Source organism: Opisthocomus hoazin, chromosome Z, assembly GCF_030867145.1.
Source record: "Opisthocomus hoazin isolate bOpiHoa1 chromosome Z, bOpiHoa1.hap1, whole genome shotgun sequence".
Classification (NCBI taxonomy): Eukaryota; Metazoa; Chordata; class Aves; order Opisthocomiformes; family Opisthocomidae; genus Opisthocomus; species Opisthocomus hoazin.
In genome coordinates this window covers 89852673-89922983 of record NC_134454.1, presented here as the reverse complement: position 1 = coordinate 89922983, position 70311 = coordinate 89852673, and the positions used below count along the sequence as shown (strand labels likewise).

The 70311-nt window shown below is 50.8% G+C and overlaps 2 protein-coding genes across 2 annotated transcripts; one reads left to right on the top strand and one right to left on the bottom strand.

Annotated features, from left to right (window-relative positions):
- Positions 1-10951: 10951 nt before the first annotated feature.
- On the top strand, positions 10952-22668 carry LOC142358929 (coiled-coil domain-containing protein 68-like). Its single transcript, XM_075411651.1, is given in 10 exon segments — positions 10952-10970; positions 14875-15017; positions 16006-16143; positions 16697-16822; positions 17430-17558; positions 18646-18728; positions 19314-19419; positions 21271-21354; positions 22340-22489; positions 22491-22668. Coding segments are annotated over 10 exon segments (1098 nt in total). The 3' UTR covers positions 22611-22668.
- A 760-nt stretch (positions 22669-23428) lies between these two features.
- LOC142358842 (ras-related protein Rab-27B) lies at positions 23429-59214 on the bottom strand. The gene is made up of 6 exons (XM_075411029.1): positions 59098-59214; positions 41885-42056; positions 38264-38349; positions 34416-34519; positions 32947-33070; positions 23429-31559 (listed from the first exon to the last, which is right to left on the bottom strand). Exons 2-6 carry the CDS (start codon positions 42035-42037, stop codon positions 31370-31372), a joined length of 657 nt encoding a protein of 218 aa, XP_075267144.1. The 5' UTR covers positions 42038-42056; positions 59098-59214; the 3' UTR covers positions 23429-31369.
- Between the last annotated feature and the right edge of the window lie 11097 nt (positions 59215-70311).

Here is a 70311-nt window from a genome sequence, read left to right as displayed (position 1 = left end):
CAAGCGGGCACCTCAGGGAGTGGGGAGGAGAACACGGGGAGGTTGAAAGAGCAAAGGCAGGATGTGGTATGGGGCTGTAAGTGGGAGAGCAGAATAAGAGGGTGGATGGGGTTTTCCGTCCCTCAGAGTGTTCCCTGTGAGGGTGACGGAGCCCTGGCCCAGGCTGCCCAGGGAGGCTGTGGAGTCTCCTTCTCTGGAGATATTCAAGAGCCGCCTGGACAAGGTCCTGTGCAGCCTGCTGTAGGTGACCCTGCTTCAGCAGGAGGGTTGGACTAGATGACCCACAGAGCTCCCTTCCAACCCCTAATATTCTGTGATTCTGTGATTAATGAGTCATCAGATGAGAAAATAAAAGCAGGCTGAGGTTAGAACCAAAGTTAGAACAACCACGCTCCAGTTTCCTGCCTCGTGGTTTATATTGCCTTCTTCTTTCCTTCTTCTTACTAATGGCAACTTAAAGGCAACCATAAAAGCCAACATCTGAGGTTGTCCTCCTCTCCGCAGCACCCATTGACACAAGATGAGTCCAGAAGGTTCTTCTCTGGGGCAGCGGGGTGGGGTGGAAGCACAGCGGGGGCTCTGCATGCAGAGCGGCTCTGGTGAACCTTTGGCTTTGTCAGTTTTGGAACCCACCATCCCTTCCACCACCCAGGCCCGTTTTGGAGCCTCCTGCTTGAACCCAGCAATATGCCTCATGGAATTTCTCCCTGTCACGCGCTGTGCCGTCATGCTCATCTTGCAGAAAGGGCGTCTGTTCTTCTCTGCCTCTTTCCTTCAAAAAATACCCCACAAAACACAGAGGAGGAATGAGAAATTAAGCGGATTTTTTTTTTTTAGTAGTTTGTTTCCTTGTTGAAAACCTGCAAACTGAACCGCTCTGGTTTTCAGAGCATCTGATACCGGCACGCAGAGGTGGGCTTTGTCTTTCTCAGGTACGGATGCATTTTATCAATTTTGAAAAGCTCCCTCAATCTCTTGGGGTTTTTGCGCCCCTTGTGACAGATGGAAAAGTTGAAAGGAATGGTTAATGTCTCTGAATTTAAGACATAAAAGAGCCTTTAAAATGAGTACTCACAGCAAAAGGCCGTTGTGTATGGGGGGGTAAAAAAGACGTGAATGCCACCTTTCATCTGGCAGTTCAAGGTAATTGCTGGAGCTAAAAGATGAAGACCATGCAAAATTCTGTTTTTAGCTAAAAAATGAGGGCCTGAGGCGCAGGCGGGTTCTGCAGTAGCGAAGCACCTCCAGGAACCCTTTTCCCCCTGATTTATCATCATTTTTCCCGCTCGCAGATGCTTGCTGCGGCCTGGGAGCTGCGTCGCAGTGGCGGTGCGAGAGATGGCCACGGCATTCTTGGAACCGGACAGTGTTTTGTGTTGCTGGTCCAGGGCAGTGTTCTGTGTTGCTGATCCGTGCTCCGAGCACGTGTGAGGGCGATGGTGATGATGGCATCGCTGGCAGAGCCCACAGTGCCCTTGGTGTGCCCCTCCTCTGCCAAGAGGAGCCATGTATCCGCACCGGGAGCAATCCCATCTGCAGGAACCATGCACGTAGGGCTGGCAGAGCTCTCCAGAACCCTCCACTGGGAGCATCTAGAATTAAAGACCAGAGGAGTGAGTGAAAAGGCCACTTTCTAAACATGTGTGAGGGCTCACCTGCAGGGACGGTCTCACGGATGGGCAGGGGGCTGGAGCAGAGAGCTGGGGGTGCAGTGTGGGGACCAACGGCACCACTCGGCAAGGACCAGCTTCCCCGGGACCGCCATGGGGTTCTCTCCAGGGGGTTACAGCAGTCTTTCGGGACAACAATGCTTTCTGCAGGTTTTTCTGATTTCTGGCCAAGTTTTTTAACATATTCACAGACAAAGTTTGCAGCTCAAGACAGAAGTTTCCCTTTCCATGCCAGTTATCTTGGGGAACAAAGAGGCTTTTGGAGCCCAGCAGATACTGCAGAGTGAACATGAAGGTGCTGAGAAGGGGGCAAGCGGTGCATGTCTTGCTTGACTCTTCAGATGGACAATTATTTGTTACTAAATTTCTGCATTAGTGCTTTTGCCTGCTTTGTGAGCCATTCAGGCGAGGTGAAACAGCCTGTTTTGAAGTGGATATTTCAGAGAAGCTGGAGGAGCCTGGTTTGTAAACACTGAATTTTCTCCATGGTGGGTTGAGGAAGAGTGTTTAGGGCAAATAACTGGATCGATGTCTTTGTAGGGCAGGAGGCTTTCAGGGAGGTTGTTCTCTTCCTGGGATAACGTGGTGAACTGGCCCCTGCCAGCTTTTTTATTGCAAGGGACAGGGGACGTGCAGAGAGCGCAGCCTTTAGGAGAAGGGGGAGCACATGGGTTGTGCTCCACAGCCCATGGAGCACAAGGACTGCTCCCAGCAGCTCCCTTTTCCCCCACACTCCCTGTGCAGGAGCTGTGGCTGAGCTGGCTGTGCTTGGGATGTGATTCCTCAGCAGCCTGAGCCCGGTGAACTGGGCTGTCCCTGTCCTGCTCTGCTCGCCACGCCAAGCTGCACTATCCAGCCTCCCTCCTCCGACCGGCAGACCTGGGTTGGAGCCACGGTGTGCTCAGATCCTCTTGGTGGGGTTACCATCCATCCGCCCCCCACTCCAGCTCAGTATGTTGATAGCAGCGTTGGCCCTTTGCAGTTCCCTTGGCAGAAAGGGGATGGATGGGGCAGCTTCAAAGCCTCCGAGCTTCCACCCCATGAAGTCAAAGAGGCTCACAAAAAACTTCCTAGCAGAGTAAAAACTTCCTAGCAGACCAAAAATCAAGATCAAGTTCAGTTAAAAGGTACGAAACGCTATCACATGTAGAAGTCCATAATGATTAATTTAAAATTAATTCACTGTGTTAAATAGGATGACAAAAGCAATAATGTCATGTAGCCTCCCAGGTTGGATATTGAAGGATTAAATGAAACTTGAGTGAGGATTGCGTCACCTCCCGGACGGAAACTACTCACTAATTGCGGAGCTCATCCGTCCTTCTCCCACGCGGCTCTGTGGCGAGGCCGGGAAGTGAGCAATCGGTGTGGCTCCCCGACGATGCATGTCCTGAGAACGTGCGTGTGCCTCAGACACCCCAAGAGCAACCCAGCTCAGAGCTCCAAATACACCTATGGAAACATGGCTGCTTATAACCTATTTACAGCTTCTTTCAGGTGAAAGACCGGGCTCTGCCTTTGCGAGAGGAGAACGGTGATTGACCACCATTGCTTATCAAATTGTCATGTCGTGCGCACGGATCAATAACCTCATCTCCTCCAGTTCATGGCGGTCCAATCCTTATATTCCTGATTAATGAGTGATTCGAGGAAAACCAACAAAACCCCCAGGTGCTGCAATAACTTTAGTTCCAAATGTTTCACCTTGTCATCTCCTCATCTACTGTATTAAAGAAAAACATAAACCAAGAAAAGCCAGCGCTTGCAAATACTTGATGCCGTCTCGCTCGGTGATTGAACATGGAACAGAAAGCCCGAGGGCTACAAGAGCAGAGAGTTTACTCTCCAAAATCAGAAGGCTAGCGGGAAGCAGTTTTAAAGTGAATGATGGCACATCTTGGGTCCTCAGGCTTTTTGAGGTGAAATTCAGCTTGCAGAAGAGGGGTGATTCAGCCAGCAAAGCGTCCATGCTCGCTGTGGGGTGAGCCGAGCAGTTGTGTGGCGTGATGACACAGGGAGAGTGGGGATGTGGTCCTGGGAGCGAGCACGGGCTGAGCCGTTAAATACTGCTGGGGCTTCGCTGCTGAGACGTCAACGCTTTTTGCCAGCGAGAGGCCAGGATGATTTTGTCATGTCGCTTCTGCAATGCCATGCCTAGGAGATAAAATCTGGTACTGTGTAAAGAGCCGTAAGCAGTGCTATCAATTCTCGAATGAGGAATTAAAGGGAAGTGGCACATTTTCAAAACTGTTAGAACAGAAACCCCAAATTTATCACTGTCTGTCATTTTTCAATATGTTTCTTTCTGAGCCTCGCTTTGTGATGAGTAGAATAATTATAGTTTAGCTACAGTAACTTGGGGCTCCATTTTCAGTTAACAGATTGTTTATCAAAATGAAGACCCAGAGCAGCAGCTGTAGGATGGGGAGACGGAGATTGACGTGGATCGCAGACCAGTCCTGTGGGAAGCCGCTGAACAGAAGGGGATTTAATGACTGCCTCCCAACACAAGTGATCGATTCACTGAACCCGCTCAAGCAAGGCAGCACAGAGTGATTGGGTTTAGAGAATTCATTATTCATACGTATTTATTCTGTGGCGAGAAGAGACACCTTTGGTTAGAAATTCAGACCAAATGGACTTCGTGGAATGAAATTTGCGAGGGCTATTTTATTTTAAAATTCAAGAATCTCTGCTTTCCGGGAAGACACCGAGATGAGTGCGGACTCACGTATTAGACACCAACCTGATCCCTAAAGTCATCACAGGTTCATTACAATCCCATCCAGGTGCACGTTGAGCCTCCCGAAACCAAGGGTGCTCTACTCGCGTGGTGGTGTCAGCCCACCCGAGTGACGCCCTGGACCCTGAGCCAAGGCTTATGGCAGTAAATGGCCGGCCGAGATCCAGCCCCACTGCCGCCAGCAGCAAAGCGTCCCCCGAGAGGTGACTGCTAACCCTTTCCTGGGAATGAAAGGCTTTGCATGGACAGAGTTCCCATTTTTTAAGTTTATTCTCGCACTCGTGTCTAGATGGTAAAAATGACATGTAGTTCATCTACATCTCATTTCCACTCTCTACAGCAACCCTATCAAAATAAACGTAAGTACTATAAAAACACACTGAAATTATATTTTTAAACAGCTTTTTAACTGCATTTTTGCAAGTTTTTTGAGCAGTTTTCTCATTTTCCATCTGACATTTACTGGCACCGTGTTTCCTGGCATGAGGACTCTGAGCATAATGCCAAGGTATGAAGGCAAATGAGTTTCAAGCAGCGAAAAGATGCTGATATACAAACTGCCACTCAGAAAAAACATTGGTAATGGAGTTTAAATATAGTAATTCCAAAGTATGGACTACAGATTACCTGTAACCCACAAGGAAGGCTAGTAAGGGTCCAACTCTGTCATAGTCATGTTGTTTTTACTGTGTTTCAAGTTAATGCTTGGTGACACAATTGCTGGAAAAGCAGTGAGAAACCATAGTGGGTGATAGGATCAAGAAGTGCAACAGGGATACGTGTAGAGCTCCTGTTGCCCTGATCCCAAAGAGATAATGCGATACGGGAGGGTGCTGCGAGACTGCAGATCTCCGAGATAACTCTGTAAAACGAGGACGTTGGTAACTCCTCCTCACTACAGCAAGTTGCTCGGTGGTGGTAACGATGACTTCATCTTTCCAAGCCCGAATCCAGCACGTCTCATTCCTCCACCCTTACACACGCTGGCTCTGAGCGCAGCGCCGGCTGCCCGGCTCACCGAAGCACTTCTGGGCACGCTTTCCAAGCACCTGACTAATGCTCAGATAAATGGGATTTTTCCTGTGCTGAGAGGCAGGAAGACACCTCAAGGCTAAACCCATTAAAAGCATTAGGTGTCTCCTCAAAGTGCTGCTTTAAGAAATCAAGCATGAATGCGTGTCCTCAACACCGGGGAGACTTTGGGTAAGCCCAGACATTTCTCTTGGTAGATCTCCAGGTCAATCATCAGCATTTCCTGCTGAGCACCTGGCTGCTGCTGGCCCGCCAGACACCTGGGTCACATCTCAGCTACTTTAGGACTTTGGGATTAGGCCCTGCCCTGTTCATCGCACCCACAAGAGCTCCTTGGGTGTATCTGCTGGGTGAGGGCCAACTGGAAGCACCTCCAGAAGGATGGTGTCAGCCCTTGACTTGGTGTGCCTGTGCACCGTACCCTCACCAGGGGCAAATCCCCCTTTCTTCTTGGGTGGATACAAAAGCCCACCGCCCATCTACGGGCAGCGTCCCCCAGGTCTTGTATCATATTGGTGTCAAAGCCATGCACTGCAACTCGTTTCCTCCAGGATAACTCGGAGTGCAATGGTCAAGGCCGTGGGCTCCCTCTGGGCAGCAAAGCAATTGGGTCTGGTCCAGCAGTGTTTGCCCATCTTGTGCTCTTCTGGGCTGAACTTTCTTGCCACAGGTCAAACACAGATTATACGACCCAAGGCTGTGAAAGGCAGATTCAAGTATTTCCTGCGGCTGAGGGTAACACCATGCAGCGCAAATCCTAGAAGATATATAATATGTATGTCCCACCATGTTCATGAGAGGAAAAAGGTCTGGGGGAAGAGAAAACCGTAACTTTAAAACCCAGAATGGAAGAAGACATCTGATTTGCTAGTAAGTAAGATCATATCACTGAAGCATTTATCATCCAGAGTGTTCACATCGGCAAGAAAATGTGTGTCTTGGATCTTCTTCTTCAGCATCAGACCGTGAAAGTAGTTATTTTCTAAAAGCAGTCACGTATGAAGATTGAAAAAATCCAAGTGTCTGGGCTTTACTGTGCCATGCAGCTGCACAGCAGACCAGGGTGGAAACTGGTGATTCACCATTTCCAGACCTTACTTTCCTCATCGCTGAGTGCCGAAAACTAGCCCTGATGCTTTAGAATAGCTCGGTGTAAACAGAACCATAATGGGCCAGATCAGGTTTTTTCCTTGCTCCTTTGAATTTGTTTATGTAAAGAGTCCGTCCTCCTAACCAGAGACCCCCGTCTAGGGTGGTCTCTGTGCGCTGGTGAACTGGATCAGTTGGTTGGGACGATGGCGTTTGCCAGCCCCGAGCTGGCCCATGGGGTGAGGCGATGTGCCACTGAAGGACCCGTGGCTGGTCTTGGGGAAACGTAAGGGTTTTTCTGCTGACTTAACAAAATTGAAAACTGAAATCACAGAAATTGAAAACTGGACTTTAAAATTATTTGTAGGAGTCAGCAGAGTCTGGAGTGGAAAGGAAAGGACGATTATCCCAGACGAAATGTCCCATCTGCTCCCCGCTGCCCAGACGGACGGGGAGCGCACGGTGCCTGCCGGCCCCCCTCCTTCTGCTCCAGGGCCACGCGTGGGCGAGACGCCCCGGGCACGGCCACCCCTGCCCACGTCCCTGAGACCGCTGGGTATCCCGGGAAGGGCGAGTGCCGAGGGAAGGTCCGTCGGTGGGTAACAGCCACCAAGCATCGCCTCCCGGGTACACGCCTGCCCCGAGGAGTGGTGGAGAAGATCTCGGTTTGCAACTGGAGAATTACACAGGACTGGTTAGAAAGGCAAGCAGCATTTGGTAGGATTATTTACTACCAGTAGAGCATATAAATCTTGCCAGTAACCACTCCTAATTTTAATTACAGTGAAGCAAGTTTTATAGGGAGAGCATTTTGTTAGAACAAATGATTTATTCGGGGGGGGAAAAAAAAACCGACGAGCTCTTCGGTTCACGAGCTCTTCTGTACATATGAAACGGAAGGAACAAAAATCAAGCTTTAGTTTCTACTTCATTCAAATTAGTGGTTGGTGAGACCAGACGCAATATTTATTTCATTTTCAAAGAACAAATATTGTGAGAGGACCTGTTTAGTCAGGAGTAAGCAGGCATTTCCTAGTCTTGGTTAGATGCCTTTAAAACGTCTCTATAAACTGCGGGAAGAGTGAGGGCTTCATCTTCCTGCTCATGTTGTGTTTTCAGCCTAGGCGAGATAAGAAATACTCTTTATTCTTGCCCAAACTACTCAGGCAACAAAACTCTTATCTGAAAAAGACATTGACAGGAACAGTTAACACACTGTATAATTAAAGCAATAAATTAATTACCCGGCTTCCCTGGTGACTATTAAACACTTGAGGCAAAAGAGCTGTCTTTTGCTCCTTGTTGAAGGATCATTACTACTTAGTTTGCACATTCCCTTGAACAGTCCAGGTTAGTTTCTGTGGCGCAAACCCGTAGCCGCAAACCCCTTCGCCTTTCCAGCTTTGCCAACCCGCGTATGACCAAGAGCTGGGACCTCCTCTGACCCATTCCTCCGGTTTTGGGGTTATTTTGGTGGTTGCAACAAGGAGCTGGAAGAGCTGGGCACAGACAGCAGCTGCAGAAGGATTTTACTGGTAGGAAAATGCCCGTAAGCCATTGCCTGGGGTGGGGCCAGGGAAGACGCCACGGGTGAAAGCCCACGCGTGTGGCTTCCAGGGACGCACCGGGTATGTGGCATCTCCTCGGCGCTGTGCGAGCGCAGGGTGACTCACGCCAGGCAGCAGACGAGCGAATGACTCATGGTTTTTACTGAGCTGATGGCCTTGGCAGGGCCAAAATGTTCTTTGACATTCTTATCTAAAAGCCCTAATGCGAAGACTTTTTTTTAAACTCCTTCTTTCTGGGGTTACTTACGGAAAGCATTTCCAAAGCCACCGATAAAAGGCTGTTTGTGCCTGGGGACCTTTGCTTGAAGGAACTCAGAACCCCTATTACCATTTATAAATCTTTGTTTTAAATCTTCTGTACTGTTGTCCATGCCTTGGGAATTTTGTTTTTCCACTTCCATCGGAAGCCGGCTGCTGACGCGCTCCCCGGGGCGGGCGGTGCGGGTAAGAGAAGCGGGCAGAGTCGGGCAGCGCTGGGCACGACGCGGGGCAGAGAGCCGTGCGGGAGAGCCGTCTGCGCGGAGAAACACCAGTCAAGGCAAACCGGTTCCCAAGCAGTGATGAGTCGCGCCTTACCGATCAGCAGCCTTCCCGCTAAGGCAATCCCCAGCTACGAGGGAGCTGGGGAGCCACGTCATGCTAATTGAGACCTGGGATGCTAATTGAGACCTGGGATGCTAATTGAGACCTGGGATGCTAATTGCGACCTGGGATGGGATTGCCGGAGCACACCCAGGAAAGGGCCATCATGCACGCAGAGGGAAGATTGGCTGAATGACTGGTTCTGTTTTCAGCAGACCCTCTTTCGCAGGCACGTACAAGGTTTCGTTGGATTATATTCAACAGGCGTTGGGCCAGACCCCCCCAAATTTGTGGATGAGCTTCATGCTTTCCTCATCAAAACATACAGCCAAAGCTTCGAGGGAAAACCTACAGCAACAGAATAACCTTGCCATTTTCTTTGTCATGAGTTTGAGGGTATAACGGTGCTATTATGCAGGTAAAAATGAGATGTTTGAATAATACCAAGAAATGATTGACTAATTGAACAAGCTCTTGGAGCTGACAGAGTGGCCATGCGTATGCTGAGCTCGCTGCACGTCCCAGAAAACCCGACGTGCATTGCGATAGCTGGATCAAAACAGGATGCAGCAGGAAGGAGGAACGACGATCCCAGGGCAAGGCTGAATCGCTAACCTAAATTACCAGGGCTCGTTAACCTCCGCTGCTACGTGGGTGTCAAGGACTCAGGTTCATCCTGGAGTCCAAACCACCTAGCAATAAAAATTGAGAGACGTCTTTTGTGCCAGGGCAGGAAAACACGTTGCCTAGCCAAGCATCGCCGTGCCGGAGCACGGGGCTGACTCAGAGCTTTAGGATGGATCGCATGGGCCCTGGGGTTTCTTTTTTGGGGGGTGTCAGTGCATTCAGTACCCCGTAAATCACCTCCAATGGTCCTCCCTGTCAAAAGAGAGATCCCCCCATCACCCTGTGTCGATGCTCCGCTGCCACAATCGCGCTGCAGCGTGCTAAATCTTGAACCCTGGGAGAATATGGAAGTTTGAAAGCGATTCTATAGGTGGCTTCAAAGATATACCAGGCTGCATTTCGCCTCGCCTTCCTTAAGCAATAAATGCAAATGAAATCACCACCCCGGATTCAGCCTCCCTGGGCTGCAGAGGACAGCTGGATCCTGTTGAGAAGGTTGCTAGTCCCAGGCATGTGCTAAAGATTAACCATCAGCGGTTAGCTATTTAAACTGGTCTGATAAGCAGGAAAGTCACCTCCATTTTAGAGGTTTAAGAGCTTCTATTGATGAGGAAGCAACAGCCTGGGAGTCAGTGGTGAGACAGGGCGGGAGCAGGCAGGTAAGGGGGGGGTCTGGCTGCTTGCCCTTTGCTCCTTGGGGGCTGGGTGCTGCTGTTTGCCAGGGCTGGGCAGCGGGCTGGCTTTGCCCTTAACGCTCTTCGCTTCTGTGGGGAGGCAAGAAAGGGGCAGCAAGTCCTAGGCAGGAGGAAAAAAAGCAGCATTATTTTCCTCCTTTCCATTTCTAATAAGAAAAATCCTTCTACACTCCGAGAGAAACCTGATGTGGAAGCCCAGGGCTCACCCAGCCCACCTGGAAGCATCCCTGGGCCTCCCCTGCCTGCCCCGGGGCGAAAGCCCCCTCGGATTCCAAACGTGGCTGGAAAAAGTAAACTTGAGTTGCAGCTATTTATGAGTGTTATGTGATCGGGAGGGATAAAGGTCTTCGGGCTGGGACTTGCTGATCAAGATTTTCCTGTTTGTAAAAAAAAAAAAAAGTTGATGATACACTTTTACCTTCCCGTTCTCCGCTTTGTCATCTCCCCCTCGGCTGTGATTCCCAGTTTCTTGGTGCCTTTCTCAGCTGTGTTTCCCAGTTTCTTGGTGCCTTTCTCGGCTGTGTTTCCATCACCACTATTCTCCAAAGCCCTCTTCTTCGAGGCGCTCCTCTCTCCTTCGCGCTATCTGCGTTTCCGTGCCTTGCTTTTATCTGCGTTTACCAGATTTTCTCCCTCTCTTCCTTCCAGTTTTCTTCTCCCTCTCTTCCTTCCAGTTTCCTTCTCCCTCATCAGCACTCGGAGGTAGCGTTCGTCACCCTGCTGGGGTGTGACATCCTTTTCCCCATCCATTTTTGCCTCACACCCCCGGTAGGAGAAGCGGAGTTGGATGGCGTATCCCAGCGGGAAAAAATCCCGCTCGGGGACACGCTTTTGGGGGTGAACTCGGCAGCCTTGGGCTTGCGGCCAGCCTCGAAGAGCTGAAAAGGTTTTTTCCAACCCTGGGGTGGGGGGACCCGCAGGGGCTGCCCGGTCGCGGCGGGGAGCATGGCTGCTCCCTCAGAAGGTGAGTCCGGGGGGCTTTGGGGAGGCATTTTTTAGGGGGGGGGGGGGGAAGAAGGGGGGGGTGTCACCAGGTGGGGTCGGGTCTGTCCCCAGGGACCGAGCTGCCGGGTCTCGCCGCCTCTTGCTCACTGAGCCCTTGAGTGTTTTCACCTCCTTCTCCCACCCCCCCAAATTCGTGCACCCCGAGAAACCTGACGGATCCCCGGAGCTACCTCTCACCACCTGCTTTTAATAAAGCAGAACCCACTTCCCCCCCCCCCTTTTTTTCCCCTGTCCCCACCTTTCTTCCTTAAATAAAGCCAAAAGCGAATTATTCCGCCCGGCTTGCGGCATAGCTGGTGCCGTCTGGGCGAGCGAATGTCCCCTGGCCAAGGGTCCGTGGGTCGCTTGCTGTCCCCCTGCTGATTTCTCGCCCCGAGTTGCGTGTGGTGGCCGGTTCTCGGAGCTTCTCCCTTGGTTCTCTGCAGAAGAGGTTTTCTGCAGTGGGACAACCTAAACTGCGTCCGTTTGCCTGAGGAGAGGAGGTCGTTTAGGGCTGCAAGGATGAGGAGGGGACTGGAGCATCTCTCCTAGGAGGAGAGGCTGAGGGAGCTGGGCTTGTTCAGCCTGGAGAAGAGAAGGCTGCGAGGGGACCTTAGAAATGCCTCTAAATATCTGCAGGGTGGGTGTCAGGAGGACGGGGCCAGACTCTTTCCAGTGGTGCCCAGCGACAGGACAAGGGGCAACGGGCACAAACTGGAGCAGAGGAAGCTCCAGCTGAAGATGAGGAAGAACTTCTTCCCTCTGAGGGTGACGGAGCCCTGGCCCAGGCTGCCCAGGGAGGCTGTGGAGTCTCCTTCTCTGGAGATATCCAAGCCCTGCCTGGACGCGGTGCTGTGCAGCCTGCTGTGGGTGACCCTGCTTGGGCAGGGGGTTGGACTGGGTGACCCACAGAGGTCCCTGCCAACCCCGACCATTCTGTGACCTTTGGTCTGGGCAAAAACCTGTTGCTGGGGTGGCCAAGGAGCTGCACCTCTTTCTGGCCAGGAGTATAACGACAGAAACACTATTTTATATGGAAAGTAGCTCAAAATAACATTATTCCGAGTAATTTGGGATGTTCCTTATATAAGCAAGGGTGGTGCTTGGCGTGTCCCGAATTCTCTCTTGCATGAGCTCCAGAGCAAGGAACCCATCGTAAGCAAAAGCAGAGGGACACGCTCTTATAATCATAAAAATATAACTTGAATATTACTGTGTTTGTCACACCCGTGTTGGGCTCGCAGAGAAAATCTCGTGCGCTGGACGCGTCACCGAAAGGTGAGTGCTCATCGAGGGTGGCCGCGGGACTTCTCTGCAAGCGCTGAGCTGCTGGAATTGTGCCTCCTAGCAAGGAAAGCCCGTGAGGAGCAGATGAGCTTGGTGCTCCTTTTCACGCCCGCTTCCCAAGCGGCGAGAGCGTTGGCGGGCACGGTGCTTCCCCAACGGCCGATCTTCGGGCAGGGTGTTTCGGGGGCACCCCCTGAGTAGCCCCGCACCAGCACGGGGGGCTGCGGGGCTCGGTGGTGGCATGGGTGGCTTTGGGGTGATGGCCATCGGGATGGAGGGGCCGTCTTGGGGTATTGGGGTCCGGCTGTGAGCCCCGTGGCCGATCCAGCTGTGCGGCCCCGTGGCTGATCCAGCTGTGCGGCCCCACAGGTTGCTGCTGGGGGCTGCCCAGCTGGGGAAGGAGGATCTTCCCAAGGACTTCTCCTCCCCAACCGAGCTGACAGCCACCATCAGGTCAAGCCAGAGAGCTGTGGCTGTTGCCGCTTCTCCTGGCTCTGCTGCTTCGGAGCTGGGGAACATTTCCATTCCAGGATTTATCGCCCGGGGGCGAGCGGAGGTTTCAGCCTGAGTTAGCCCAGGCTGAAAGATAAATTGATCCTGGGTTGCCTTTCTGCTGGGTGACTTGGGAGCTGCTGGATTGCAGGCAGGAGGGAAAGCAAGACAGAACAAACTTTGTTTAACCCGTCGTAGCGCTGGTGGGAACAATCTTCTGTGCCCATGGAAAACCTCTTCCGTGCTGCAGCTGTAGGCATCCAGCGTTTCTGCTTTATCTGCCAGCCTGGATATCACAGACTGGTCGGGGTTGGCAGGGACCTCTGTGGGTCACCCAGCCCAACCCCCTGCCCAAGCAGGGTCACCCACAGCAGGCTGCACAGCACCGCGTCCAGGCGGGGCTGGAATATCTCCAGAGAAGGAGACTCCACAGCCTCCCTGGGCAGCCTGGGCCAGGGCTCCGTCACCCTCAGAGGGAAGAAGTTCTTCCTCATCTTCAGCTGGAGCTTCCTCTGCTTCAGTTTGTGCCCGTTGCCCCTTGTCCTGTCACTGGGCACCACTGGAAAGAGCCTGGCCCCATCCTCCTGACACCCGCCCTTGAGATCGCCTAAGAATTGGAGTTCCTGGGGCATTAAAAGCTAATTTGTTAAATTTCTTTACGCTTGGTTATGGCTAATTTCTAATTTAGCCTCCCGGTGTTGTCGGCCTGGGACGCAAGGTCGCAGTGCGTGGAGATGTCTCCGGCGTGGGTGTGCTGTTGGGCAGTTAGGACAGCTGGCTCTGTGAACATTTCGAGTCGCCTAGTTATGATTTATTAGCAAATGAGCCGGTTAAGAGGTGTGCTAGCCTGAGCGATCGTCCTGGTAGTGCTGAAATGCTTCGTTCTGGGGCGGCTCGGCGAGCACCCAGGACCTTAGACGCTTGGACGCTTCAAAATAAATACATATTAAAATGAAATGCTGTAGGTTAACCTGCTTGGGCAGGGGGTTGGACTAGATGACCCACAGAGGTCCCTTCCAACCCCGAGCATTCTGTGATTCTGTGAAATATTATTGTAAATTATCTGTAAGCTTTGCAAAGGGCAACCATTTTTTTTGTCTCTTCCACTACGAGCCTGTCCACACCCTCCGTGCTCCGTCGGTGGCTTCGTTATTCCCCCGTTCCACCCTGAACTGGTTCCAGACCCTTCCGACGTGCTCGCTACCACCCAGCTTGGCTGGGATGGGGCTGGGATCCCGACGCTGGCTTCAGAGCAGCGCTGCTGACACTGGATGTCACCATTGTACAGCACAAACCTCGCCGAAGGCAGCGGGACTGGATTCTCCTTGCCTGATACTGGGGAAAAAAGCCTTGTCTCCCATCTGTCCCCCCCAGGCAGGTGATTTTTTTCCCCAAAAGTTACAATATCCTTCCGGCTTTGTGCTGCCTGTGGCATCTAAGCAGGCTGGGGGTAATCCTCCCGATCCCAGTAAGAACCCAGTCTGCGCCGGCGTGGTCGCTGGGAACGCGGAGCCAAGCGCGGGCTGGATTCCCGGACGGCGGCGGGATTGCTGTGCGCAGGGTGACCGGGTTTGGGTCATAAATTTCGCAGATGGGTGGCAAAAGTTGCGGTTTGTCCTTGGTTAAACTGCGTGCGTGTGCGAGTTATTCACTTATTTTCTGCCTGAGATCTCTGGCCACTTGTTTGCTGGAATAAAACAGGAGTGGGGTGCAGGCTGCTAGTAAAAAGCAATGGAAATATTCAGTGAAAATAATGTGTGAATATATCTGTTTATCTATTAAAAAAAAATCATCAGGTGTCTGCTTTTTTTTTTTAAAGTGGTCCTTAAAGTGGAGATATTCAAGACCCACGTGGACAAGGTCCTGTGCAGCCTGCTGTAGGTGACCCTGCTTCGGCGGGGGGGTTGGACTAGATGACCCACAGAGGTCCCTTCCAACCCCTACTATTCTGTGATTCTGTGATTAAGGTTCAGTGCTTTAAGCTTGGAGCTGCGCGGCTCCAGCGTGTCCCTGAAGCAGCCGTGGAATCCGATGGGATGGGATAAAGGGATTATTCTCCATCCCTGCGGAATGAAGCAAGCCCCTGTCTTCTCTCGCTTGTGCAGAGCAGAAGAACGCGCGGATAGTGATGACCACCCTGCTACTCACCGAGCAAATAACACGGGAGGACCGCGGCTCGGAGGGAAACTACGTCCTTTACGGATCCTCCTGTTCCCAAATCACCGAGGAAGCCGAATACGTCAAAAAGGTACTTCCGAAGCCGCCGCTGTTCCGTTCCTTTCTTTGCCTCGGAGGGAAGCAGGGTGAGCAACGCCGATAACCCCTGAAAGAGAAGATCCTGAGCCGCGTGGAAAGCCTTTGATTTGCACGTGGGTCCTAGCAATGCTGCTCGCTCCGCAGCAGTGATTTAATTGCAGCGTACGCTGCCTTGGGTTGGGTTAAACGGCTTTAAAACCCGGTGCGGTTTTTCCAGCCCTCGCTTAGGTTTGTTGTGAGAGGGCTGCAGGTCGTGTCCTCCTCCTTGCCGTGTCTGTGTGCTGGGATGCGGGAGGAGGAGGAGGATGCCGGAGCCCAGCACCGGTGCAGTCCAAGGGGACGGACGTAGTCGTGTCCGCAGCGTGAAGCCTCGGCGTCGCAGCTGAAGCGAGAGGGTGTCTGCTAGCGGGGCCGGTGAGCAGGTTGATGTTGGGCTGATGGTTATCCCGGGTCCATCAGAGGTTTGTCAGAAGTTTGCCGTCCTGTGGAAAGAGACGGGAAGATGGAAATGGCATGAGTGGGTGTGTGGTCTCTGGAAGAGAGTCCAGCAGAGGGCTACGAGGATGAGGAGGGGACTGGAACATCTCTCCTACGAGGAGAGGCTGAGGGAACTGGGCTTGTTCAGCCTGGAGAAGAGAAGGCTGAGAGGGGACCTTAGAAATGCCTCTAAATATCTGCAGGGTGGGTGTCAGGAGGATGGGGCCAGACTCTTTCCAGTGGTGCCCAGCGACAGGACAAGGGGCAACGGGCACAAACTGAAGCAGAGGAAGTTCCAGCTGAACCCGAGGAAGAACTTCTTCCCTCTGAGGGTGACGGAGCCCTGGCCCAGGCTGCCCAGGGAGGTTGTGGAGTCTCCTTCTCTGGAGGAGAAGAGGACTTCTAAGGTCCCCTCTCAGCCTTCTCTTCTTCAGGCTTCAGATCGGTTGCCCAAGCTGTTTTACCTTGATTTTTAAAACAATTTCCACGTGCGTTTCCTTCAGCAGCTTCCTCCAGTTTCAGGCAGTAGAGCGGAGGCACAGAGCAGCGGCTGGAGCTGCAGTCCCGTGGCGACGACGATGAAGGAGACAGAAGAGCAGCTGCTGCTGGTGAGCAGGGAAAACCAAGTGCTGAAGATCAAGGTGCGTTCAGGCTTGGGTTTTCTTAAGGTTTCAGATGAATACGTGCGCCTTGCAGCCCAGGTCGAGCTGGGTGCCAGCTGGTGCAGCCCGGTGCCTGCTCAGCGATCCGTGCCGGAGCCTTTCCTTTGGGGAAGGCGCAGGCTCCGCTCTGCTTTGCTGCTTCAAACCCTTGCGTTCCAGCAGGCAACGAAATTCATGTCGAAATCTGCTTCTGGGGCCGCATCCCGTTTGTGGGCAGCGAGACAGCACAGCCAGCTCTGCTGGTAGCTGACAGCGAATGTATTTAGGAGCAGTTGGGAGTGCATCTCTCCTTTTAAGCCATCATCCTGTGGCATGAGGGGATGGCTTGATACTGAATAATCCTGCTTTTGTTTGGAAACTAAAATGCCTGTCAAATATTGCCCGCAGGTGTTTAGGATTCCTTTTTTTTTTTTAGGACAAGGGCAAATACTGAAATTTGGTCTTGTATAGGAGGCTGATTTTTCAGCGTGTGATTGTAACATCACTTTTTTTAACGCACAGTATATATGTATCATACATTTACTCTTTCTAGCTGGAAGCCACGAGAGAAGCGGGCGTACAGGCTCTCAGATCTGCCTCCCAGAATCTCTACGAGAATTACCTGACTCGGTCAGAAGAGGCGAAAAAACGTCATGAGAATGAGAAGCAGCAAATACAGGTACAGATCTCCCCCCACCCCCCCATGCAGGCACGAGCATCCTGGTCATGATCAAAATATTGATGTGGGCTCTGGCTCTCCGTGCTGCAAACTTCAACCGAAGAGCTGCCGAGTCACAGAATCAGAGAATGGCAGGGGTTGGAAGGGACCTCTGTGGGTCACCCAGTCCAACCCCTGGCCGAAGCAGGGTCACCCAGAGCAGGCTGCACAGGACCGTGTCCAGGTGGGTCTTGAATATCTCCAGAGAAGGAGAATATCATCTCCAGAGAAGGAGAATATCATCTCCAGAGAAGGAGAATATCATCTCCAGAGAAGGAGAATAAAGCAAAGTGGGGAAGTGAAATAGGAAAATTAAAAAGAAAACTTCTTTTGGCTTTATTCCTGGTTCTTGGAATCGGGTTGGTAGAGTTGGCTCAGAATTCCTCAAGCTGCTGTGGCAGCCCCGTCTCTCTCTGTCCATGCACTGGGTTCCCAGCTCCATGCACGCCCGCATTCACACCCTTAGAATCACAGAATCATGAAGATTGGAAAAGACCTCAAAGATCATCAAGTCCAACCGCCAACCCGTCACCACATGCCTGCTAAACCGTGTCCTTCTGGGTCCCAGGCCTCCAACCTCCAACGAGAAGAGGAGCTCCAGAAGGGTGCAGAAACCGCCGGCCGCCTCGCTGCCCGCATCCGGGAAAAGCACACCCGCATCGCGGAGATGGAGGAGCGCGTGCGAAGGATGGAGGAGGTACGTCCACCCGCTCCTCATGTCCACCTGGGAGCCTGCCCCGGGACAGCCAGCGCTGGGGACGAGGAGTTAATTGCTTTCAGGGTTTGGGGCATGCTCGCTGTTGGAATTGGGACTGAGAAGACCGCCATGTGACCCCAAACTGAGAGACTTTAGCTGTAACTATAAAGAAGTCGTGCAATTTGAGCTCCCTCTTTCAGTTATTTTTGTACTTGCTTAAAATCTGTAGCGTGTCAGGGAGAGGTCTGAATTTGTAGCTGTTAATGATTTCTACTCCGGAGGAGCTGCTGTTTCACCTTCCCCCATCGACACACTTCTACCATTTGAAATGAAAACGTAGCCATCCTAGCACTAAAAACCTGCTCCTTTTAACCCTCAGAAAACACCACTGTGAGCATCCGAAATCCCGGGCAGGCAGACGGCTGCCGTAGCGATCTGGCAACCGCGTGCTCGGGAACTGGCGGAAAGCCTCTTCTCCTCTGCTGTGACTTTGGTGGTTTTAGTTGAGTTGGAAGGAGCGGTGGCTCCGTGCCTGCTCTTCTCCGACCTACTCGCTCAGCAGTGGTGGGAATCACTCCTGTAGAGTTGCCATTTTAAAACTAAGTTTTCCTGTCCTGGTGTTACTGTGCAGGCAGGGTCAGCGAGCGTCTTCCCAGCCCCATCACATGTCGGTAATCTTTCTGATACCAAGCATTTTGGCATCAGTTTTGTTCAGATTTTCCCCTCGGTGGCCGAGGTTTTGAGAGGAGGGCGTAGCAGAAATGCGGTATCCCCTGGCCGCTGAGCATGGACTCTCACAAGACCTCAGGATTTTGTTAATTAAGTAAAGAAGTGCTGCTTTCAGAGAGCTTGGGCTTTTCTCCTGGTAAGTCGGTACCGTCACCCCTCCTGGGTTTGATTCGGAGAGGCCAGGCTGGTCTGTGTCCCCAGCTGAGGTGGACACGGGTTGGTGGGGGTGGTGGTTGCTGAGTTCGGTCTGTTTTCAGACACTGAGTGGACCTGTGGAAGGCACACCCAAACTTCTCGTGCCAACTGAATCTCGGGAAATGTGATATAGTTGTTTGTAGAACTTGAACTGTTTCTTTAGGAAAAGAAAACTCTGATAGAGAAGAAGATGTCATTTGAGAAGATGCTTCAGCAGATGATGTCGAGGAATGAAGATGGCAAACGGTGATTACATGCACGCTATAAAGTGTTTTTCTTTCTTTCTGGGGAATTTCTTCATGTAGAGTACCAAACAATCACTTGCCCAAGTTCCTTCTGGTAGTAAAATTATTCGTGATGGAAGCAACTGGTTCAAAACCCAATTTACCGTGATTGCTGGAAGAAACCCAAACAGATGTTGATGTCCTACAGCTCTCAGAAGTTGACTCTGCTCGAATTGCTAGTGCTTTTCCTTCCACTTTGCGTGCTTTAAATGCTTCCCTGTCATGATTCTCGCCTGGAGCCGATGTTGCTTTGGGCACGTCGTGCATGTGGTAGGTAAGGCGATAGCCTTCATTGTTCATGAATTTACTGATCAACAGTGAGTAAGGGTGGTCCTACCAGGCAAGAGACGTCTCAAACTATGGTTTTATTTGTTCTGCTCGATAAAGAAGCCTTTATATGTCTAGTTCTGCATGAATTACTGCCGTGTAGCCTCAGGAGCATCCTTGCTAGCAACAAGATCTTGAGCTGATGCTGCGGTGGGAGAGTGGCTGGGTGGGTCAGCGCTCCGGGGGGCCTGAACACGGGCTGCTCTGCTCTCGCCCTCAGGTGCCTGGATCTCCAGAGGCAGATTTCCACCCTGCGGGAGCAGATCCAGCACCTGCAGCTGGTGATCCGGGTGCAGCACCACGGCCTGCGCGCCGTGATACAGGAGGTCAGGCTGGCGCGGCCGTCCCACCGGGCAGGTCTTTGCCATCGGGAGAGGGACTGGGAGGCACTGGGATGGGGGCTCTTGTCTGGCGCGTGTGTGCTGGGGATGGGCAGCTTGCTCATCGCGCTGAGCCTGGTTTTGCACACCCTGCGTTCACACAGCCGTACGCATTTCAACATTGAGGGGGGAATGGCACCGCTGAGAATGGGGTGATTGTGGTGGAGTTGATGATTTCAGGTGGACCCCCGCGTTCTCCTTGAGTGCTCCTAGGGGGGACCTGGCCGACTAGGGGATGCTCCGTTGGAGGCACCCACCCTGCAGCTGGTTTCATGCGAAGCCGCTCCCACGAGCAAAGCCAACCTCGAAAGGCTTGCGACAAAACCTGAAGCGATCAGCCCGCTTCCCAAAGTCACGGTGTGACACGAGCTGTTTTACCGGCCGACAGCTTCGGTGCGAACGCCTGCTGCGCTCCCCTGGCGGAGCGCTTGTCCTTTCCCAACCGGCTAAGGCAAGGCCCCGCGCTAATTGGCTTTCGCAATCGGGTTTCTGTGCATACGCCAGCAAGAGGTAGACTTCTTATCCTAAGGAAAACGCGACACTGTGTGTTGAGAAATTGTTTTATAATTTTTTTTTATATTTTGGATGAATGGCCGAACTTACAGGGTTGTCATCAGCGGCACTGAGTCTAGTTGGAGGCTGGTAACTAGTGGTGTCCCTCAGGGGTCAGTACTGGGCCCTGTCTTGTTCAACTTCTTCATCAATGACCTGGATGAAGAGTTAGAATGTACCCTCAGCAAGTTTGCTGATGACACCAAACTGGGAGGAGTGGTGGACACACCAGCAGGCTGTGCTGCCATTCAGCGTGACCTGGACAGGCTGGAGAGTTGGGCAGAGAGGAACCTGATGAGGTTCAACAAGGGCAAGGGCAGGGTCCTGCACCTGGGGAGGAACAACCCCAGGCACCAGTACAGGCTGGGGCTGACCTGCTGGAGAGCAGCTCTGTGGAGAGGGACTGGGAGTGCTGGTGGACGACAGGGTGACCGCGAGCCAGCAGTGTGCCCTGGCTGCCAAGAAGGCCAATGGGATCCTGGGGTGCATTAGGAGGAGTGTGGGCAGCAGGTCGAGGGAGGTTCTCCTTCACCTCTACTCTGCCCTGGTGAGGCCCCATCTGGAGTCCTGTGTCCAGTGCTGGGCTCCCCAGTTCAAGAAAGATGAGGAGCTACTGGAGAGAGTCCAGCGGAGGGCTACGAGGATGATGAGGGGACTGGAGCATCTCTCCTAGGAGGAGAGGCTGAGGGAGCTGGGCTTGTTCAGCCTGGAGAAGAGAAGGCTGAGAGGGGACCTTAGAAATGCCTCTAAATATCTGCAGGGTGGGTGTCAGGAGGATGGGGCCAGACTCTTTCCAGTGGTGCCCAGCGACAGGACAAGGGACAATGGGCACAAACTGAAGCAGAGGAAGCTCCAGCTGAACATGAGGAAGAACTTCTTCCCTCTGAAGGTGACGGAGCCCTGGCCCAGGCTGCCCAGGGAGGCTGTGGAGTCTCCTTCTCTGGAGATATTCCAGCCCCGCCTGGCCGCGGTGCTGTGCAGCCTGCTGTGGGTGACCCTGCTTGGGCAGGGGGTTGGGCTGGGTGACCCACAGAGGTCCCTTCCAAGCCCGACCATGTTGTGATTCTCTGAAATCAATTAATGAATCAGTTTGAGTTCTGCTGTGGTAAAAGACTAGGGACTTGGCTGATCTGCTATTCCCCTGGTACGGCGAGATGTTCAACTCCATGGCTTTGCTCGGCACAGGGATAGTTTTGATGGATCAAGGTTTCGAATCTCTTGCAAACTTTATTTCCTAACTCTCAGGCAGAGGAACTGAAAAAAGAAATTGGAAGCCAAGATAAACAAATAGAACACCTGGCGGAGAAGCTGGCTGCACTGGAAGCACAGGTGAAGCTGGAAAGTAAAAAGATCTATTGAAGGGAGGGAGCAAAAGTTGTTCTCCACAATTGGGGGGCCCTTTGTGCTGCTGGGCTTGTGCCAGTATGACACTGGGGTGGTATTTCCTTGCATCTTTCACTAGGTTTTTTTAAGAAACAAAACAAAATCACCAAAAAAACCCCAAACCAAGTGAAAAATCTCCCAAAACCTTTCTGGAGGAGCGGCAGTTCCTAGCTGGTGTCCAGGCTCGCCTGTTTTCTGCTGCGTCGCGCTGAGAGGGGTTTATTTTCTTTTTTTTCCCTTGCAGAATAAAGAACTGAAAGACAGAGTGGAGTTCTGGTCTGGCCAGCCCCAGGTGAAAGTTTCCAAAGCTGTCGGGACGGAGTAAGTGCATGGGGAGGTACGGTGGGGCATGGAGAGGGCTGAGCCCGTGCCTCTTGTGGGCAGCCTCTGGCATCCCGCCCAGCTTTGGGGTGAGCAGAGGCAGGCCTTGCTCAGGTTTCATCCTGCAGAGATCATCTTCTCCAGAAAGGAGAAGGCAAAACACAAGCTCTGCTTCAAGCCGAGGTGCTGGTGGTGTGATGGTGGTACCCTGAGCCATGACTCCCGCTCAGCACATCAGCCAAGGTTGGATGGGAGCTCTGAGCAACCTTGGCTGGTGGAAGATGTCCCTGCTGATGGCAGGGGGGTTGGAACCAGGTGATCTTTAAGGGCCCTTCCAACCCAAACCATTCTATGATCTCCAGAGCTCGTACACCCATTCATCATTAAACGAGAACCTATCCTGGGGGTCCCATCCTTTGCTGTAGTAGGTCTGGACGCACGTTCCTGCCCTCAGTTAGCAGCACAGGCGTTTGGAGGCAGCTCCTCCACATCCAGGGCCGTAGTTACAAACCTCTGACCTCCTTCACGTGTGGTTGTGGTGGGTTTAAGCCAGGCTTAGGCAGGTGAAAGCATCTGAGCGATCGCTACCGTCTTGTGCTTCACTCTGCAGCGCCCTGCGAGACTTTGGAGCATCCCCTTACCTGATGCTTACCAGGCTAAGGAAGCAGGAGAGCTAAAGGGACGGCTGGATGTTTGTCTCCTACCTTCGTTGGAAGGACTTTACCTGCGTGTTGGGACCTGTAACTCCCTGCGGCCTCTCTGTTACTGCAAAGCACCTCCAGCACGCGCCGCCTCTCTACAAGTCGCCGTGCGGAAGCGGTGCTGCAGAGCTGCACTTAAGAAAGATTAAGCTTGGATTAAACAAGATTAAACAAAGATGAAGCAAGGGGAGAGCTGACGAGGGAGGCGGTGAGCTCACGAGTGGCCGTGCGCGGGAGATGCTGCGTCGCCGGACCAGGGACCAGCTCTGCGCCTGCCCCGCAGCAAACACGTGGTTTAAGCGTGTTACTCATTTAGGTAAGACTAAAATAAACCTTCTGCTACCTGGTGCGTTGTCACAGCTGCCACTTTTGGGGTGTGAGGTGGAGGTGGAGCGGTGGCCGTGCCCTTTGAGGGGCCTTAGCTGTCCTCTGGCGTTCGACCCTGCGGACACGGCGTGTTTTTGGTGTGTAGCAGCACGGTGTCCTCGGGCAAGGAGGGAGCGCGTCCCTTTCTGGGTTAAAACGGCCCTTGATTTCCTGAAAAATCTTATTTTCAGCTGGGGGGGGCTGATTCTGCTCCCCCCTGCCATGGGAGATGTGCTGCGGTGCTCAGCAACCCCCCCCCGTGCGAGGGATCAATTTGGTGTCCCCAGGGGAGCGACGGTGGCTTTGCAGACAGTGGGACCTCGAGAGTGGCTGTGTCCCTGGCATTCTTCTCATCCCCGATGTGCAGACAGAGCAGCATTTGGGGGGATTAAAAAACATGAAGGAAGGTGTTGATCCTTAAGTAAGGCTTAAAGGTGCTAAGTTTCAGTTTGTCCCTTTTCTTACCTGACTTTAGATACATTAAGCATACGTGGTGTATATGCATAGATACCCAGTACCCATACTGGGTTTAGCTCAGTTAAGGGGCAAATAAACGCTTGGCCCCTGCTTAATGCAGGTTGTGCTTCCCCTCCCAAACCAGCCGAGACGCCGGATTTAAAAATGTACTTTTATTCCGAAAATAACAGTGCAGCAACTGAGTCACGGGGCTACATTCCTCAGCCGTGTTACACGAACCCAGACACCAGTGAATCAGCTGACAGCAGGTTTTGAAGCCACGGGTACTTTGGTACAACGGAGTGACGTTAACATCGGTCGGGAAGCGCCACGGGCCAGTCAAGGGGCATCGAGAATAAAAAATACTCTTTGTGTCCAAGGTAGTTTCACTCGGTAGAGCACGGGTCTGGCGCAGACGAACGTAAAACACGCTTACAGCAGCAGAACAGAAGGAAACATTTAAAAGAGAAGCGCTAGAGGATGCTTAGTGTTTGTCCAGAAGGTGAGAGAGACCTCCACAGAACCAGAGAAGAACCGCTGAACTTCCGTAAGTTGAGTAAGATACAACAGGCTGCTGCTAAATATACAGTTTGTCCGTTAAGCCCTACTGCACGATGAGGACGGACAGCTTCAGGGGCTACTGCCTAACGGTGGGTTTTAACTAGGTAACCGGCTGGAACCAAAGCACATAGCAAAGAATCGTTTCCTGGGTTGCCTTTAACTACTTTAGATAGAAATAATAATAATAAATCAGAACAGCTCTGCCCAGCATCTAAGAGAACAGTTCCAAGTCGACAGCATCCTCTGGGGGGAAAAAAAAACCAAACACCCATAACTTGTCCTAGATGGGTGTGTAGGGTTTTTTTTGTGGGGTGGGAATATATGCTTAAAGTGGAGGGATTAAGACAGGAAAGAAGCTGTGAAAATTTGGCTTTTCTCTTGAAAGATGCCTCAAGCCAGGTTTCCTAGCAGTCAGGTAAAAAACTATTAGTTTTTACAGCTTCACATTTTTTTTTTCCTCCTTTTCTTTGTAAGTCAGATCAGAGCACGGTCTGAAACGCCTGCACTTCACACCTGTATAAAAACAGCAGTCATTTGAGGTTATTTTTACGCTTGCTGCTTTTCCTCAGTTATAGTGCCAAGAACGCAAATTTTAAAATAACAGCTCCAGATTCATTTATTTTATTTTTGAAATTTAAGCCGAAAACTTTAGTTGTAACCATGGGTTAAAATAGTTCCAGGAGATAAAGCCTCTTACCTTGCAACGGTCCCAAAGAGTCGCTACGGAACGGGTATCAAAATCGCATCTTAGACAACTTTTAAGTTTCTTACGGGATCCGACCCTCTAAAATGTAAATGTATGTATGACACCCCTTTACGCATTCAGAACGTTAAATAAGATGTAGCCTTCAGAAAACAGTTAAGGCAGTCGGTTTTGCTGAAGTTACCAAGACAGCTCTCTGCTGTCTTTTACTACAACATACTTACTGCCAGTCTCAGCCATGGGAGCAGTCGGCAAATTGCCTGTTCTTGCCTTATATCTGGCAAAAAAAAACACGTTTCAGGCACCCAAAACCCCTCTTTTCTTTCCTTTTAAGAGAAGCAACTACCTTTCCTCTTGCAAAAGTCTCTAAAAAGCCCCAGAAGGCAATGGCTACAGAAAAGATGAGAGTTACTTAAGCCCCTGCTACTGGTTTTTCTGTAGTGCCAGCACCTCTCTTAGATGCAGGTGGGTGCTGAGCTGGATGCCAGGCTCGGGACTCGGCCAGGGCTCCAAGCTGGCTCCTCTGTAGCACCCTGGCTGGAAGAGGCGATAGTGAAGCTGGGGGCTGAGAACCGAGGATGCGCTGCTCTGCAAGGGCAGCTCTCCGCTGTGACCGCAGCTCAGGACCTGCCAGGGCAGAGCCACACTCCCCAGCCAAAGCCTTTTCTTGGGAAATGAGTCATTAGGAGAAAAAACCCACGCATTTCTAGCTGATCACAGATAAAAATACTTTGTAAAACGAAAGCTGAAGCTTAAATGATTGTAAAGCCTCAGCTACGTGGATGTGCCCCACACCATCGCCCACCGTTTCGAACCCTGCCACGGCTCTGACGTGGTGTTGCTACGTGGCAGCAACAGACCCCGTACGGGCTTCTGGCGAGCACCTGCTTCAAATCTGCGCATTGGAGAACAGTCATGAATAATCTCCTGGCCTTTTTCAGTGGGTGGAATAATTTTCACAGAATCCCAGAATGGTCGGGTTTGGAAGGGCCCTCTGTGGGTCACCCAGTCCAACCCCCTGCCCAAGCAGGGTCACCCACAGCAGGCTGCACAGCACCGCGTCCAGGTGGGGCTGGAATATCTCCAGAGAAGGAGACTCCACAGCCTCCCTGGGCAGCCTGGGCAGGGGCTCCGTCACCCTCAGAGGGAAGAAGTTCTTCCTCGGGTTCAGCTGGATCTTCCTCTACTTCAGTTTGTGCCCGTTGCCCCTTGTCCTGTCGCTGGGCACCACTGGAAAGAGTCTGGCCCCGTCCTCCTGACACCCACCCTGCAGATATTTAGAGGCATTTCTAAGGTCCCCTCTCAGCCTTCTCTTCTTCAGGCTGAACAAGCCCAGCTCCCTCAGCCTCTCCTCCTAGGAGAGATGCTCCAGTCCCCTCCTCATCCTGGTAGCCCTTCTTCATGGCTGGACAATAATTAAATATATATATATATATAATTAAAATATAATAAAAATAAGCTCATTCCCATCTCTGTGTTCGTAGAATAGGTACTAACGTGCAGGTTTTTTCACTGGCCACCGGTTTAGCTGGAGTTGTTTTGCCCTGACAGCAGCTCCTCACTTCAGAGACACTCCAGACCCCATTCAGCCAAGCGCTTGCTTACACACAAGCCTGAGTAACTGCTCAGACTGGGCTCCCTGGTGCACACTGTAAACATTTAAGGGCACGTCTCTCATCTAAAGCGTGTTGCCTTTAGCACCGCTTCTGCCCTGTGACTTTGCGCCAGCCTGAGGTATTCCCACCTCTCCCCATCCCTGCAGGTAACTTGGTTTTATTCCTAAGGATGCAAAGCAGCACAGAACCCTGCCCAGCATCTCCAGCATCTCCCCTTGCCCAGTGGCAGCAGGGCTGGCCCAGGCACCACAGCGGTACACACAGGCAGGGTAAATTCGCTACCGGAGCCATCTCTACAGCCAAAAAGGTGCTTTCAATGCATGCAGCAAAACAAAAACATCCCCTTTGACAGCAGCACAGCTCCTTTCTTGCACTCCTAAAAAAAGATCTTGGCACTACTGCTCCAAGGCGAGGGGTGGGTACTGGGGAAGGGATGCGCCAACGCCAGCGTAAGAGCAGCAACATCAGCTTGAGCCAGTCCCTGCCGACTGGAGGGCTCCTCTGAATATTACCCCCGGGGGGGTCTCACCGAATGTGGCAGTTCAGAACCGGAGCAGCAACGCCAGCCTTTGGCCCTGCGCTTTGGCAATGCAACTATTTGGCAACTATTTGGCCGTGGAAGGTGCAGGCCAACGGAAGGAGCTGCCACCGCTGCAGCCACAGGCCAGCACTGCTCTACCCCAGTGCATTAACGTGCTTTGGCAGCACATTTTTACATTCAGCTTAAAACTCAGAAGACAAAAATACCTGTAGATCAGGAAGAGCTCGCCGTAGTCGATTCCTCTAAGGACGAGAGGTGTAATGCCATTAGCTCTATAGATAACTGGGGGATTAAGGGAACAGATTCAACAAGATGTCAGATAACTCGAACTGTCTTGGTAAATATCTCAGCCTGAGACAGCTGCCAGAGAGAAGGCAGGCAGAACTATGCAGAGAGAAAAGGAAACCAAAACTACGCTCAGTGTAAGACCCCGCACGTGGCACCGCTGAAGGACGGGTACTACAGTCACCTTTTTCAGTGCATGGCACTGTTCAGCTCAGAAATTACAGCACAAGAAAGTCTGCAGCAAGAGCACTTTACTGGAGGAATACTGGTAAACTGAAACAAGATATTCCTAAAGGGACACAAAAAGAGACCTTGAGAAGCCTGGACTGAAATTCGAGATGAAAGCTCACAGGGTTAGAAGCCCTGCAGTGACATTTAATTGTTAGCATCACCCTGGATAAAATATCATAGGCCCACCTCTCGCTTTCCAGCCCTGATGCGGGATGTCTAGCAGGCTTACAAACAAGCTGTATACATAAAAAAAATCAAGCATATAAACAACAGAATTTGAATTCCAATGCTGCTGGGATGGGGTGAGGCTATAACCTACCAGAGATGTTAAGTGAAAGCAAATTCATTTCCCAGGCTGGTGTCCTGAACGTATCTCTAGGACTGAACAAGTCAAACGCTTGGAGCAGCACAAGCGTGAAAAGGATGCGACCGGCGGGATTCCTGGCTCCAGTGAGGGATACAGGCCGGAGCTCACGGCGCAGGCAGAAGAGCTCAGAATACAGAAGGGCTGGCATGGCAGCCGCCGGTACGCGGCACGGCGCTACCCACCGTACGGGCGACTCGGCTGTGCCGCGCCACCGGCTCTCTTCCAGCAGGTCGTAAGCGCTGGCAGGGGCTCGCTGCGCAGCCGAGTCAGAAAAATTACCAAAGGGGATCCCTTAGAGAGCTACAGCAGCAGCGAAGAAAAGCCCTTAAAGCAGGTACTGGATAGAACCGAGAGGCTCTTCCAGCAAGTGGGATAGAAAAGTTCCTTTCCATCCAGGTGTGGCTCTACAACTGCGAGTAGCCCCCGTGTAGTGTACCATTATTTCCTGGCTATCACACAGAAACGGTGAGCCTCAGCGCTGCTGGCGCTTTCGGTTCCTACCACAGCAGCAAGGAGCGGCCCCGAGTCATCTGTGCAGGGCTGCAGCTGCTCAGGGGGGCTTCGCAAGGGCCGAGACGCTGCCGGAAGACAAACGGACGTCGCCAAGCGGACGTGTAAGATTGTCAGTCTGCTGGTGGGCACGTGAAACCTAACGGTTCTGAAGAAAAAAACGGAGCAAGAGTCAAACAATGATGGAGAGGAGAGACAGAAGGCGACTTTTAGTAAGAGTTCATTATCTATTTTTTTTGCAAAGAGAGTTAACCTGATAAACCACAAAGCTGTTAGCAGCCACCTGGAATCACTTAGCGTGTTCCTCTTTTCCTAATTTAATAACTGAGAGCTACTATACCACCCACCAGGAAAGAAAAACATGTTCAAACTTCTCTTCCTTTCCTCCAAACAAAGTTTTGATGGCAAAATCCTTTTGGGATAACAGTTTTCACATGCATTGCTTTGGCGGGGGTGGTTGGACTAGATGACCCACAGAGGTCCCTTCCAACCCCTACCATTCTGTGAAAAACACAGACTAATAATCAGTTTCTTGTATTGGCAAGCACATAAATACAAATAAAGCAATGGAATTTTGACTACAGTCCTTCCCAAAACAGACCCCTCGAGCAACACTGGGCTGCGAGGGCTGGCCACGCGCTCGCTCCAGCGGTGCTGGAGGGTGTCAGAGACCGTATCCTTACGGAGCGGGGGACCCTGGTAACGGACCGCCAGCTCTGACAATTCGCAGTCACTGAAGCTCACTGGCAAGGTTAGGAGAAACCTTCCTCCAGACCAAACTGCTCTGGGTATCGCTGCTGTTATTTTTTTTTCTTTTTTCAATTGTTATTATTCTAAGAGTACTAGTTTCGGCAGGTGGGGAGATAAATAGAAGCAACGGAGCTTCGTCAAGGTGTCTGAAACAGTGCCAGGTCTGGGATTTTACCCACCTTTGCCTGAATCATCTGTCTGCTCCTGAAGTCACTTTCAGCTTTGTAACAGCTTTTTGACAAGCTGTATTTCAGCTGCTCTGGGAAACGTGCTTTGGCTGACTGTCGGGGATTTACCAGTCTTAGCAACTTCTTTCACTCCTGTTCATCAGACCCAAGTCTGACGCCACAAAATAAGAGATTTCTCTGACAGCGAGACAGGGAGCTCCTCAGATCACCCTTTTCAGGAATTCAAGACATATTACTATTTTTTTTTTAAATCACATGTCCATTTTATGCTACCTATGAAAAAGCAATACACCTCCACTTTAAAGAAAACCCCGAGCTCCCAGTCTACCTATCTCAGGTAGCTGAGGAACCTACCTGTACATCAGCCTGCTTGCTACCAGTCTACTCACACCTTCTGCCCGGGAAATCACCTCATCAAGAGGTTTTCCACCTCTTGAGGGGGTAGCGTTGTTTATAGCCTACCTACCCGCGTGGTATCTGGTTGTATAGTATCCACTATGCAAAACCTTTAGGTGTAGTCTGTCACTTATACAATCTTTACAGCCTGCAAGTTAGATTTCTGGCACAGTAATCGCAGCTATTTGGTTACTCACCCAACGGGTATGCTCCTACGGATGCACCATCTGCCCTGTTCACATGCCAAATCATCAAGTAAACATCATTTTAGGAGCTGGGCAGAAAAACCTGTTCTTTTTTCAGCAGTGAATCTGGTGAATTCTCCATTTCGGGGAAGCGCTGAAACACTTTATGAGCTTGCTGTTCGCAAAGTTTGCAATTTCCAATCAATCAAAGCTGAAAACATTTAAATAAACGAAAGCCTGCAATCCTGCCAACCCAACTACAGCAGCTTGACTTGTGAAGAGATCAGTTCCCCCCTTCCCCCAGTCTGCACCCCCCCAAGTGATTTTCAAGTAGCTCAGAGCACAAAAAACACTAATAGACCTTTAACTACCACCTGTATAAAAACAGAACTGTTATTCTACAAAAAGGGACAGGGTAGGCTAATAAATATGCTGTAATTTGGTTTAGAAAATGATCTCTACTTATAAATATAGTATTTTTCTTTTTTTTTTTCTTCCTGTATTTGTCTTTGTGATAAGCAACTTGCTATTTCACTAGAACCTGCTTTCACCCGTAGAAGAAATCTCCTGCGTTGCAACCTCCCGCGGCAGCAGCACACCAAGAGAGCTGAGATACCTGCAGACGTCTGCAGCACGCCTCTATCTAGTCAGTCACATATTCTGGACTCCCATCCTTCCAAGTCCCCAAGTCAGATTTTTTTTTCCACTCTGTCTCCTTGCAGAGAATTTAAGAGGATGAGAAAGCTGTCCTCTGCTGAAAGCCTAAGTGCCTGGAGGACCCGACAAAGCTGTAGCGATAATCGAGAGGCTCTCTCAGCACGGCAGAGTTTACAGTTCCCTTCTCGGCAGTGCAAGCAGCCACAGGTCCCTTCCCATGTCCTACCTGTGATATGCAGTCACCCAGAGAAAAAGAAGAAAAAGGATAGTTTCCTTAAGTTCAAGGGGGGAGAAGATTTTTTGCTAATGGTATGAAGTTGTTTCATAAAATATAGTTTATCTCTGTTCCCATACATCATACTCTCTTCTCTATAAACTGTCCCTGCAGCGTCAGAATCCCTCTCCATACTTTTTCCCACACCGCTCCAATCCCTGCTTGGATTATTGGCAACACAAGCAATGCTGCACAATTCCCTGATAATTTTTTTTTTTAATTAAATGCCCTACTTCCTCCCCCCAAACCCAAAACACACACACACAGAGCCCCCACCATCTCAGAGATTCAGTCAGGACGGATTCACAGCATTGCTTACTCTGTGCAAGCGACAGAAGTTTTTTCTTAATAGGCCACACAAAATCTTTTGTATCTCTGCCTTAGAAAACACACGGTCCCTGATTAAGAATTGTAAAGGAACAGGATTCTGTGGAAAAACGGCACAGACCTAGAAAACCACCCGCCTCCATTTAAATTTCTACATCCAGTGTATGCAGACACTACGTTCTTTGCCTCCTTTTTTAAAAAAAAAAAGTTACTTTCCTCTATTCAGTATCCTGATCCCGTGAAAAATAAAGATGAGGGCTGGGGGAAAAGGAGTGGGGAAGAAGAAGCGGGAGAGTTTTCCACGAAGATGGCACCGTATCAGGAAGAATCATTTCAGCACAAGAGCCTGACAGGAACACAGCTTTTCGTTTTAAACCAGTCCTTTGGAGAAAAACGCACAGTCCCAATAAAACGATGTGACTTTGCTTCTGTGCCCGGCTCAAGAGAGCCGGTTTGAATTTGGTGGGAGGTCAGCCATATTCTGATGACACATTTTGCATTGCTTCTCACAGTTTCGAGGTGACGTTTAGCAGGCACACTTTTTCTCCTCCGGTTTCGCTGAATCTAGCTTGCCCGAGCTTCCCCCGTTGGCTGCGTCGGAGACCTGCGTCTTGTCCACGCACTGCTCCATGCGCTTCATTATCAAGTCCAGAAGCGTGTCCACGGCCTTCTCCACGTTCTGGCCGGTAGCAGCACTTGTTTCGAAGTACGGTATGCTACGGTGAGAAGGAAAAGGTTCACTGGGGAGGTTTTTAAGACCACCAAGATCCAGCTCTCTGTAACACTCTCAGTGCAGCTATCAACGGTGGGTTTAGTGGCAATGAAAGGACTGGGACAGAACCCAAACTCTTGTGCCTAGCACACGGTGGCACGACGATATGAGCACAAAACCACCACGTTCATTTAACAAAATGTATCCTGGCATTTTGACCTCAAATTGTGAGGTTTGCTTCATCGGCACAAACCTCGGCTGAAAATGTCTTTCAGCTAACCAGAAATTGTACTTTAAAGAGAAACCTAGGTCTGCATTACAGAAAATTTCAGGGACCACAGAACATACCAGAAACCTTTTTTTTAGGCAGATTAGTTACAACTATTGCTGTTGAGTAGTGCCTGTAAGTACTATCTCCCTCCCTGCCTTCCTACTTCTCAGCACAACTGAACTTTGATGTTTCCATTCTGAAATCCCCTTTGAATCGTTTCCATTCTGAAATCCCCTTTGAATCCAGAATATTGATTCCCAAGTCACCTTTCTCAGAAGAGAAGATTATCAATTTCTTCAGCACTTCCATCGTATCAAATCTGGAATGAGCTAACCTTTCTCCTTCTCTGGCTGCCAACAACTCCTTACTATTCTTTTAATATTTTTAAGTCTGATTTACTTCCTACTCCTCACAGTCTCTCAGGCCATCTTTTGCTCTTGGCCCAATCCTCTGTGAACATCACTCACCGTCCAGTAAGGGCAACTAAGGAAAAAAATACACTCTCTCTTTGCCAACAGCACTATTCACTAACTGTATTACACAGCCAATTTATCCAGTTACAGGACACTCTGCAGGTGTTTTTAGTGCAAAGAAATGTAGAAGGCTCACTAAAACAAGAAAAAGCCCATTAACAACTTTATCATCAATCAGGGAAAAATAAATAAATTTGGTGCCACAGTACACCTAGAACCTGACCAAAGCCCACAGGTGTCTCCACATCCAAACAAACGAGGAAAGCACCTTCTAAATATTGTCAGTTATTTGGTTCGTGACACTGAGCGTGCACCTGCCTTTGGTATACTCTGTCCTGAACTCTCAGGACAAGCCAAGGTCTCAAGAGCGCAGTTTTCTAGTAAGACTGTGTCATTTCAGCCTTGTTTCTCATGTTGTAATGTTTTGGCCAAACTACTAGAACAGTGTGGTTCATTCTATCTCTTTTGCACCCAAACAGGTCTATCTGAGAGCGTTAACAAGCTGGATACCTCTATAAGTGTATGTGATACTGCAGTGCCTACAAATCTTAGAGTTTATAAGTGTACTTGCAAGTTTCTCTAGCCAGTCATCAGCTACACATACAAAGGTTACAGACCAAATTTAGCTGCTGTCATAGTTTGCTTACCCGTATTTGTCTGCCAGATCTTTTGCTTGCCTTTCGTTTACCTCCCTTTGGTCTGATAAATCAGCTTTATTACCAATTAAGACGATATCTGGATTCTCACAATATGCATTGGCTTGCAGCTGACCTAGAAACAAAAACAAACAGGAGTTAAGAGAATGTTGGAAGCACCTTAGAGACCAAGACTGTTGACAAAATAATTCAAAATACCTTTCTTGCTCCCCACCTCAAAATACCCTAGGCTAACCAGCCAACCACTTCATGCCAAACACATTTCCTTGTTGTACATTTATTTGCTTAAGGGAATTTTTCAAAATAGGAAGTAGAAATGGTACTAGAAAATTATTTCCAGTATTCATTTTACCAACATACAACAAAACTTTAGTGCAATGAGGTGCACTAAACACAGTGCTTTAGCAGAGGAGAACCTCCACCAGCCAGAGCTTTTATTCTACAAGACTCCTAAGGACGTTGTGGACGTACAAACAACATCCCCCACACGCAGCTCTTCAGAAGTTTAGGACAAAATCCTCAAGTGTGTTTTTCTCTTGCGTGTACTCCATGGTTTAAATCCAGTTTTACCCATTTGAACATCCAGGCACCAGTACTGTCCGCAGCCTCACCCCTTGTAAGTAATTGTACAAAGCCATTTGCTTATACTTGCCTCAATCCTGAGGGGACTGACTCGAAAAGGTGCAGTATACACAGAAGAAATTAGAGACTGGGCTTGGTAAGCAGTGGAAGATTGTGTCCACAGGGATTGTTTAGTGGGAGGAAGGAATCTCTGAAGAAGATGAAGCTGTTTTCACAGAGCTCTCTGGGTTCTCACATTATCCCCCTTTCGGCTTGTTTGCTGGAAAACTGCCAGCTGGAAATATACTGGCCTCGGTCCTTCCAGCATTCTAAACATCCTCAATTAAAAACAAACTTTAAGAATTTAACCTTTGTTTCACTTCTAGTCTAGGTGTTGTCTGAAGGAAAACCAACAGCAAACACTATGTGCTTTCAAACCACATCCTCAAAGCCCAACCTTAATTTTAGTTTAAACCTCAAAGCAGAGAAGAAGGAACCACATTCTGCTTTAAAAATAGAAAACACAAAACAATAAAGATAACAGCGATACCCGAAATACAGTTTCCAAGCTCCTGCATACCTGAAATACGGGGTATGGCCAGCGAAGTGCCAAATGCCATGAATTTTCAAGAGGCAACAGATTTATTCAAATTACACCGAATCCAAACAAGATTATCACGATTATGCCCAAAATGGTCTTTTGTGCAAAAAAAAAAAAAGGGCTTGTATCTTTCTAATTTGACGAAGCTTTCACCCCAAATTGCAGGCTGCAAGTACCCCACTTAGCCTGCCTTAGACATAGCTACTTGCTTTGAGCATTTTCCAGCTCACAAGAAGCCTAAAATACACAAGAAAGCTTCAAGTCAAGTGATAAATGCAAGCTCTACGGTTCGACTTACTCATCCAATTTCTGACATTTAAGAAGCTCTGTTGACTGGTGAGATCAAACATCAGTAAGAAGCCCATAGCATCTCTGAAAAACGCTGTGGTGAGACTTCGAAATCTGCAGGTGGAAGAAAAAAGACAACATAGCTTTATTAATACAAAGCGGTCTCTAAGGTAAGCTGTGATTCTGTGATTCTTTCCTGGCAAGCCTGAACTGAGCAAAGGAAAAAGAGATAAAGCTTTTCTGAATTGCTTCTACAAAAATTCTATTTAAATATATCTCGAAAGCTGAAGAGTCTGCAAGATTCAGCAGACATACATTCCCTTGGAAGTAAAAACAAAGCAAAATCACAGAATCACAGAATCACAGAATAGTAGGGGTTGGAAGGGACCTCTGTGGGTCACCCAGCCCAACCCCCTGCCCAAGCAGGGTCACCCAGAGCAGGCTGCACAGGACCGCGTCCAGGCGGGTCTTGAATATCTCCAGAGAAGGAGACTCCACAGCCTCCCCGGGCAGCCTGGGCCAGGGCTCCATCACCCTCAGAGGGAAGAAGTTCTTCCTCATCTTCAGCTGGAACTTCCTCTGCTTCCGTTTGTGCCCATTGCCCCTTGTCCTGTCACTGGGCACCACTGGAAAGAGTCTGGCCCCATCCTCCTGACACCCACCCTGCAGATATTTGTAGGCATTTATAAGGTCCCCTCGCAGCCTTCTCTCCTCCAGGCTGAACAAGCCCAGCTCCCTCAGCCTTTCCTCGTAGGGGAGATGCTCCAGTCCCCTCCTCATCCTCGTAGCCCTCCGCTGGACTCTCTCCAGTAGCTCCTCATCTTTCTTGAAGTGGGGAGCCCAGAACTGGACACAGTACTGCAGATGAGGCCTCACCAGGGCAGTGTAGAGGGGAAGGAGAACCTCCCTCGTCCTGCTGGCCACACTCTTCTTGATGCACCCCAGGATCCCATTGGCTTTCTGGGCAGCCAGGGCACACTGCTGGCTCATGGTTAACCTGTCGTCCACCAGGACACCCAGGTCCCTCTCCACAGAGCTGCTCTCCAGCAGGTCCACCCCAAGCCTGTACTGGTGCATGAGGTTGTTCCTCCCCAGGTGCAGGACCCTGCACTTGCCCTTGTTGAACCTCATCAGGTTCCTCTCTGCCCAGCTCTCCAGCCTGTCCAGGTCACGCTGAATGGCAGCACAGCCTGCCGGTGTATCTACCACACCTCCCAGTTTGGTGTCATCAGCAAACTTGCTGAGGGTACATTCTAACTCTTCATCCAGGTCGTTGATGAAGAAGTTAAACAAGACTGGGCCCAGTACTGACCCCTGAGGGACACCACTTGTCACCAGCAAAAAAATCCTTGACTTTCCTTTTAGCTATGATGCATCACACCAGTCAACATTTATTAATCAGTGTGTTAGTAATTTACCAGAGGAAGCTTATAGGTGAGAATATAAACATTGTCAGTGACTAATCTATTAGCTCAAATTCCGCCTGATTTAACCGAGAGCGAGACAGAAGGGCTGGTTAGAAGCAAAAAAGATACCGAAGCGTTTAGTGTGTCACAGATCCCAGTGACAGATTCACCACCAAGACTGCACGCACTTCGTCGAGGGATGTGCACGACTCTACACGGTCAATGTTCAAGAAAACCAAGGAAGAGCAGGCGGCTGTTTACATGGCTTGTGACTCTCTGCTGTGAAGCTCAGTGGAAAGGAAGAGGTAACCTTCCCCTGCAGAGCTCTAGGCACACATGCACTCGGTGAGCAGGCCCGCGTCAGCGTGCGTTCACAAGGGACACGGGTCACAGGCTTCCCGCAAGGCTGGACGAAACCACAAACCATGAAATGCACCTCTGTTTGCCACCAAAAGGTCACAAGCCTATTCAAATCAGAAACACGAAGAAAGTCCAAATAATATTAAAACATTCAGAGCGCGCTGGAAAACCATGAAATGGCATTTTGGTGTTTCGTATACGGGAGGAATCTATCAAACCACAAAACAGCACGATATAATCTCACACAAACTAGCGGCACCAGAAACAGCAAGTGATATTTTATGACACACAGCCAAGAAAATGAAAACTTTGTGGAGTCTCCTTCTCTGGAAATATTCAAGACCTGCCTGGACAAGGTCCTGTGCAGCCTGCTCTGGGTGACCCTGCTTCGGCAGGAGGGTTGGACTGGGTGACCCACAGAGGTCCCTTCCAACCCCTACTATTCTGTGATTCTGTGTGATTCTGTGAAAACAAAAGCTCTCCATAGAAACACGTCAGATACCTGACACTACTTTTAGGGTTTGTTTTCAAGAAAAAAAAAAAATAAGTAGCCTCAAAATGTTTCATCTCCTGCAGAGGTGCATGTGCAAAAAGTGTTTGAGAGTAAGGGGTAGAGATGCAGACACAAAATTTCAGCTTGCTTCTGGCTTTCCATCCGGCAGCAACCCCTCCCACATAGTATTTGCTCTGTTCACTCCCTGAAATCTGCCTCATGATGACTTTCCTTCCTCCCCCCTGGACAAACACTTCAGCCCGCTGCGCTCCAGCCCCTATAACCCAGCAAATAGGCGTGAGCTGCGTTTTTCTCCCCTTGTTGACAGACATCGGGAGTCACACTGAGGGCGACCTCATGTAATTTATGACAGCGAAAACCAGTGTGCACAACTAGCCAGGGGAAGCTTAAGAAAGCAGTATGCACACTTCTCCCTTTAAAAAAATAACAGGATGAAATTTCATAGTGACAAGTCAAGAAGGGCTTTGGAAAAACAAATAAGTGTGCATGCAGAAGGTGGGGAACCACTGGTTAGATAAAAGAATCCTTCTGCAAAGGAGGATTCTGGTCAGTCATGAACTTCATCTGTCAACCCCGGTATGCTGCTGCAAAGAAGGCAAACACAAGCAAAACCATAAAAGTAAGATGAGAAGCAACTGTTCCATGGTACTCAGCACTGGTAAGACTTGAACTAGAACTCTCCATCACACTTGCATACTGCTGGTGGGAGAGGCTGGAACCAGCCTGGGGCAGCACAGAACAGAAAGCTTGCTCATCACGGAAATGTCTGAGCAAGCCTGGGGCACGTAAACTGGAGAGGACGTCAGGAAGGCATCAGTCTGCTCAGCACCTTGTCCACCTGAGTTGTGAACACCTGCGAGAACACACACTGTGGCCCCTGAGAGCAACCTGCTCCAGGGTTCAACACTTGTGCCCTTCTACCTAACTGGAATATCCTTGCTGCTGCTTGTGACCGCTGCCTCTTGCCCTTTGGCTGCGAGGCTGAGAAGAGTCTGGCTCTGTCTTCTCGCCACTGGGTAGATGAAGACAGCAATTAGCCTGAGTTCATCAGCACAAAGTATCCCACAGATGGGATGGAAGAATGGAAACGGTACTCCAGATGTGGCCTCAGAAGAGCTGCATTAAGGGGAATAACCGCTTCCCCCAGTCTGATGGAGACCTGTGAGCCAATGCAGCCCCATAAGTTGTGCACCTCCATCAAAACACACCTTACCATCCAACCTACCAGAAAAAAACGTGAAATGCAAGAACAGAGCTATATAGTATTTTCCAGAGGAGATTTAGGAACGTATTATGAAGCCAAAACAAACAAAACCAACCAAAAAATCTAACCAATGAACCAATAACCCACGTGTGCCAAGGCAGGGAGCAGACCACCTTCAGCTCTTCCAGTCCTGTTTTCCGAGACCCTCTGATCACCGCACTGAAGCGGCATCAGAAAAAAACTTTATTTCTGGAAGACATTTTTCTTGTCCTAAAATATGAGCATTTCTGCTGTTTTTCACCTGAATGGACTAATGGTTTACCCAGAAATGTGAAAAACTCAGAACTGCGTTTCAATGAGCTGAAGTCTGTTACCTTTCCTGCCCGGCGGTGTCCCAGAGCTGGAGATGTACTTTGAAGGCTTTTCCTGGAGATCCATTTGGTCCTCTGCTGTTGTACACCTAACGAGAGAGTCAAATCAGTACAGCTCACACGGAAATCCATCGCGTGGGTCACAGGCCGTTCTTATTTTGTGCAAGCCATAAGTTAAGAAGTTCAGTCCTTCAGTAAAAGCTGACTCTTACCTCTAAAAGCCACTTCAGAGGGCTGCTTATAATCATATTTAAAAACCCAGGAGCCACATGAAACGTCTATGAAAGCTGCACTTTAAAGATAATTTGGTCATATTTAGTGCTGCAAATTAGATCTCAGTTCTTTAAAACTTGGCTTAGCACTGTGCTGAGCAAGCTGTCTGTGTTCTGTTTCATTGCTGTTCTTACAAAATTTACAGCTGGGTGACAGGATTAACCACTGTTATAAAAAGCTATTTTTTCTTCATTAACTTCTGTTGGACATTAATGACTTCCTTACTAACTGCAACTGCAAACTCACAGTGCTTAGAGAAATCACTGTGACCTTTTGCTGGGGCTCAACTCTTTATTAAACAGAAACGGCGTGTAAATTAGCTGTCACAGTAAAAGACAGAGGGATAAAATAAGTATGAGCCGGTTTTGTTATCTGAGGTAGTTTAGCAGGCTCTCATCAATTTTACAAGCAGGCAAATATTGCCTTTGTATTTGGATCAAGAGAATATGGGCTTTCTGGACGTGTCTGTACCCAGAGGCTGCACTGACCTTACCCGGGGAAGCGGAACACTTCCTCACCTGCCCTCCCTGGGCTGTAAAATACAGCGTTTCGTTCTCCTGCACAGCCAAGTTAATATTAATTGGGGCTTGGACGAGACGACCTCTGGAGGTCCATTCCAGCCCAGACTATTCTGTGATTGTATGGACTTGGTTCAACTGTTCTCCCTTCAACAGGTAACTTCTGACAGCAACGTGCCTGCCTTTCCTTTCTGGCAGGGGCCTGATCTGAAAACCAGAAAAGAATCAATGGATCCACTGCACCACGTTTGTGAGTTCAACTGGTTTGCAGGAGCATGTTCCTGTAATATTTCACATGATAAGCAAGGAGTCTTACCAGGTCATTTTTTAATAGGGCTTTTACAGAACAGAAAAATGTATTTAACCTTTTGGGTCTATCTCTTAGAAGACAATTTATTAGATGGACCTTCAAGACGTTTCAAAGCTGGTAATTTCATGCAGGGTGTAGTTTCTCCCACACTTCTAAACTATCTTACCCCAAAATGTACGGTCATGCAAAATTACGGAAGAAATCTGTCTGCAACCTTTACCAGAAAAGTTCAACCTCCTGGAAAGACTCCAGCACCCATGTTCAAAACGCATTAATGAGCGTCTGACCAGTCAGGGAAAGAGTATTCTGGCAATTTGCACGTTCAGACATTTCCTTGCAATAAAACTCTGTTTTTAATATTTTACTCTTGTTACAGCAGCGCAATCCCACAGTGCAGAGAAGGAGCCAGGCTCCACTCCGACCTGAGCATCACGCTTAACCAGCCTGAACTTGCGTAGCGCTGATTATGAGAAATTTCAGACAGAATCCAGATCCACGGTTCTTTTATTCAGGGGACCTCTGAACCCCCATCTTCCAGGCAGAGCCTGCATGTCCCTGCCACCAAGGCAAAACTGAACTCGGCACAGCAGCCACAAATCGAATCAGAGAATCATTAAGGTTGGAAAAGACCTCTAAGATCATCAAGTCCAACCATCACCCCAACACCTCCATGCCTGCTAAACCATGTCCCCAAGTGCCACATCTACACATTTTTGAACCCCTCCAGGGATGGTGACTCCACCACCTCCTTGGGCAGCCTGGTCCAATGCCTGACCACTCTCTCAGTACAGAAATTTTTCCTAGTATCCAATCTAAATCTCCCCTGATGCAACTTGAGGCCATTTCCTCTTGTCCTATTGCTAGTTACTTGGGAGAAGAGACCGACACCCGCCTCGCTACAATCTCCTTTCAGGTCTTCTCCAGACTAAACAAGCCCAGCTCCCTCAGCCGCTCCTCATAAGACTTGCTCTCCAGACCCTTCACCAGCTTCGCTGCCCTTCTCCGGACACACTCCAGCAAAATACTGGCAGTCATGAAAAAGCTGCCAGGGAAGAACGCGGGAGCGATGCCCATTTTTCCAAGGTATTCCAGTGAAATAACAGGAGCTTAAAACATGAAGTTCAAAAGAATCAAATTTAAAGGGGTCTCCATCTTTCAACTGGGCAAATATTTATATTTCTTTTTATTAAGGAAATTACTAAACGAATTGCCCAGGATCTAATATCTGGTATTTATTATGGTTTTACAGTTCAAGCAAGTTAGAGGGATTCCTATTAGAAAGCTGAATTTAGGCTGTATCAGCTGTCAGGATCTGTGAGCAGAAACATTAGTCACGTTAAATTAAAGCAAAGTGAGCGTGCTCTCATACTCACAAAAAGCATCTGAATGACACTACAGAAGACTCTCCTCTTCCATTTAACATCAGGAAACAAACGCATGGCAGAGCAGGCTCGCACACCTTGCACGGAGCAGCACGTCGATCCTCACCTAGGAGGATTCCTGATGCCAGGCTCGGCACGCTCAGCCTCCAGCCTTGCTGCTGGCCGAGACTCAGCGGAGCCACGGGGTCCAGCTCGCGGAACCGCTTCGTGTGCCTTCGCCGGTTTACTCCCTGATCTGGAAGTAAGCTGAAACTTCTGTGCTTCTGTAACTATCCATCTTTTCTCTTTATGAGTTTGGGGGCCAGAGTTATTTCTAGTCACAACCACTCCTCATTCACGAGCACTACGGAAACCCGCTCTTGGAATCACAGAATGGTCGGGGTTGGCAGGGACCTCTGTGGGTCACCCCGCCCAACCCCCTGCCCAAGCAGGGTCACCCAGAGCAGGCTGCACAGCACCGCGTCCAGGTGGGTCTGGAATATCTCCAGAGAAGGAGACTCCACAGCCTCCCTGGGCAGCCTGGGCCAGGGCTCCGTCACCCTCAGAGGGAAGAAGTTCTTCCTCACGTTCAGACGGAACTTCCTCTGCTTCAGTTTGTGCCTGTTGCCCCTTGTCCTGTCGCTGGGCACCACTGCAAAGAGTCTGGCCCCGTCCTCCTGACCCCCCCCCTGCAGATATTTGTAGGCATTTCTAAGGTCCCCTCTCAGCCTTCTCTTCTCCAGGCTGAACAAGCCCAGCTCCCTCAGCCTCTCCTCGTAGGAGAGATGCTCCAGTCCCCTCCTCATCCTCGTAGCCCTCTGCTGGACTCTCTCCAGCAGCTCCTCATCCTTCTTGAACTGGGGAGCCCAGAACTGGACACAGTACTGCAGATGGGGCCTCACTAGGGCAGTGTAGAGGGGAAAACATCCTTTTATATTAATGAGCAGTAAACAATCCAACACTGGGATAAGGATAAAGGCATCTTTCCCCTTTATCCAGTTCCTAATCATGACTTGCTTAAGCCAGGAACTAGACCAGGAAAAGCACCAGCAACACATGCTACACCCCGCAGTAAGAGGCAGTACACGTTACCTAAAATCTGTTCTCAGCAGAAACGAATCAAGAAAAAAGAAGGCGGTATCATTTGCATGAGACTACTTACCACTCGTTTTTCCCGAAAATCTATCCCTACTGTCGTGATGAATTTGGGATTAAATTTGTTATCGGTGTATCTGTACAGGAACGTTGTTTTTCCAACCCCAGAGTCTCCAAGGGCCAGGAGTTTGATCAGATAATCATAGTCTCCATCAGTCATAGTGCTAATTTTTAGGAACCTACGTAAAGAGGGAAAAAAAAAAAATTGATTTAATGATAACAAAACTCACTTTCTGTTTGGTTTTGCCTCATTTCTATTTTTGTTCCTTGAAACGCTGCTGCCTGTGCTCAGGGTTGAAAGTTATCTGTGTGTATTTTGAAAAACACTAATGCAAAGCAGCAGCGAAACTCTCAATTTCAGGGCAGGTGGCAGGAGATAATACAACTTAACACTTTTCTAAACAAATAAAATTGAAGCTTAGAATGATACAGATTGGGACAGCAAGATTGTTTTTGTTCTGAGGATATCAGTAAGACCTATAATGAACACAGGTAGGAAACCCAGGGCTAAACCCTTCTGCTCAAACTATTTTATTTGAGTTTGAAGAGAAAGCGTAGTGCAGAAGCAGGCGTGAAAAGGAAACCCGGACAGGGCACAGAGCATTCTCAGGGCTCAAGCTCTAACCAGAATGACACTATCAGGGCTATGTGTTTTTATCTTGAAAGAACTACTTCCCCCCCCAACAGAACTAATTAAAAAAGCAGAGTAAGCAGCTATCCCAGGGCCACTCTTGGTAAAAGGAGAGCGCCGACGGCCGGAGAAAGCCACGGACAGCTTACCCACCTCGACAGCACCAGCAGGCTCTTTTCCATACACAGCAGTGAACAAGAGCAGCAAAGCCTACCTCATTCAGCCCTTGTATAACAAATGGACATGTCAGAAAGTAACATAAATTTGCAGAAAGAGGAAAAACATCATCCGAAGCAGGGCACAGCCTCCTGCAAGAGCCACGCCATGGACACCCAGCCTGAGCAGAGCACCTTTGTGAAACTCCTTCCCAGCCTGGCCCAGCCTTCACCCAGAGCAGGAGCACCCCTTCTCCAACCGGACTGCTTCCCCGGCAGGTTTTATATTCTTTCAAGTTCAAGGGGAGTGCTGCATTACCCTAAACCTAAAGCTCCCATTACCATATTGACTCTCTTCATATTTGCTATGAACCTCTACAGGAGAAAGAAAGGGCAACTATGCAAGAAACTGCTGATGACACCAAACTGGGAGGAGTGGTGGATACACCGGCAGGCTGTGCTGCCATTCAGCGAGACCTGGACAGGCTGGAGGGTTGGGTGCAGAGGAACCTGATGAGGTTCAACAAGGGCAAGGGCAGGGTCCTGCACCTGGGGAGGAACAACCCCAGGCACCAGTACAGGCTGGGGCGGACCTGCTGGAGAGCAGCTCTGTGGAGAGGGACCTGGGTGTGCTGGGGGACGACAGGTTGACCATGAGCCAGCAGTGTGCCCTGGGTGCCAAGGAAGCCAAAGAGATCCTGGGGTGCATCAAGAAGAGTGTGGCCAGCAGGTCGAGGGAGGTTCTCCTTCCCCTCTACACTGCCCTGGTGAGGCCCCATCTGCAGTACTGTGTCCACTGCTGGGCTCCCCACTTCAAGAAAGATGAGGAGCTACTGGAGAGAGTCCAGCGCAGGGCTACGAGGATGAGGAGGGGACTGGAGCATCTCTCCTACGAGGAGAGGCTGAGGGAGCTGGGCTTCTTCAGCCTGGAGAAGAGAAGGCTGAGAGGGGACCTTAGAAATGCCTCTGAATATCTGCAGGGTGGGTGTCAGGAGGACGGGGCCAGACTCTTTCCAGTGGTGCCCAGTGACAGGACAAGGGGCAACGGGCACAAACTGAAGCAAAGGAAGCTCCAGCTGAACGTGAGGAAGAACTTCTTCTCTCTGAGGGTGACGGAGCCCTGGCCCAGGCTGCCCAGGGAGGCTGTGGAGTCTCCTTCTCTGGAGATATTCCAGCCCCGCCTGGACAAGGTCCTGTGCAGCCTGCTGTGGGTGACCCTGCTTGGGCAGGGGGTTGGGCTGGGTGACCCACAGAGGTCCCTGCCAACCCCGACCACGCCGGGATTCTGTGACTCTGTGAAACAGACCTACAAAGTATTTATTCCTATGTATGAAACACCCTGACGATGAGAAAACTGGAATCATATGAAACACCACCTCGTTTACATCCTCTCTTGCCTTGTTCTCAGCATAATTTAAGCCTTCTCTTATTTCCAATATCTTGTTAATCCTTATGAACAGCCGTTCCATTCGGATCTCTATGCTGAAACTAATTACTGCGGTATCAGAGCAGGAGACCCTGGGCCACATCCCATTCACAAAAACTACTGCTTGTCTCAGTACAAGACCTTAATTTCCATAAGAATAAAACCTACCTTTCCGAGCATTTAAATTAGCAAGTACTGACCTGCTTTGACTAAAACAGCGAACTAAGCCCGTTTGATTATCCTGCATTTCAACAGCTTGAAGGATAAAAAGGCCAGCTGCGTACTGAGCAGTTTCTTTGTACGAGCTTATACCTTTGACAGACACAGAGCCACCCAGCGAGGCGGGACAAGCTTTTGAGAAATTCATCTTCCGATGATAAAGTTTTAACGAATCCGGAGAAAAATGCCCCTGCTCCGACAGCGCTGCTCTGCCTCGCACTGCCTTTGGTCTGTGCTGGAGAGGGGAAGGCCGGAGCACCGACATAGCACGTTCACAGAAATTAATTCCACGCCTTTAATCTTTTCCAGAACATCCCAAGTTTACCACAAGGCTCCACTGAGCAAGTGCGATTTCTCCCCAGAAGTCCGAGGATTATCAAAATCAAAGTATTCCTGATCAATGACATAAACTGTTCTTTAGGCATTTCATTCAACAAATCAGAAAAAGAAAGGTATTTTGGGAGATTATTCTCCCCCAAAAGCTTGACTGGAAATACAAAGCATTAACCTGGGATTAGGTGCTGCTCCCAGATACCCGTGTTTTCTGGGAGCCGAAATCCAGCACCTCCTTGCTACGCAAGCGTGCGAAGCAGAATATTCAGAATTCACCAAACCTGTAATCGTTGAGCAAAATATACAGCAGACGAGGATGATTAAAATCCTGGTTTTGTCAGCGTGTCAGGAGAAGGCAGTTGGCCCTCCTGTTCCCGGCACCGGCTGCTTTTCCAGAAGTTCCTGCCCGTTTGGGGCTGCCCAGGGGCGGCAGCCTCTCCCAGCCCGGCGCGAGCCAAGGCCGTCACCCCGGGTCCCCGCAGCTTTGGCAACACCGCTCTGCCTTCGCTCTCCTCCTCCTCCTCCTCCGTACCGCGCAGCCAGGTAAAACAGTCATCGGTTGGACAAAAGGGGTTTTAGTCCTTCAGCTTTTAACCTGAAGCCACCAAGCAGTTCTCCTCTCCTGGACCAGCTACGTGATGGAGACGGGAGGAGCGCGCTTCACAGAAACCTGGGTGCGGGGAGAGTTTCGCAGGCCAGACCGATCCGCTGCCGTCACGCCGCCAGCGCTCTCCAACCGCTGCCAAAACGCGGCAGTGCAGCAAGCCAAGTTCCTGTTCCACGGGAAATTTGAGCATTAAGATTTTCCTTTCCTTTCGAATGAAAGAGTTAAAATGACTACTGATTGCTAATAATTACTATTAGATAAACATCTAAGCGTGCTTTTAAGCGTGTCTAATTAACTGGATTTGAAAATTCTGAATGGTTCATGACAAATGTTAACTTAAACGGTACGTACAACTGGAGTAGAAAAATCATACACCACATCTGAAACAAAGCAAGGTTCTTCAGTGGAGGAGGTCTGGGTTTCTTAAAGGGAAGAAACTACATTTCAAGAGAATTTCTTCTAGCAAAAATCTGAAAAACACTTCAGCATTTTCCATTATGAGGTTATTAACAAGGCTTTTTAATAAAAGTGCAATATACTTTATTCAATGCTAATTTTAAATGGCTCGATATATTGAGCTGCTGAAAAGAAACACCCCTGGGCTTCAACGCGAAAGCCTTGCACGGCTAAAACAACGCAACTCAATCCACGATTTTCCATGACGACCCTCAAAAAACATCCCTGTTCCCGGGAACTTAACTTTCAAGCCCTCACCACCCTGACAGCATCTAAATGGGGCTGCACTTGTAGTATACCAGTGATGGCAAGTCATTTTGCCGCGAGCGTGTCTCCAGCTCAGAGCATCTGCAGCCAGAACCAGCAAGGTCTCCCCGCCGTCCGTCCCGCGGGGCTCAGTCAACCCGCAAGCACCCGTACAGACCAAAGCCAATCCTCCACTCAACCAAAGCAATCTCACCCTCCAGTTCTGACGCCCGTGCTGTGTCTCCAATCTGATGGTACCAATGAAGCTTTACAAAAACCCAGACAGGCCTCCGGACCGTCCCTCCCAACCCTCTCTGCCAGCATGGCCAGCAGCCAGAGGATGGTAAGTGGGAGCCTTTGATGCCATTCTTCCAGGCTGTGCATCTAGACAGAGCCTGATTTAAAAAACACTTTTCTGCTTTCTTCACAGAATCACAGACTGGTCGGGGTTGGCAGGGACCTCTGTGGGTCACCCAGCCCAACCCCCTGCCCAAGCAGGGTCACCCACAGCAGGGGGCACAGCACCGCGTCCAGGTGGGTCTTGAATATCTCCAGAGAAGGAGACTCCACAGCCTCCCTGGGCAGCCTGGGCCAGGGCTCCGTCACCCTCAGAGGGAAGAAGTTCTTCCTCGGGTTCAGCTGGAGCTTCCTCTGCTTCAGTTTGTGCCCGTTGCCCCTTGTCCTGTTGCTGGGCACCACTGGAAAGAGTCTGGCCCCGTCCTCCTGACACCCACCCTGCAGATATTTAGAGGCATTTCTAAGGTCCCCTCTCAGCCTTCTCTTCTCCAGGCTGAACAAGCCCAGCTCCCTCAGCCTCTCCTCGTAGGAGAGATGCTCCAGTCCCCTCACCATCCTCGTAGCCCTGCGCTGGACTCTCCCCAGCAGCTCCTCATCTTTCTTGAAGTGGGGAGCCCAGCACTGGACACAGTACTCCCGATGGGGCCTCACCAGGGCAGCGTAGAGGGGAAGGAGAACGCCGTCTGTCTTGGCAGACAACATTCCCATCTAGACCAGAAGTAGCATCTTGTTTACAAACTGAAGCAGAGGAAGTTCCATCTGAACATGAGGAAGAACTTCTTCCCTCTGAGGGTGACGGAGCCCTGGCCCAGGCTGCCCAGGGAGGCTGTGGAGTCTCCTTCTCTGGAGATATTCCAGCCCCGCCTGGACGCGGTGCTGTGCAGCCTGCTCTGGGTGACCCTGCTTGGGCAGGGGGTTGGGCTGGGTGACCCACAGAGGGCCCTTCCAACCCTGAACTTTCTGTGTGATTCTGTGTTTCTGGATTGATTATTTCGTTCCATCCCTATGTAACGTTCTCTGCCTACAGTGTGAGAGAACATTTAAAATCTGGCACTTGTCAGCAGATACTCCAGAGAACATTTTCTCAGTAGACAGATATGGCCTGACATAAACCAACCACACCTTAAGACGTTCAGTTATAGCCCACGGGGAGAGGCAAATCTACTCCTCAGGCACTGCGCCTTCGCTCTGCAGCTCCGCACCCACGGCACAGAGGAAATGCACCGCGGCACATCCCACCGCACCCGGCCTGGAACGCCCGGCGCAGCCCCCCAGATGCGGCACCTCCAAAGGTGGGAAGCAGGAGGGCTCCGGCCCTCGGCACATCCGTCAAAACCCCTCTGCCCGAAGCAGCAGCCTCAGCACCGGTCGGCAGCTCTCTCCGAAGGAACGCGGATCTCTGCTCCCGAAGATCCACCCCAGCGCACGGAAAGGGATGCCGAGGAGCAAAGTTGTAAGTCTGGCTTTCTTCTTCCATTCCTAGCACGTTCCTTAAAAGCTGGGAGAAAGGCAATTTGCTGACATCTAAATTGCTTTTGAAAAATGTTACTTTTGGCTGGGAACAAACTCTGCAGAAAAATGGTTTCGATCCAGAAACTTTTTTTCATCTCAAGACGTTTACATGTGCAGGAAAAGCAAATTAAGCAGGCTAAAATTCCGATGAACCTAACCTAAAACCACTGCCTGTCAGTCATACTTTTAGCCTCTCAGAACTGGAAAAGACTGAAAAATTTTAAAACTTCTACATTTCAAATTTTGCAGATTTTTAAATTTGAAAAGACTTTCCTAATCAAACAGACTATCTACTGGATTTTCTGACAACATATTTTCTCATTAACGGAGAGGGTTGTTGCAAGGAGTTCAACAATTAAGTAGCTAATGGGAATATCATCAAGGAAAAGTTACGTGCACAATGAGAGAAAAGTCAGCTCCAGAAAATAAGATTTTACTTCCCTTGACACGCTACTAGTTAAAAGTCGAGCAACCAAAAATGTTGTATAAATAGCAATAGCTCTAGAAAGTGCAGGATATAAAAATCACAGTGCACATATTGTACCAGCAGCTGGCCAGCAAGAGATTTGTTCCCTCTGCCGCAAAATAAATCAGCGCCACTACTATTCATCCAAGGTTGTTTTGCTTTTTTCAAATGTAGAAACAATAATAAAAAAACCCCAGCGCTGTCCTGAGGGCCAGCTCAGGGATGACTGTACCAGAGGCACACCACAGGGGCATAGCTACCGTCACGTACTCGACCCGGCAGACCCTGAGCCGAGCGAGCAAGCTCTGCGCTCCCCACCGCAGTCGGCGTTGGGAGACTTGGCTGCTCCTCTTGGATACTGCTGCAGCGGGGCCGGCGTCCGACTTCTCCAGCGCCAGTAACACCTTCACCGCCTTCCCTTTTTTCAACAGCCTCTGGTGCCTAGACGTGTCATCACAGAATCACAGAATGGTAGGGGTTGGAAGGGACCTCTGTGGGTCACCCAGCCCAACCCCCTGCCCAAGCAGGGTCACCCACAGCAGGCTGCACAGCACCGCGTCCAGGTGGGGCTGGAATATCTCCAGAGAAGGAGACTCCACAGCCTCCCTGGGCAGCCTGTTCCAGGGCTCCGTCACCCTCAGAGGGAAGAAGTTCTTCCTCGGGTTCAGCTGGAGCTTCCTCTGCTTCAGTTTGTGCCCGTTGCCCCTTGTCCTGTCACTGGGCACCACTGGAAAGAGTCTGGCCCCATCCTCCTGACACCCACCCTGCAGATACTTGTAAGCATTTCTAAGGTCCCCTCTCAGCCTTCTCTTCTCCAGGCTGAAAAAGCCCAGCTCCCTCAGCCTCTCCTCGTAGGAGAGATGCTCCAGTCCCCTCCTCATCCTCATAGCCCTGCGCTGGACTCTCTCCAGCAGCTCCTCATCTTTATTGAAGTGGGGAGCCCAGAACCGGACAGAGTGAACCAGCTGACACAAACTGGACACTCAAAATGCAATGCTGTTCCAAGAGCCCAGCAACATCCTGATAGACCCAAGAGTACCAAAAAACTACAGACCAACCCCATTCAACTCTCTTTAGTGCATGGCATGAGCCATCATGGCCGGGGTCATGGTATGAGATTCCTACGCACAGGCAAAGGTACTGGACAGCATGAAGATGACCTCAGGATCCCCCAGAATGATGGTGGCAGCATCATTCCACTCTGGAGATCCCGCTCCTGGATCCCTTCAAGATCAGCAAGTGGATGCAGGTGACAAGGGCACCAATGACCAACGCGTGGCATGCAGAGTGATGACCCCAATACCAGCTCGCGGCTTAGAAATACTTTGGATAGGACCTGAGAGACAGGTGGGCATTGACCAAGTTTGGCACGGTACCACCAAGACAACCTGTTCTCATCTCCAGGCACTCTACAGATGTGGAGCTCTCCTTCTCTGGAGATATTCAAGACCCGCCTGGACAAGGTCCTGTGCAGCCTGCTGTAGGTGACCCTGCTTCGGCAGGGGGGTTGGACTGGGTGGCCCACAGAGGTACCTTCCAACCTCTAACATTCTGTGTTTACCATTAACTTTCTGATAAACAAAGAGCTGTATGGAGACTTCCGACGAAGAAGAGAGCAGAGAGCCAGGCAAAGCTGATCTGTGGGAGGACGGGCTGCCTGCTAGGTTTCCTGTCAAGAGCCACTTCTAGGAGATGACAAACACTGATGGCAGCAGGTTCCTGCTGGAAATCAGAGTCACTACGCAAAGAGAGTTTTGAAATGCATTTTTTTCTAGCTCTGTCTGTCCTCCTAAAGAAATCATTCAGGCTGCAGCAGAAAGACATCCCAAGATCAACCTGGACGTGGCTGGTCTTTGAAGTTCTTTAGCTATGTCCTTTGAACAGAAACACAAAGCTTTGCAACACGAACAGAAAGCCTCCCCTGGTCTTCTGCAGAACACCACAGAACTTCATTTTTTTTTTCCATCCTCAGGATTCTGATTGGTGTTAACTCTACCCCAGCCATCAATAGTACAGTGCAGAACTAAACTCTAGACCCCCGTCGCCCTCAAAGCCCCACAGCCTCTTACTCTCTGGCTGTGGGACAACGTCTCTCGCCGATGGAGCAGCCAAGAGAGAACCCTATGGCGACCAAATTATTTACATCAAAGCCATTAACAGAGTCATGTTACACACCTCTTCCCTGGCAGAGAGAACATACAGGACCATCTGCAATGCAAAGTGGAACAGAGAGAGAATTAAATTTAAGAGTGCATTCTCAGAAAGCAGCCTCACAAGTCCTTCCCGAGTGGGAGAACGAGACAAGATGTAGGAAAGGTAAGAAAAAACTCCATCCAGTCATCCCAGCATCACACTGTAATTTGTCTGCAATCATCTGCCAAAAAAGCAGAGCCTTACAGCTGCCATGCAAATGGCCCACGATGAACCAAACATGTTTTCCCCTCAGAAATCAAACAACTCACTGGAGCTACGCTGAGATGAAATTAAAGCTGGCTTCTCTGCTCAAAATCAGGCAATGATTTCCGTCTAGGCGCGGTGAGCAACAATACGTACCAAACGTGGCAGCAGTGTGAAAGAAATGATCTTTCCTCATTTTCTTCCTTACAGTGGAAACCCCCCGAGGACCAGACGGATGCTTTCTGGCACGGATGCCTGACGGCATTTGAGCGCAGACAGCTTCGGGCTTCAGCATGCAAAAGACTCTTGGCAAGCCACAGCCACGTCCTACTCTCTTTTAGTAAATCAGGATACCCTTTTTAATAGAGAATGAAATGTATACAGAACATAGGGCGTTTTAGAAGTTCCTCTTTAAATACACGGACTTTCAGCTCTCACCCATTTGAGCACGGGGTTAACAAGGAGGAGGGTTCGTTACCACGCTCCTCACTGCTACACGTGCCTCGCGAAGGAGCCGTCAGGACTTCCACTTTGAACTGCCCTTCAACTCACGAGAAGCCCGCAGTGAGCACTCACACAAGCAAAACCAGTAAAACCTCCAAATATCGCTTTCTAAATAGATGGGCGAACACCAGACACTGCCTAAAGCTCGAACCCATTCACATCACCACGCAGCCCAGGGGTAGCATTCAGCAGAAACCAAGCAGCACGCTCTCAGCTACCCACGTCCACCCATGTTTCCCATTCACGTACTCACACCTTTCGGGGTCCCTTCTCACACGGCGTGCTCTGCCACCCCAACTCTTGGCTGCCAAGAGAGATAACAGGGTCCTGGGATGCATCAAGAAGAGTGTGGCCAGCAGGTCGAGGGAGGTTCTCCTTCCCCTCTATTCTGCCCTAGTGAGGCCCCATCTGCAGTACTCTGTCCAGCGCTGGGCTCCCCACTTCAAGAAAGATGAGGAGCTACTGGAGAGAGTCCAGCGCAGGGCTACGAGGATGAGGAGGGGACTGGAACATCTCCCCTGCGAGGAGAGGCTGAGGGAGCTGGGCTTGTTCAGCCTGGAGAAGAGAAGGCTGAGAGGGGACCTTAGAAATGCCTCTAAATATCTGCAGGGTGGGTGTCAGGAGGATGGGGCCAGACTCTTTCCAGTGGTGCCCAGTGACAGGACAAGGGGCAACGGGCACAAACTGGAGCAGAGGAAGCTCCAGCTGAACCCGAGGAAGAACTTCTTCCCTCTGAGGGTGACAGAGCCCTGGCCCAGGCTGCCCAGGGAGGTTGTGGAGTCTCCTTCTCTGGAGATATTCCAGCCCCGCCTGGACGCGGTGCTGTGCAGCCTGTTCTGGGTGACCCTGCTTGGGCAGGGGGTTGGGCTGGGTGACCCACAGAGGGCCCTGCCAACCCCGACCATGTTGTGATTCTGTGATTCTGTGAACTCGTGCGCAAAGAGCAAAGGTGGTGCTGAAGCCCTTCCCTTCCAGCCGATGCGGTGTCGCTGCCTAAAAACTCTCTCGCCGCATACACACATAGCAAACGCGTATTTACATTTGTGTGGGCAAGGGAGAAGGGTGACTCATTCAGTCATTTTCACTATGAATCGAGATGAAAAATACATGCAGTACAAAAAAGAAAAAAAGGCAAAGACAAGGACCGCGCCCAGCTGTTACCAGAAGCTGTTATCATGACGCTTCCCCAGTGCCTTTTTCCTCTAGGCCAAACACATAGTAGGAGGCGGGTTGTAACACAAGCAACCGTACATATCTTCCTCCTCCGTTACACCATTTCAAAAACCTGCTCGGCAAGCACAGGAGTTAGTTCTGGGTTGAGGAAGCCACAGCAGGGCTGCATTTAGCACGTAATCCAGTCTATCACACTCAATTGACTACACAAACATAACTGCGCTACTGACCAGAAAATAACGATGATTTACAAAATACCTGCAAAATACACAAGCCAGAAAGGGATTTTGCAAAAGGCAGCTGAATCCTGCCACTGTAAAATAACACAGATGGCAAATACTCTAACCTTTAATTCACATTTCAAAAAGGAAAACAAGCAGAGGCATTAATGACATTTAGAGGAATGTATATAAGGAAGAAAGCCAGTACAAGGAAGTTTCAGTGGCGCATTGAAAAAATAATCTTATAAAATATCCATAAATCATGTAACGCCCTTTGACGGAGTCCAAAACTTCTACAAGGACTGGACGTGCCCAGGGCAGCACCCCTGGCTGAAGGGGAGAGCAGGGGGGCATCGGGACTGCTGTCCCTACGCAGGGCCACTTCCCATCCCGCTGCCGCGGCCCCAGACGCCGCAGATGCCAGGAGAGAAGCTGGGTAGCTCCCTGCTGCCTCGCTGTTCAAACCTTCCAAGTCTCTCCTGCTCTTTTGAAGGCAAGCGAGAGCTACCATTCATTATGTTACTTCTCTGTCTGCGTGTCAGGGAAAAAAAAAATAAATTCTATGAAAATTTATGAGCTAATATAGTTATCTGAAAGGCACGAAGTGGGCTAGACTTCCCTTTCAACTGCAGAAGCATGGTATTATTATCCCTACTTCATCTCTCCCTGACCTTATCAAATCCATGTTTTGAATCCAAAACTCATCATAAATCTTTTGCACAACTCCTCTGACAAAGCCCAGCCTTTGCCACCAAGCACGTGACTGTTACACTGTTTTTTTCCAGCTCTCTATTTAAATTTAGGAACCCTGATATGCTGATGAAGACTCCAAACCGGATGACTGCATCTAAAAGACCTGAACGTTTGCCAGCTACTCATGTTTTTTATAACACTCCCCTTCCTCCTGCATACGTGAATCAAGATGCGCAACGAGCAGTTATCACCAGAGTAAAGAGCAAGGGGGTGGAGGGAGGGAAGTCAGCTCCGCAGCTCGGAAAGCCCGTCCCGATGCCTGGGGCCGTCCTCCGATGGCATGAAAGAGCACCGCTCCACTAAACGGCCACGCTGGTTTACAGTCAGCCAATACAGCTCAGTTTCCATACTGTGGATCCCTTCGAATCTCCTTCCAAAAATATTTTGGGAAGCAGCAGGGGAACACAGGGCTGACCATGACCAGCCAGGGGCCATCGTTAGCTCTCTAACTGGCCCCCGGATCAATCCAAAGCTGGCTTTTGGAGCACCTTGATAGTGAAGTATCTGATGGAACGTCTGAAGCAAGATTAAGGCTAGGAGAAGGTTTATTTTGTGCTGCCTGCATAGTAAGAGCCAAAAAAAAAAAAAGGAAACCCAGCCGTATCGGTGTGGGAATGGACAGAAAGCAGCGAGCGGAGCCTACTGCTGGCTACAGCACCCGTTACAGCTCTGAAACGCCACGGCCGCCATTCCCGTCAAGCTGACCGTCCTTCTAACAGCTATCCTCTTCCCAGAAAAGAAGTTCCAAGCTTCCTTTGAACTTGTTCATTTGCCTCACTGTGCAAGTGGCCTGTACATCCCTGCCAGGCTGCAGCCAGCAGGAACTACACTGCGATGCTGTCCGAAAGGAATCACCTGTCGGGGCCCGCCGTGTTACGGATACCCGCTACGGACGCTGCCGACCCGACTTCGCAACACAGTGCTCCCTGTCACTGCCGGCCTCCTCCGGAGCAGGAGGACAGCCACCATGGGGAAGGGACCCTCTCCACGGCTTCTGCCGGGCTCACACTGCAGCCAGGGAGACCTCAGCCACACCTGACGAAGGAGCTCGTCGTACCTGTAAATAAAAAGCAAAGCTGCCATTACAGTTAAGCTATCGGCTGGCGGCACCCTTGCCAGGTCCGAATTTCTACACGTCACGGCTTTTCCCAAAACCTCTGGGCTAGGTTCTCAGTTCCTTTAACACCCAGCCTCCCTCAGGGTGGCAAACTCGCTTCGCTGTATCCCAGGCCTGTGCAGGGGCTCACCTAGAGACACGGAGGCTTTTCTGCGGCTGCAGCGCAGCCCTACACAGCTCTCGCAAACCCCAAGGCGCCAGAGACCGGCCCTGCCGTTTGCACGCTCAGCTCCCGCCTGATCCCAGGGAATGCTCTCCAGGGAAACACATTTGATGGCACTTCACCAAAAGCCCCTCTGCAATCCTCAAAGCAGTCTCCTTTTTGCTGTCAGACAGGTAAAGAAGATTTTTGGCACACCGCTCTGTCCCATATCGCTTAGGATAGGCCCGGAAAGCTCTCATACTTGGCGTGTCCCTTTAAACAACTGCTGCAATACTCACACCTCCCGCCACACGGTGAGGCGGATTTCCACTCCCTGCACCCTTCTGTTCAAATAAAAATGTACAACCGTGATCAGAATGGGCTGGCTTGTCAAATAATCCGATCCCTTTTATCATGGCTCTTCAAAGACTACAAATCATAAGGAAGGTTCCTCGAGACAGAAAGTCATTAGTTCTAACAAGCTAACGGCTATCATACATTTAAATTGCTGCTTTTCAAATAGTAAATCATTTCTTCTTTCTACAGCAGACAATCTTCTGTGAACACTGGAGCATTCCCGGGGTGCATTAAGAGGAGTGCGGGCAGCAGGTCAGGGAGGTTCTCCTTCCCCTCTATTCTGCCCTAGTGAGGCCCCTTCTGCAGTGCTGTGTCCAGTGCTGGGCTCCCCACTTCAAGAAAGATGAGGAGCTACTGGAGAGAGTCCAGCGGAGGGCTACGAGGATGAGGAGGGGACTGGAGCATCTCTCCTACGAGGAGAGGCTGAGGGACCTGGGCTTGTTCAGCCTGGAGAAGAGAAGGCTGAGAGGGGACCTTAGAAATGCCTCTGAATATCTGCAGGGTGGGGGTCAGGAGGATGGGGCCAGACTCTTTCCAGTGGTGCCCAGCGACAGGACAAGGGGCAACGGGCACAAACTGAAGCAGAGGAAGCTCCAGCTGAACACGAGGAAGAACTTCTTCCCTCTGAGGGTGACGGAGCCCTGGCCCAGGCTGCCCAGGGAGGCTGTGGAGTCTCCTTCTCTGGAGATATTCCAGCCCCGCCTGGACGCGGTGCTGTGCAGCCTGCTCTGGGTAACCCTGCTTGGGCAGGGGGTTGGACTGGGTGACCCACAGAGGTCCCTTCCAACCCCGACCATTCTGTGATTCTGTAATTAAAGTCTATTGTACTGCTCAGGCACAAATTGGTCATCCCAGAAGTTTTAACCCCTTCTAAAGCCGCAGAGAGCACAGTTATTTCCCTCTTCCAGCTGTGGCTGTACCAGGGAGGAGAAAGGTCTTCCCACGCCCGTCCTCTCCACTCCCCGTGATGCTCCTCCCGGGATGTTGCTCATGCCTGTGACCATGCCGCCGCCAGAAAGCTTCCCAGAGTGTGCTTCTCCCCTCTCTGCACCCATGGCCTTCATCTCGTGGCGGGCAGACACCAGAAACAGCACCTCTTAAGTTTTCATAGTATCTGGTTCTTCTCCTGTCTCTCAAGAAACAGCCGTACCCACCCCGCCCCGGCTAATGCCAGCCCTGCCTGTCCCACAGCGATGGCGCCGGGAGGGGACGATGGGGCTTAGGGGCAGACAAGCAAATGAAAGGTTTTGAGGGCGAGGATGAGGTGTGAATTAGGAGCTGCCACCAGCAAGATTAGCAAGGAGTTTTATCATCCAAAATGATCCCACATCATCCTACAACCTATGGGAATTCGCCAGCTCTTCAAGAATCAAAAGGAAACCTACATCTCGAAGCTCCTTTCCCGATACAAAATTTCAGGATTACAGAGAAACAGAACCACAGAATGTTCAGGGCTGGCAGGGACCTCTGTGGGTCACCCAGCCCAACCCCCTGCCCAAGCAGGGTCACCCAGAGCAGGCTGCACAGCACCGCGTCCAGGCGGGGCTGGAATATCTCCAGAGAAGGAGACTCCACAGCCTCCCTGGGCAGCCTGGGCCAGGGCTCCGTCACCCTCAGAGGGAAGAAGTTCTTCCTCATCTTCAGCTGGAGCTTCCTCTGCTTCAGTTTGTGCCCGTTGCCCCTTGTCCTGTCGCTGGGCGCCACTGAGAAGAGTCTGGCCCCATCCTCCTGACACCCACCCTGCAGATATTTAGAGGCATTTCTAAGGTCCCCTCTCAGCCTTCTCTTCTCCAGGCTGAACAAGCCCAGCTCCCTCAGCCTCTCCTCCTAGGAGAGATGCTCCAGTCCCCTCCTCATCCTCGTAGCCCTCCGCTGGGCTCTCTCCAGTAGCTCCTCATCTTTCTTGAACTGGGGAGCCCAGAACTGGACACCGCACTGCAGATGGGGCCTCCCCAGGGCAGAGCAGAGGGGAAGGAGAACCTCCCTCAACCTGCTGGCCACACTCCTCCTAATGCACTCTCAGTCATTCCAAAGAATTACCCACTGCCAGATCAACCTGCTGTGGTTTAGATCACAGAAACTGCCTGTTTCCATGCCATCTGGCCGTTCCACAACGCTGCATTAACTGGAGCAGAGTTCAGGAGTATCACAGCAGGGAGTACTCGGCTGCAGGCACAGGGCCACTCTTCACCCCGGCTGGACACGGGTACCTCCACCCAGGCCAACAACCTCACCTCGGGCTGGCAGGGGGGGTAGGAGTGATCACCAGGCTCAAACTTCTCCCCAACGCCACCCAAATCAAACCCAGACCTGCTGCGTTACGGTACTGACCACGTTGCTTCCCCACGTCACATTTCAACACACAGAATGCAAAACACAGACTTTGCTGAATTACTCTTGGCTATTTTGTTTCTCAGGGAAAGAAAGAGGAAACGCAAAGCTTTGGTGGGAACCAGCGCACCGCATACTTTTAGTCGCCTCTGCAGCAGTTCTGAGACCAAACACCCGACACGTGCCAACAGGAAAATCAGCTTGGAAAATTGAGGCTGCCATGCACGAACAGTGAGAAAAGCACAGCTTCTCCCCGGGAAAAAAAAAAAAAACAAACAACTACCCAGCTCTTGCAAATGCAAACTGGGACTTGCAGCAGGCGGGGCTTGCAGGTACACAGGTAAGCAGTGTACAACTGTATTTTGTGACATGTTCTCAAGGGCAGCGTATTTTTTGAGACGCTATTATGCCAGCTTTAAACAGTGACAGCACGGATTTCAGTACTGGCCAGGTTGTGATAACGTCAGCCTTTGCCGTTCCTAGGCACGCTCCAAGGGAGCGTGTTGCTGCTCCCCAGTTCGCACATTTTAGCAGGCTGCAATCTATCGCCGTGTCTTTGAAGGCAAAAAATAAGCACCGCGCCGCGAGAGCTGTCGCTTTTCTCCACAGCTGTTCCAACTTCCCTAGCACCATGTTTTAACAGAGCTTTCCAACAACGCCGCGTGCAAAACTGCCAACAGTGCCTTCTTGCGCATTTACTGGTAACACCCCATCTTGAGAACTTCACACGCAGCCAAAACCCACCAGATTTGTTGAGAGGAGTTTTTCAGCACGGGGAAACTGTTTCTCCTCCGAGTCAAAGTCTGATTAAAGAACTGAAAGAGGAGTCACACTCGCTCTCACTGGTTTGAATTAACATAACTCCGAGACTCAGGTTTCCCCCCCCATATGCCTGCAAATATGCAATTCATTTTACCTTTGGCAATTTTTTTGTCTTTTCTCCCTGCCTACAGCCCACGGCGCAGAGCTACTTTTTATAACAGACGAGGCAGACTATTTCTCCGCTGCTCTGTGTACCTGCCTGTCTCCTCCTGCCACAAAAAAAAAACCAAAGATGCTTCAGTTCAGCTCCGCAGAAGATGCGCTTGGCTACGAACTTAAGGACCAGATCTGCTTCCACGATCCCTGCGAAGAGCATAGAACCGCGCGAAGGAAGCTTCTCCACAATAACCTGATCTGATAGGTATGAAGGAGTGTTACCCACACACTGGCATTACACGGTATTTCTGAACCAGCTTTTTTTTTTTTTTTTCGTTTTTGAAGCGAAACGTGCATTCTGCGTCCGTCTCAGCCGATCTTTTCACATAATTCATATCACGTTCTTATCTCGCTCCTCCGCCCAAATTGAGGAGCGACAGCGGAAACCCGCGCTGCAAAAAAACCACGTCTGGAGGAACTATTTCAGGGTGCCTGCATTTGGACATTCTGGAAGGAGAGGGCCTTGTTAGAAAGCCATTTTATGCTTTACGCTCCTCGCTCATTTACCTGCATCGCTCCCCAGGTGCTTTACACCCCCCCCCCCCCCCTTCCCCCCAGCCACTGTTCCTCCGCCAGCTCCAAACGCAGGGTGCGACAGGAATGGGGAGAGACAGAGCCCCTCTGCACGTCCCCGCAACGCTGTCGTGAGACTACAGTCGCGATAGTGGGTGCATGTCGGGGGTGGGATTCCCGCCGGCCGCCCCGCTCCAGCCCGCTCGGTGCTCCCCTTCCCCAAGCGCTTCCAACCCCCCCCCACGGTTTCCATTCCCCCCCCCCCTTTCAGCCACCGAGTCCCAGGGCCGCCCCGCCGCCGACCTGGCCCAGCCCGCCTCGCCGGGCCGCAGGAACGGTCGGAGCTTCCCCCCCCTCCCCGTTCTCCTCTCCCCCGGTTCCCAGACCTGTCCTCCGGGAGCGCTGCGCCTCCTTCCTCGCTGCCGCCCGGCGCTGAGGGGACGAGCGAGGCGCGGAGCCCCTCCCTCTGCGGGAGCCCCGGCGCCAGGGCTGGCCTGAGGGAGGCGGCGTCGCCGAGATGGGCGCTCGCTCCCGGGGCGGGGCCAGCAGGGGGCGGGGCGCGGATGTGGGCGCTCGCTCCCGGGGCGGGGGGCGGGGCCAGCCGGGAACGAGGCGCGGGTGTGGGCTCCTGAGGGAAGCGAGGGTCCGAGCAGCTCTGAGGGGAGCCCCTGCCCCAGCCATGGCCCTTCCTCGCCCTGCGAGTTTTGATGGCACCAAACTGGGAGGAGTGGTGGATGCACCAGAAGGCTGTGCTGGATCCAGGGAGACCTGGACAGGCTGCAGAGTTGGGCAGAGAGGAACCTGATGAGGTTCAACAAGGGCAAGGGCAGGGTCCTGCACCTGGGGAGGAACAACCCCAGGCACCAGTACAGGCTGGGGCTGACCTGCTGGAGAGCAGCTCTGGGGAGAGGGACCTGGGTGTCCTGGTGGGTGACAGGTTGACCATGAGCCAGCAGCGTGCCCTGGGTGCCAAGAAGGCCAGTGGGATCCTGGGGTGCATCAAGAGGAGTGTGGGCAGCAGGTCAGGGAGGTTCTCCTTCCCCTCTAAACTGCCCTGGTGAGGCCCCATCTGCAGTGCTGTGTCCAGTGCTGGGCTCCCCACTTCAAGAAAGATGAGGAGCTACTGGAGAGAGTCCAGCGCAGGGCTACGAGGATGAGGAGGGGACTGGAGCATCTCTCCTACGAGGAGAGGCTGAGGGACCTGGGCTTGTTCAGCCTGGAGAAGAGAAGGCTGAGAGGGGACCTTAGAAATGCCTCTAAATATCTGCAGGGTGGGGGTCAGGAGGATGGGGCCAAACTCTTTCCAGTGGTGCCCAGCGACAGGACAAGGGGCAATGGGCACAAACTGAAGCAGAGGAAGTTCCAGCTGAAGATGAGGAAGAACTTCTTCCCTCTGAGGGTGACGGAGCCCTGGCCCAGGCTGCCCAGGGAGGCTGTGGAGTCTCCTTCTCTGGAGATATTCCAGCCCCGCCTGGACGCGGTGCTGTGCAGCCTGCTGTGGGTGACCCTGCTTGGGCAGGAGGGTTGGGCTGGGTGACCCACAAAGGTTCCTTCCAACCCCGAACATCCTGTGATTCTGTGATTGTATGTGATGGGGAACGCCGAGGTATCGCACTGATAAAGCAAGTTGATAGAACACATCATCGTGTGAGGAACCAAGGGCTGGAGTTTGCACTTCATACCCTACTTGAACATATCGGAAGCCTCTGCCGTTATTTTTTGTATTTTGATGTCCATATGTCCTGCAGAACTGGGGTGGCTGTAGATAACCAACCCTGCGTGATCTCGGGAGGACGATCCAGCTGCAGATCCCGCTCCCAGTCCCGATTTCCAGCACAGAGAGCCGCTGAGAGCTCTTCAAACGGCTCCTGCCCTTCCCCGGGCTGTGTTACTGGTGATGGCTCAAACCAGCACCGCCACTACCGTGAGAAAAAGAGTTTTTCTGCAGAGTTTTGTTCTTTGGGCTGCACAGCTTACAAAGAAACCTTCTCACCGATGGCGCGCGCGCCTTTGAAAAACACCTTCCATGCAGCTCAGCTAGGAGCATCACTTCGAGATCAGCCAGACCGGTTGCCAGCGTTAGCTGCTGCCACCTCCCTAACTGGGTTGTCGCTGGTCTGTTTGCCCCTTTCCCCGCCAGTAAATTCCCAGTGCCCGGAGACGGAGGAGATCAAGCTGTTGGCAAACATTTCTCGGAGGCCTCGCAGCTCAGAACTTCGCACCCACGCGGCAGCGGACAAATTGGCTTTGCCAATCAGCAGTGATTCACTTTGGCCCCGCAGGCAATTAGTAACTCTGCTGGTTGCCAGCGCTTTTCATGTAACTGGAAATGTTTGGCTGTGACGGATGGCTTCAGACAGAAGCGTTTCTCCGAAGCCCTGGCAGTTTCTAGAGAAGTTTTCTCTTTATCTCCTGCAGGCTGCTAAATGTTAAATAAAACTATTGCAGTTGTATTTCTTTTGGGTCCCATAAATGAAAGGTCAATGTCTCGCCCGGTAACCTCAGTTTCCTGCTTATTCCTCTAACAATTAAAATTCAGCGTTGTTCGCAAGAACGGGAAACGTGCCTGGATCCTGTCCTTTCCAGATAGAGAAATTTCGCGTGGAGCAGCAGTGACTAAACAAGCACTTCACAGAGTTACTGGAGAAAATCATACAAAATTGATAAGGAAAGGGTGGTATTTCCTGATAGACTTCTTTTTTTTCAGAAGAGGGTTGGATCTGCTTTGGCAGTAGTAGCAGGATGTGGTATTTCTGTTCCCTGTGACGAGGCTATTTGCGTTATTGCACCGCAACACAAGCAAATACGCCATATCTCACCCCATCTCCCTGTGCCCACAGCGAATACCAGCTGGCAGCTGCTGCCCAGCATGGCATAGCTTCACTCTTCTCCAGCAATAAGGAAGAAGTTGCAGCCAGCTCTGGGTCTCCCCTGTTTTTTCCTTTCATTATCCCGGAAAGTTATTTCTTATTCAAATTTTTCTTGAAGGTCTGCTCTACTCGGGGGGGAAAAAAAAAAAATCTTTTTAACTATGTTTAGCAAAACTGGTGCATGCCTTTAAGTAAGCTGTCTTAAACCAGTTCTTGTGGCTCACTTGTGGTTTTTCACAAGGTATTAATAGCGTCATTTTTCATCTCACTAATGCAAGCTGAATTAACGTATACTCAGCCTCCTTAAACTGCTACAAACCTCTTATGCAGACGCACTCGATCTGCTTCAGCCTTGCTTAACTCCCTCGGCACGGGTCACAGAATCACAGAATCACAGAATGGTCGGGGCTGGAAGGGACCTCTGTGGGTCACCCAGCCCAACCCCCTGCCCAAGCAGGGTCACCCAGAGCAGGCTGCACAGCACCGCATCCAGGCGGGGCTTGAATATCTCCAGAGAAGGAGACTCCACAGCCTCCCTGGGCAGCCTGGGCCAGGGCTCTGTCACCCTCAGAGGGAAGAAGTTCTTCCTCATGTTCAGCTGGAGCTTCCTCTGCTTCAGTTTGTGCCCGTTGCCCCTTGTCCTGTTGCTGGGCACCACTGGAAAGAGTCTGGCCCCGTCCTCCTGACCCCCACCCTGCAGATATTTAGAGGCATTTCTAAGGTCCCCTCTCAGCCTTCTCTTCTCCAGGCTGAACAAGCCCAGCTCCCTCAGCCTCTCCTCGTAGGAGAGATGCTCCAGTCCCCCCCTCATCCTCGTAGCCCTCCTCTGGACTCTCTCCAGTAGCTCCTCATCTTTCTTGAAGTGGGGAGCCCAGCACTGGACACAGGACTCCAGATGGGGCCTCACTAGGGCAGAGTAGAGGGGAAGCAGAACCTCCCTCGACCTGCTGGCCACACTACTGGGTCCGTAGGGGCCGGGGCACGCTGCTCTCATACGGCGGCCTGACGAGCCGCGGGCATCGGGTGGGATTTCTGCCGCTGGAGCACGCGCCGTGCCAAACATGGGACCTGTTGGGGGGAGCCTTGGCACCCACACGATGGCCCAGGGGCCCTCCAAAGGGCTGTCAGGAGCAATTAGTGATATTTAATGACAGTGGTCAGACTGAACTGAGCAATGACAAAGTGTTGCTAACGTATTTCGTATTCTTTCTCATCCCGTCCTTGACAAAAGCACAGCCTGAACTGCCAAGATTCTTTGAGGAGAAACTTTCTGTGTGTTTTTATAAATAGTATCAAGCACATTTCTTGGCCTTCTACGCAAAAAAACCCCACCCAGACTAAACTCACAAGCAGTAGTAGAAGCCACTTGTAAAAGGCTTACTGAGATTAGAACATAGAAATTAGATGACCGAGGTGAACCTGGAGCAAACAGTTGACTTAATTACAGAAGGCCAACAGGTTAATTAGATAAGGCACGTACTGCAGATTTATTTAGTAAGTCTTACATGTCTATCCTGCTTTCTCCCCTGCCTCCTCTGCTCCTCTGCCACCCCCATCCTCTCCCAGTTGTGCTGGGCATCCACGCATGGTTCAGGTCCCCAAGAGCTCCCGTCACCCCTTTGACTCGTGTGCTCGCTGGATGTTGGGCTGGGTGATCATCGTAGGTCCCTTCTAGCTGGAATGTTCTGGCCTAGTCTGGTCTAGTCTAGTCTGTGTCTGCACTCACCTCTTGGTGCTTGTCAGTGTAACTCCACTGAGCTCCAAAAAATTCAATCGATTTATGCCAAAAGCCTATTGAATCCGCTATATCTTTCCTAAACAATAATAGCTCAGCAGGATATGCTCATATTTTCTGCACCATGATTTGATAGCCAGGGGCTAATTAGTTAAGAATAAGAGGAGTGAACAAGGTTGGTCAGAAACCAATATCCTCTTCTGCCCAAAATGATGTTAAAAAGAAAACCCCTGATTATTTAGGGCTACGAGGATGATGAGGGGACTGGAGCATCTCTTCCACGAGGAAAGGCTAAGGGAGCTGGGCTTGTTCAGCCTGGAGAAGAGAAGGCTGAGAGGGGACCTTAGAAATGCCTCTAAATATCTGCAGGGTGGGGGTCAGGAGGACGGGGCCAGACTCTTTCCAGTGGTGCCCAGCGACAGGACAAGGGGCAATGGGCACAAACTGAAGCAGAGGAAGCTCCAGCTGAACACGAGGAAGAACTTCTTCCCTCTGAGGGTGACGGAGCCCTGGCCCAGGCTGCCCAGGGAGGCTGTGGAGTCTCCTTCTCTGGAGATATTCCAGCCCCGCCTGGACGCGGTGCTGTGCAGCCTGCTCTGGGTGACCCTGCTTGGGCAGGGGGTTGGGCTGGGTGACCCACAGAGGTCCCTGCCAACCCCGACCATTCTGTGTGATTCTGTGATTCTGTGATTTAGTTCTTTATTGCAACAAAGTTTGGGGGTTAAAATACATTTTGCATCTAGAAGGTTGCCCCAGATTTTTTTCAGACCCAGTAAATGTTATTCTCCTGAAAAAAGAACATGGCCAAGGCCAGCAGCTAGTGACCCTGATCGTTTCTGCCTAGTCATAAATTCAGTCTGCAATTGCAAGTAGTTTGCATCTCTCTTTAAAATCAGATCTGTTTTTTAACTTCAAAATGCATCCCTTTTTTCCTAATTCCCCGTGTTACAACGTTTTAAACATTTGATGTGCCCAACCATTCAGAAACAAACCAGGATCACTCTGATGTTGCAGACCTCGAGTATCAGCACCTAAATAACTGTGTCCATTTGCCTGTCATTATTCACGGTGAGGAAAGCTGTAGAATGAAGCCTGCGCTGAATTTTCTCAGTTCCTTGATTTTGGCTTGGTCTCCCGTGACTCTCACTTGCTGCAGAAGCAGCAATTAGTAAGTGCTGGCCAGCTGGAAACGTAATAACGTTCCTTTTCAGTACCTGGGGCTGTTGTGATAGGAAGAAATGCCCTCATTTGAACAGACCTGTCTCGTTATCTTAACTCATTTTGAGCCGATTTATAACAGCTTATCACACTGCGTCCGTGCGGGTTCCTTCTCCCTAAGTTTCCTCTGGACATCTTCACGTTATCTACAGAAACATTACAAAACCAGAACAAAACACAACAGGAAAATATTTCATGCAGCCCCAAACTGCATCTCGTTTGAGCAAGCTGCTCCCGCGTTTCCACAGAGCTGTAAAATTCCGTGGGATCGCTTTTGTCAACTCAGAAAAAGGGGCTGAAGGAGAACACCCGGCTTTGTGCAGTTCCTGCTCTCCTGTGGTGGTAGCTGTGGTCTCCTGGGACACCGGTCGGTGCCACAACTGCAGGGTTTTCTGTTAATTCCTGCGGTGAGTTAATTAGCAGCCTGGGCAAGGAAGCTGCTGGCTCGCAGGGTGGGTTTTCCTGGGTGATGGGGAAGGCACAGCCTCGCCGTGCGGACACGAGCTTGGGGCCCCGCTGCTCTGGCAACCTGGTCGGGGAGGCAGAAGCCGACCTGCAGGGCTACAAGAGAGACAAGATTTACCCCAGGAACCTGGATGAGGGTGTTGTGCATTTCTGCAGCAGAAGGAAGCAGTCCAAATATTTCTGGGATGCATTAGGAGGAGTGTGGCCAGCAGGTCGAGGGAGGTTCTTCTTCCCCTCTACACTGCCCTGGTGAGGCCCCATCTGCAGTGCTGTGTCCAGTGCTGGGCTCCCCACTTCAAGAAAGATAAGGAGCTACTGGAGAGAGTCCAGCGGAGGGCTACGAGGATGAGGAGGGGACTGGAGCATCTCTCCTACGAGGAGAGGCTGAGGGAGCTGGGCTTGTTCAGCCTGGAGAAGAGAAGGCTGAGAGGGGACCTAATAAATGCTTACAAATATCTGCAGGGTGGGTGTCAGGAGGACGGGGCCAGACTCTTTGCAGTGGTGCCCAGCGACAGGACAAGGGGCAACGGGCACAAACTGAAGCACAGGAAGCTCCAGCTGAACATGAGGAAGAACTTCTTCCCTCTGAGGGTGACGGAGCCCTGGCCCAGGCTGCCCAGGGAGGCTGTGGAGTCTCCTTCTCTGGAGATATTCCAGCCCCGCCTGGACGTGGTCCTGTGCAGCCTGCTCTGGGTGACCCTGCTTGGGCAGGGGGTTGGACTGGGTGACCCACAGGTCCCTGCCAGCCCCGACCATTCTGTGATTCTGTGATTCTGTACCGATGGTCAGGTAGATGAGGTCTACACCCAGAACTACCAGACAAGGCGGCTGTAGAGATTTCTTCTACCCATCTCGCAAGTCGACAAGAGTTCTTCAATGAGGGTGACTTTGTGAGTCGGTCCCAGAGGCAGAGGACCGGGGTAATTCAGGCCTGTGGCACCACATCCTACACAGCCAATCTGAGCCAGCTGTCACCACCAGAAAACCCACCGATGTAGCTTTGTGCGAGCTGCCAGCTCCTGGAAATACGTGCATATGCTCATACATCCCCCCATCCAGAACATCAAATGCAAGACATTTTAGCTAGGAATCATATAAAAAATCTTTACACCAAAAGTGGCTCTTATTACACGGAGTGTGGCAAGGGCTAAAAAGCTCTGAATGAAATTAATCTGTAAAACCTGGAAACAGAGTGCTCCTTAATGCGCTGAGCGAGCCGGATTTGCCAGGCGCTGGAAGATAGAGTGCCGAGAACGAGGAGTGCTTTATCCCTGCTAAAAATTAGTCTAACAAGATTTCCATAAAATTACAACCCACAGAGAAAAGCTTCTGGTTGCGCTCTGGCTCATAAATCAAATTAACGCCTGAGGCGAGCAGGGTGCTGGAGCCAAGGGCAGCGGGACAGCACAGCCCGGGGGATGTCCTCGGGCTGGTGGGGACGGCAGGGCTGACCCCTCTGCTGAAGCAGCACATGGGGGCAAGATGCAGAACCCTGATGGGGTCTAAACCACAGCTGCAGCCTGATCTCGGGGAGCCGAATCGCTCCTCGGCATCGGAGCGGGAAGGGCCACAGAAACACGTGGGAACACGCGTGCCATGGGTGCTTCGCACGCGCTTCCTACCTAGCTGGGAGAAGGGATGGGGGATTTGGGCCAGAAGGAACAAACGTGGCCGAAGTGCTCCAGAGCTTTGATGAGAAGTAGCTCTTCACATTTAAATGGAAGCTTAGGACACGGAATAAAGATTCATCTCAGAGGCAATCAGCGGCGCAAATTCAAATCAGACTCATCAAGCCTTGTTAGCTCCTGCTCAGCATTGACCCAGCTGGGTCCCAGGTGGCTTCCGCAGAGCCGCTCGCGTGTGGAGATGCTGCAGTCCAGGGCCTTGGGCATCCAAATGAGCTCGAATAGCTGCTCTCTGCTGCGGCGAGACGTGCCGGGCATGCCGGTGGGCCCTGCGCCCGGCCCATCGCCACCCTGACCAAGATCCAGGTGTAATCATCACGTCTTGCTCGAGGTTCTCCTGGGTTATTTAGTTATTTCCCCCTAACCGCATGCACTGTTCTCCAAGAGGGACGTGAATGGGAGGGAACGGGGCTTGTTCATGTCATTCCCCAGGCTCTGCGATGGTTGCCTTTCTCCTTCTGCGTTTCCCTGGCTCTCCGAGGTCCCTCCGCCGTTGCGGCTGGAACGATGCGCTCAGATCAGGAGCACAGCCCAAACCAGTTGGCCTCAATTTTGTAGGTAAACAAAACACCCCTCCAGTCAGAAAATATTGCTGGTTTTTCTCCTGGCGTGACGCTGCCCTGAGAATGCTTGCGGGGGTTCACTCCCCGTGAACGGAGAGCAAGGGCAGGGGACACCCAACCTCCAACGGTGTCTGCTCTTGGAGAATATGAACCCTGAAATACTCTGCAACTGCCTGTTGAAAATGGCTTTAAAATATTTTAGAATCTCCCCAAGCCTTTTATTAGTTGTTTCCTATCTCTGTCGTCCTCTTCTTTCATGTTTTTATTTGCGGGTCTCATGTATCAGCGTCTTCAGTGCCGGTGCCTGGAGCACAAACAGGCTTTGCCCGGGGTGCTCCTGGTCTCTGCAGAAAGCTAAGATCTTTTATTTTCCGTGGAAACAATCCGTCAGGATTTTATAATCCCGATGAGTGGTGAAAGGCTGGCTCGGCGCAGCTTAAGCCTCCTTTCTGCGAGAACTCGTAGCTAGAGATGCACGATTTACTTCTCTCTGATGCCTTCACAGTTTTGCACGCATTAATTTTTACCCATAAAAGTTTCCTTTAGTTTCTCTTTTGCTTTGAGGATCTAATTCTCAGTGTTATACCTTACGAGAAGAGAATTGTGCAGATAGTTTCTCTTTAAATAAAAGGTAGTGTCTTGAGATGACTATGAATAAAAACTTAGTCTCTAATTGTCATTTTTAAACTGAAATTTCAGTGCTCTCCTTTTCTTCAAATTGTATTTCACTATTTACAGTCATTAAGGAGCCACATAAATGTTGGTGGAAAACAAATTTAAAGCTCAAACACTCCAAATACCGACTACTTGTGAACTTGGACTTCTGCGTTGAATCGTGACAAGTAGCCACTCATAATTAATTGCCTTTGGGTAATCTAAAGTACGTGACTTTGTATAACCTGCCCCAAAACTATTAATTTTGGGAACAGAAGCTCTAGCATGTGATCCAGGCTAAATTACTGAATACTGAATATTCGGAGCAGAATTTGTAATTGGCAGGCCACAGACCAAACCACATTTCACAGCGCAAGTAACTGGTTAAACAAGTTGGAGACCCCACTGAACAGAGAATATCTGCTGGAAAAAGATCTTTTCCTGTCCAGCTCAGACACGAAAGGGAAGGCGAGGTCGAGAGAGCCCACCCTGACCAGGCGCCCCGTGCCTTTGCCCTCGGTGGGACCCGGTGAGCAGCAGTTTGGGAGCCGATGGCCCCGGCGATCCCGGCTCGTCCTGCCTCCCCGCTGCTCATCACCCGCAGAGGATGAAGGGTCTCTGGAAATGGCACCTACACCTGTCTGTCCTCCATCGGTCTTTTAGCTAGGATGGGCATTTCATGCACATTTCACAGAATCCCAGCATGGCAGGGGTTGGAAGGGACCTCTGTGGGTCACCGAGTCCAACCCCCTGCCCAAGCAGGGTCACCCACAGCAGGCTGCACAGCACCGCGTCCACGTGGGGCTTGAAGATCTCCAGAGAAGGAGACTCCACAGCCTCCCTGGGCAGCCTGGGCCAGGGCTCCGTCACCCTCAGAGGGAAGAAGTTCTTCCTCGGGTTCAGCTGGAGCTTCCTCTGCTTCAGTTTGTGCCCGTTGCCCCTTGTCCTGTCGCTGGGCACCACTGGAAAGAGTTTGGCCCCAAGGAAGCATTGAGCTGAGCAGATTGGATTCACCCAGCCAAGGGAAGATCTCATCTCCTTTTTGTCACCTGAGCCTCCCAGCAGACTGAAACCAAAGCGCTCTGCGCAGTTCCTTCGGCAAGCTAAAAAGGGTTGTTAAGAATCGCCAAGTTGTTCTTCAGAATTACTCGTGTTGCTCACACAGCTGTGCGATGCTACCTTCTCGTATAACGTGAGCATTTTAGTAAATGGGTTAAAGTAGGAAAAATTCTGATTTCACAGCTGAAAAGAGAAAGACGCTTAGAATCAGAGAATGGTTCACTGATAACATGAAAAATAGCAGACAGCTTCTGGAGAGAGGCCAGTTCTGCACATCCAACAGCTGTTTCAGGGGGCCAGTCTGCACCTGCACAGTGCCAGGCACCGTGGGATGCCGGGATGCGGCTTGGGATTCCTACCCACAGAGGAGACCAAATAATCATCTACGCATTATAATCATATAGAAATACACTCTTAATATCAAAACCTGAACACGAGGAAGAGCTTCTTCCCTCTGAGGGTGACAGAGCCCTGGCCCAGGCTGCCCAGGGAGGCTGTGGAGTCTCCTTCTCTGGAGATATTCCAGCCCCGCCTGGACGCGGTGCTGTGCAGCCTGCTGTGGGTGACCCTGCTTGGGCAGGGGGTTGGGCTGGGTGACCCACAGAGGTCCCTTCCAACCCTGACCATTCTGTGATAAGCAGGGGTTGTTGTCTTTTACATGTTTTAGGGCACGCACTAGATTAAGAAATCAATAGTTGCTCTGATGGCACCAAGTGCTTGTAGCTACGTCGCGAAATGCTACCTGGAGTACGCTGCGAGGAACAGACTGGGGATGCAAACAAGGATCAGCGTTTGTGTCTGAAAAAATAAGGAAGCTCATGAAATGAAAAGCTGCATAACAGGGAACATACCTAATCGTGTTGTCTGGAAGGAAAGCGATTCTTTCAAAGCAAGTTTTCCAGTTCCACCACCTACACCTAGCACCAGTCATCTGCTCGCAGAGGCAGGAGCTGAAGGCTGCTTGTTGCGGCGTTAAGGAGCAGCCAGCGTAGCCTGCAGCCTCTGATGAACTGTCTGGGTTATTTTTAAATTTTACACATGTGAGAAGAAGCGATTTAACTGTAATGAAACAGAACTGGTTTTGTGCTGCCTCTGCCTTGCCGGCGTTCTCCTTGCGATCTGCTCCTCCTCGTTCCCACGAAAATCCAGACGAAGAGCTACTGGAGAGAGTCCAGCGCAGGGCTACGAGGATGGTGAGGGGACTGGAGCATCTATCCTACGAGGAGAGGCTGAGGGAACTGGGCTTGTTCAGCCTGGAGAAGAGAAGGCTGAGAGGGGACCTTAGAAATGCCTACAAATATCTGCAGGGTGGGGGTCAGGAGGATGGGGCCAAGCTCTTTCCAGTGGTGCC

What these genes read in the sequence shown, in the direction of transcription:
- LOC142358842 (XM_075411029.1), bottom strand. Translation starts at nt 42,037, where the DNA reads ATGACTGATGGAGACTATGATTATCTGATCAAACTCCTGGCCCTTGGA. An exon ending in GACACCGCCGGGCAGGAAAG is followed by an intron (nt 34,520 to 38,263) that starts GTAACAGACTTC and finishes TTCCACCTGCAG; the next exon opens with ATTTCGAAGTCTCACCACAG. An exon ending in GATCTGGCAGACAAATACGG is followed by an intron (nt 31,560 to 32,946) that starts GTAAGCAAACTA and finishes TTCTCACCGTAG; the next exon opens with CATACCGTACTTCGAAACAA.